We start from the raw sequence: 72,089 nt of genomic DNA, 5'->3' as shown, positions 1-72,089 counted from the left end.
TTAGTCCGGATACATGTGGTTGTGCCTATTTATCCACATGCAAAGTACATCTACTACCTGTAGGACCGTATCTTCGATCTAGAAAGGAAAGTTAGCAACGGTTACAAGGATGACGAATAGGACGACAACAACAATGGTGCTGATTCATAGGAGGCACTCTGCAATGATCCATATTACACCTGCCCTAACCACAAGAACAAGGGGCCTCCGTCGTCACCCCAGCCACCACCACCCCAACAATGGGAGGCTACTGTGGAGAAGGTGCAACACAATTTGCTATGTGGCCACACTACTAGGACGACCATATCTTATTCACATGGCACATCCATGTGTTTGTTGTTTGGTTTAATTACCTAAGGCATGTTAGGTTTAGTCGAAGGAACTCTGTACCCTAGTTTGGTACATGTTCTCACATGTCATTTCATGTGTTTTATGTGTTGAATTATATAATGACGTACTTCGTTAGATTGTGTTTGCAACACATGATCACATTTCACTACGTCCACAACATTATACTGAATATTATGACCATAAATAATAAAAACAACTACATAATGAAAAGTCCAATACTATGCCACATTAAACAACATAATAATACTAGAAGTACGTGCCGACATTAGACAACATTGTTCATGAATAAACTATAGAACTAGCAAGTCATGGAGACTACTGAGTGCAACGAGGCCACTTTCCCTTTCTTAGGACATCGAGATTCTCCTCCATCGCTGCTTTCGCTCGACGTGCACGCTCAAGCTTCTTCTCCCTCTCCTCCCTATACGCAGCAACACGCCTCCTTTTCTCGTCTTCCTTGTGCTCCTTTTTTACAGCCTCCCCTCCGCGTCTCTTCTCCATCATCTCCTTGTCCTCTGTCTCCCACCGCAACAGGGCTGCATCCATTCCTTGTCTTCAGGCTTGATATCAGTGTCGATCCACTGCTCAAAATCATAGAGCGGTGGAGGGGTCTGCAAAAAATGTAATTGTTACAAAACAAAAAAAATCATGCAAGATGTCATATGACACAAACATCAATTTCTCACCATCTTATTAATGCGGCGCTGATGAAGTGTAGGCTCAAACATAAAATTAGAACACATCCAATACCTCTGCCTATACGTGTCCTCTTCATCGGACTTGGCTACCTTGCAAGGATCGCCGCAAAAGTACATAGGCACTGGAACACCACTAGGCAGAGGCAATAGGTCGAAGGTATTTTCGGTCATCCGGCCATAACTACAATTCAACCAATTTCGTTCTAAGAACCGAAAGCAATTAACATTAAATCCTAAACCTAGGGTTTCCCATTTGATGTACAACAATGAATCCATAACATAACAACATATGCCGCGTTTACCTTGGTTTGCTAGCTTTTCTACGCCTTGGCATCCTACGGTTGTATAATACAAATATTAAAAATTACATGAAACCCTAAGTCATGACGATTCTTAGGTTGAAAAATCCGACTAATATATACCGAATCGATACGAAAAAAACTAGGAGGGGTGCGAGGATATCTTGCTCTCAAAGATTTATGGATCAAATCAAAGTTTTCAAGGTCCAATATGCCGATTCATGAGGTAGGGCGAAGTGGGGAGAGAAAAAATCCGAGAGGGAGGAGAAAGAAGTGGAAGAAGGCTCGGATAGAAAGGTTGGGGGCCGGGTTAAAACACCACCTCGGCGTCATAGATATTGACGCCAAGCTCGGCGCTAGGATCTACGGCGCCAAGCTGCCTGCCAAGTCATCGTCACGTCTGTGTCGAGCCTAAGACCTAAGCGCCAACCACGATACGGTCTAGATTTTAAAATCATACCTACGGGGGGTATAATTATGAAAAATTTTCAAAAAAAAAGGGCAAAAAATATTTTTTTCGGACGTCCGGGTGCGGGTCACGATACGGACACAGTATAATTATCGTTCTTTAAAAGGACTGGCAGGAGACCAGCCAGGCACTGAGTATATATATTACTATAAAGGAGAAAGAGGTACAGGGACAAAGCTAAAGCAAAAACGTGAAGCAAAAATAGCAGCTCTAAAACACTCCAGTGTTCTGGAACGCAACTGGGCACGAGAAAGATCCTTTTTTCACGTTGAGAGAAAGCACTGGGTACGTAGAGACACTGACTTCAGTGTTCAGAGGCCCCAAACACCGATCAGGTTTACGCGCATTTCTTTCCCGTCTAATCCTCTCTTTGTGCATTCATTTCTTGGCATCAGTCTCCGCCTGTCCGGGCAAGCGATTCATTTCATAGAGCGTTCGTCCCCTGGTTGGTCGTGGTCAGAAGTCGTTCGACGATATGTCCGAGAGGGAGGAGAGGCGCATCAATGGGGAGTTGGGGACGCATGCCTCGCGTTGTGGCCGCTCGTGAGTGCTGCATTGGCCATTCTACAGTACGTCCTCCCTGCCACGATTCTTAATCGATTTGGTTTATTATGTGATTGTTAGTTTGTTCTTCTCTCCTGTCTTTTCCATTTATGTGATTTGTTTTATACTGATGGTCGGTGATTCAGCGGGGTATATCAACTAGAAATGAAATGTGGATGTGCCTTAGAGTTTGAGCAAAGGTGCTTAGGCCTATGTGGGAATAAGTTTTTTGTTATAGACACAGGAATACTGCTGCTTAAGGTGCAATGTTTATTTTCCCCTTTTAGACCCGAGAAAATATAGTTGTTCGAGGACTCCAAGTTATCAAAAAAAGATGCTTATTTAACACTTTAGTACATCACTTAAAGTGCATAGAACCATTGGCATACATTGTGAAAACATGAGTAAATGATGGATGAAAACACACAAGTATTGCATCGAATGTGTTCAGTACATATAGGCAGGTGTACCATACGAAGCAACAAAGCCTACGATTACATTCGTGCGAAAAATAACAAGCAGGCCTACCCTAGGGTGTAGGTGTATTGCCGGACACACGATACAGGTCTTCATGTAACACGCCAACACATTGTTTATAGCATCACAAGCTTATCAACACACACATAAATCATGTTGCCAGGGACACTGCCTGCCAGGGAAGTGCAATATGTGCTTAATAAAGAAAACCAAACACAAACCTGTACTGGTGAAACCAATGCAGCTCCCTCTGCAGTAGTCTCTTCATGATGCTTAAATTTCATATACCATTCCCACTTTGAGCAACTTCTGCCTTGGGATTGCAAAAGTCTTCTCCCCTTGCCTGAAGTTCTTCCTCAGGAATGAGTACATGTAGTTGACAACAATCTTTTTGAAAAAGGAAGAATTTGATCCTGCCCTGATTTCAGTTTCTCCAAGAATATAGACCACTCCTTTCTGCAGCTCCCTCTGAATAAATTGTTTTTCTTCTGCAATTGTGCGGGATCGGTCTTCGCTAATCCTTCCAGATGAGTGCGCTGAGTAGCTGCTTATGGGAGGTTGGGTGAGATCTGTAGTTTCACTTTGCGTCAGTGCCTCTTCAATGTACACTGTGGAGCCGCTGGCTTTACGTGTTCTTGTGATACTATCTGTGATGGAGGTTGCTTCAGCCTCAGTTTCCTGAATTTGCATGTTTGTGATAAAATGCCCTTCTTCAATATATGATTGGAGTCCTTCAACAAGGGAAGCAGAAAATTCCTTAGCCCCTTCTATGGTATCACTGTACCCATATCGTGCCACACACCGAAACATCCGGGAGGTTCTTGACTCAACTTTCCTGAAGCAGAATCGTTCTGAAACCTCAACATGAGGGATCGGCAGGTGTTTAATGGAAACAAACACTAGGATTGAATGAACAAAGGGTATTTTCTCAATGAGGTGGGGGAAAATTGGTGGGACACCCTGCACTAATTCTGTATAGAGGAAGCCTACCCCAGGAGTTCTTTTTACGTCATGTGCTTGAATGAGTTCTCGCATATCTTCATTTGTAACTATGTGCTCAAGCTCGTACCAGTATTTCTTTACGTGGACATAATGCCAAACACCCATGATCGTCAGCAGAACTGCTGCAGTCACAATAGGTAGGTAACCCCCTTGTTTGAATTTGTATAGAACTGAAGAAAGATAGACAAGCTCTATGGAACCAAATACCAGGCAGAAGGGTATTATCAGCCAAATGCTCACCCTCCATATGAGAATCATCACAATTACAAGCAGAATAGTTGTAATAACCATCACAGAAGTAACACAAATTCCTGCACAGAATTAACTCGGTGTCATGTGTCACAAAGCAGAGTAGTATAGGATTCACGTTTGTCTTACCATATGCGTTGCCAATATTAGTCATTGTCTTGAAACCAAATGTTTCAAGCTATTATTTGACAAAGTTCCAACAATCCAAAACCATTCCAAATTCATGTCAAACTCTTAGCCAAGGCAGTAGATAAAAAACCATCAAGAATAGCTAAAAAATCGTCAAATGACATGTTTTAGATTTAGAGAGGGGAACAAACTTGTTGTCGGGGACCAATACTAGGGCCTCGAAGAGGAGGAGCTAATAACCATGAACGATGATTCATCCGAGCGGGTCAAGAGCACGACTACACCTCTTGCTGGGCTCCGCCTCGTCCGACCACCGAGGCCATGGGCTCCACCTCGTCCGACCCCCGAGGGTTGGCTCCGCCTCGGTGGACACTAAGGCCGCGGGCTCCGCCTCGCCCGACCCCCGAGGGTTGGCTCCGCCTCGGCTGACTTCCAAGGATTGGCTCCGCCTCGTCCGACCCTCGAGGGCTGGCTCCGCTTCGGCTGACTCCCGTGGGTAGGCTCCGCCTCGGCCGACCCCCGAGGATTGGCTCCGCCTCGGCCGACGTCTGAGGGCTGGCTCCGCCTCTCCTGACGTCTGAGGGCTGGTTCCACCTCGCCAGACGTCTGAGGACCGGCTCCGCCTCGCCCGACGTCTGAGGGTTGGCTTCGCTTCGCCCGGTCCCTCGGACACGGTTCCTAACGGAAGCTCACCCGCCGCCAACCACTACGTTCCAGAAAGTACTACCCAAGGTCAAACTTCTGGCATCATGCAGGGAGCGGTCACGTCTCAGCACGACCCGTCCCCATAACATGTCATTCTAGGGAACTCACATCACCCACAGTGATGGACGTGTGGTCACTATACTGCCCACTCCCTGTACGAACACTGACCAGCACGCTGGTTCGCCGCACCATCCGCCGGGGCGGAGCGGGACGTTATGACCCGCTGACAACGCCAGGGCATGGCAGTGTCAGCGGACAGGCGCCCGGTGTGGGGTTGTCCCTATCACCACCCGCCATGTCAGTGGGGCCCGCACGAAGGAAAAGAATGGCCGGCGACCCCGAAGGACTTCCTTCGCTTCTCGTTCTCCTTTTTTCTTCCATTTGTAACATGTGCTTTCCCTTGGCCTATAAAAGGGAAAGCAGTGCGTCCCACTAAGGGCATCGGTTCACCACATCGCATATCACACTGCATCACACCAAAACCCCTAGCATCGAGCCTCGAACACATAGCTGAGCAGCGACCGAGCTCTCGGCACCCTTTCGTTCTTTCCACCAGAGACTTGGGACTAGTCCCTCTCTCTACAGTTTGTAACACCCTACTACGAACTTTTAGTGCTAGTAACACGAGCAGCACAACGAACTGGACGTAGGGACGTTCTGCCCAAACCAGTATAAACCTTGTGTCCTCTTAGCACACCATCCGGGCTAAACGCGCGATAATACAAATTTACTCGTCGGCGGTAACTCGAAATACCTACAGTTGGCGCGCCAGGTTGGGGCCTTTTGCGCGTCTCGACATCAACACCAGGCCTCGGATGGCTAATCGCAACGTCAGCTAGGTCCCGGGTGCGCACGTGCGCTTCGGGGACCTGTACTTCGTCGCCACATCAGAAAGAGAGCTGGCGTAGGCTCCCGCCACCGTCCAACCTCTCCACTCCACCGGCCTCGGCGCAATCGCCGAGGCGCTCGAGGAGCTATGGCTACAAGCACCAGGGGCCCGCACCGCCGAAAGCGACCAGCTCCTCAACTTCGACTACGGGAGGCTAGAGCGCCACCTCAGCGCCTTCCTGGGACACCGACCATCCTGGGAAGACCTATGCCACCTCACTTTTTTGTTCGTCAGCATCATGACATGGCTTGCCGGAGGAGAGCCACTCTCTCCGAAATGCCTCGTCCGGAGCATCCCGACGGCGCTCCCGTGCAGGCTGCGCACTGTGGTTCTGGTGCATGAGCGTCTCGGCCCCCGCCGCGACGTGCGCGACACCCTTGACGCTCGCATACGTGACACATCCTTAGAGCGACCCGATGAGGACGTACCGGTCCATGAGGCCCAACAAGGTGGTGGGACACGCACTACGGTTCCAGTGCATGAGTGTCTCAGCCTCCACCGCGATGCCCGCGACACCCTCGATGCTCGTAGGCATGCCTGCGATGATACGAAGGCGGGGGCTAGCTGTGGCTACCATCCATGCCATGGTGGATGCTATGACAGCAGTGAAGACTGAAGCCCGAGCCCCGACTTGATGGGACCTCAGGCCTTCGGTCGACACACCCTCAAGGGCAAGTCAAAGCAGGACGAGGATGCTGACGAAGGTGCCTCCAACCGCCCCAACAAAAGGAAGGACAAGCGGCGGTGCAGGAGCTCGCTCGTGGTCAACACCGACCGCAAGAGGGGCTGGAGGCCCGTGGAGGGTACCTCGGACCACTTCGAGAAGCTGCTTGAAGAGCCATGCCCGAACCATGCTTTCCCGTCAAGCACCTATACAAAGACTGCGTCTTTATGAAGTGGTTCTTGTCTGGAAGCTCCAACAAGGGGAGCATAAGACGGAGCCCAGCTAGATGAAGCGCGTGACGTCGCCCTCCTTTACTCGGCCAAATACACAAGGACCGCCACAAGCTCTCCCCGCCGTGGAGATGCTCCGTCCAGGGACCTACAAGCTCGAAACCATCAACGGTGAGGTCTTTGTCAACGTCTGGAACATCGAGCAGCTACGTCACTGTTACCCTTAATAAACGCACACTTTCTCTTATTATCAGTTTCGCTATCGAACTCCCCGATCTTTTGTGACACCCGACCCCAGCAAACGGCGGGGGGTCAGGCCTCACTCGGGGACTAATAAGAGCATATCTGTCCGGTAGATAGTCTCTACGTCCGACCCCTTTGACGTTAAAGACCTAGGAGCTAGGTTTGCGAGAACAGGCTCTGAGTAAAACTAGTCGGACTACGAGAAACCTACGCCCTAGCGGCTATGACGCCTTTGCTCACCAACATAATCAGAGTTTCTTTTCCGCACCCCAGGCTTTTTTGGCCTTAACCATAGAAAGGGTCGGTATGCGTTAAGAGTCTATCCGCCTAGCAAACATTCTCTGTGCCCGACCCCCTTTCACGTTAAAGACCTAGGAGCTAGGTTTGCAGGAACAAGCTCTGAGTATAACTGGTCGGACTATGGGAAACCTATGCCCTAGCGGCTATGGCGTCTTTGCTGACTAGCGTGATCAGAATTGGCTCACCCGCACCCTGAGCTTTTACGACCTTAACGACAGAAAGGGTCGGAATACACTAACCTTTTTATACAAAAAGGGGAGAAGAACTAAAAAAGTTGTTTACTATAACGAAATTTAAGAGCTTGTCCATTTATTACAAGTTCTCTGCCTGGTTTATCTACCTAACTAAAATTCTTGCGCGGGATGTTCTCATCCTCTATCTCCGTAGGAAGGTCTTGTCTCAGCTGGTAACACAAGTCGATCGGGCGGCTTGGCCACTGTAGGGAAACGGGTAGGGAGCAGCAGAAGGCCCTACGCAGGTTATGCCGACCCCGCCGCGAATGACGGACCCGGATGCCACTCGATCGTGTCCGGTAAGAGCTCCCCGAACCCATCACTCTTACCATCGAAGTAAATCTTGTGCCCAGGTCGATCGAACAGCTCCAGGCCGCCGTCGAGAGGCGAGCGCATGCCTATCTTCCCTGTGAAGGATCCGTTGAGCGATGGTTCTCCCTCAAAGGCTGCGGGCTGTCGTAGGTAAGTGGAATACGAAGCTAAAAACGCTCCCACGGCCCATTAACTCCCAGGAGTTCAAAGGCTGGCCCACCAATGGGTTCACAACCGCTCCAGGGCACCCTAGAGTGAGGGGAGCTTAAGGACAGGCCTGCTAGCGGCCAATACCCAAGGGGCGTGAAGCGCCACGGGCGTCTCGACCCTCGTTTCGAGTCTTGGATGATGCAAGGACCATGATTTTTCCTTGAATAAAGGCATTGAGCCCTCAGAACCGGTCCAATGAATTCAAGAACTATATGGACCGGCCACCAAGAATCTGGAGTCAGTCACTAGCTAACCTCGAACCGGGCCCCCACGAAGGGGATGCCAGGGCTCCACTCGAAGAAGACCATAACAACTCACCAAGCACCGTGCTCCATCTAGCGAGGAAAGCACGGCACGGCTCAGCCCCTCCGTTCTAGCGAATGGACACGTGAGGGACAATGATCACAAGACAAACTGACCCCTGCTACGCGTGGGGGTTTGGGGGCTTGGCATCACAAAGAGACCAAATATGCGGTCGCAAACAAACGACGAGTCACCTCTAGTTGCGGAAACCGAGGATGAGGTGATGCATGAAACATGGCCGACCCCTACCGAGCTCCACGGGGCTCAGGGGCTTGAGCCGCCTGACCCTAAATTAGGAGACTGAGGTTCGAAGGCTGGCCCACGGAGGGCCCGAGGACACATCGCGTTGAACAAGTGCCAGGGGAGAAAACGCAGATGAGCCCATTGGCCTTCGCCCCACCCGCCTAAAAACAGACAGGGTCATCTCAACCTTCTCGTTCGATCCTAGCCTCCAGCCGAGCCCATAGAATCTCCATTGAGGGGGCATCTATTGGAAGGCGGGTTAAGGAGCAGTGGAATGCCACATGAGGGTTTTTGTTGACCCCATCACGAACGATGGATCCGGACTCCACTCGAACATACCCGTTAGCGAGCTCATCGAGCACGTCACCCGAGCCATCGGGGCAAGTGACGTTAGCTCAACCCCTTCGGTTGTGGAAACCTCGGGCGGGGCGACAATCACAAAGACGAACCAACCCTCGATCGAACCCCTGCTACGTGCGGGGGCTCGAGGAAAGTTGTACTTGCAAGGAGACCAAGCGCGCGGTCGCAGAACGATAGCTCAGATCCTAGGGACGGGTTATGTGCGAATACAAGAGATGCTTTCTCCTACTAGTTTGGCTATCCTCTCCTCGATCTTCAGTGACACCCGACCCCAGCAACGGTAAGGGGTCGGATCTCACTCGAGGGCTAATAAGGGTATAAATACACCCTTTTTTGAAACAGTCGCCGCGCCTGGCCTCTTCTTAACGTTAAACCTAGTGGCAAGGACTGCGGAAACAAACAATTGAACAGGCCTAGTCGGACTGCAAGAAACCTACGCCTCGGCGGCTACGGTGTCTTTGCTCAGCAGCATAAATAGAGTTTCCCTCCTACACCTTAGGCCCTACGGTCTTAACGCATGGAAAGGTCGAAATGCGTGAGCCCTTTTTCGCACACAAAAAGGGAGGAAAAACAAATTCAATCAAACAAAATGAAATGACGAGTTTGTTTTTACGATACACAAGGGTCGGCAATTGTCCGCTAATTACAATAATAATTATCTGACCTATTTGACTAACTAGTCCCTCCTGGGGAAAACTATGTCTTCTATCTTGTCCGCCAGGTCCCGCGAAAGGGGAGCCACCGCCGTCTCTATCTCATCCAGCTCAGAGGCTTCGTAGCTAGGCGCGAAGCTGAGGCTCATCGTCTCCTGGTCGATGTTGTCCCCGTAATGAGAACGAGCAATCGCAAAGGCTTGGTTGACCCCGGCGCAAAGGGTGTTCCTTTCGAGCTGGCGCACCCGCGCCGTGATCTCGATGGCGTGGGCCACGAGCAAACTGGTCCCCTCCGACCGCACCACCTCCACATCTTCGCAGACCACTCTGAGGGCGGTGCTTAGGATACTGAGCTCATCGCTCTCCATCTGAAGGTTCTTCCTCGCCTCAGCGAGGTCCACAGCCAGCCTGACAGAGACTCCCTCGGCCTCCAGCCTCTGGGTCATCGCGGTTCCAAGCTCGGCCTGGAGGGAGCCGATCTTCTGCTGTGCATCATCGCGCTCTCGAAGGGCCTGGTCATTGCGTAGGGATATTCTACCCGAACCAGTATAAACCTTGTGTCCTCTTAACACACCATCCGGGCCAGATGCGCGATAATACAAATGTACTCATCGGCGGTAACTCGAAACACCAACACTTGTACAAGAACAATACTTAGATTAACTTGAGACATTCATTTACAGCCCCCTCGTAGCCAAGAACAAAGAGTCTCTCCTATTTTCTTCTAACCCTAGCATTTTCTCATCCATAAAAATGAGAGAAACCTCCAACAAATGGGTGCAGTAACAACCCATCTCCACTATATATAGGCACTAGGTTTCGAAATTGCACTTACATGAAGCACTCAACTCAAATAACCCAGTGTAAGGATTGAATGCACTACACTACAGCAGACCTACCATAGTCAGTTCGCAACCCCCCATCGCAGCCGGATTTCGGCCTCGGCAGTAAACACTCGATGGTGATAGTCAAAGTCATCACGGTCGGCTAACAACCGACTGTGAAGGACCTCAACACTACCACATTGGTCAATGACCCTTCTGTGTCGAGGCTAACATCACCATCGTGTGGCCACATCAACCACTTGTGTAGTGGTCACTAGCACAGTCGCCTTATACTTCGACCCGACTGTCTTCAGTGCGGGTTCACCATCACTTCGACGGCCGAGACATCTATGTCGAGGCAAACATCATCATCGCTTGCGCATATGAACTGTCAATCCAATGGTCATGGTCACCTTCGCCTTGTAGCATGATCCGCCTTTGATGATCCTTTAGTCGGTGTCGGGTCACTAAATGATTCAGCGGTGATACATTTTTTATCACTGCCGCATCATACGTATAGCGAAGGTGTTGGACATTTGCACCACCAACGACGGTGGAGATAACAAAATAATGAACGACGCTTACATCCGACAGTGACAGAATTTCATCCGTTTTCACAATATTTACTAATTCAGCTAGCCCTTAATAGCTTATTGAACACAAAGCATACAGATAATCAATACATCCATAAATCATGTTCACGAATAAGAGTACTTTTTACAATAACAATGGACGCTACCATAACATCTTTCTCAACTAATGTCCTAACACAAGCAGTACATAGATTGCATACTAAAGGTACTGATATATACAAACTTACATAACAAAATGACGTAGCTGTACTCCTCCTATGTGGCAGTCTTGCTTGCAAGGCAAAATGAATATAATTAATGCATCCTTTGGATTGGTAGCCAATGCACCATGGAACCCCTCTTCTTCATCTCTGATCCATTGTAGGAAAATTATTGAAAAACACTCAGACTCCATAACCTAAATAAAGCAGCAGAATTAATGATATTGAACATACCATTCCTTTAGTTAACAAGCCAAAACTGGCCTATACATAGAATGAAAATAACTCCCTACCTGAACAAAGACATGGGTAACGATGAAATATAGCAAATACACCTTTACTGCTCTGCTAATGACTCCATGAATAAGGGAACATAAGAAAGATAGTAAAGCCTGTTCGTATGGACACACCCTCTTGGTCTACGAAAGTAGATGAGATGGGCATGGATGACATGAACCTTTCTATGGTCCATGTCATATGCAATCAGTGTTCTATCCTTTCCAACGAGGAAAATGAAATTCCATTCTAGGTGAACTAATAATCACTCTATAGTCTGCATCACAAAGATCAGAACTGACTTTAATATTGATGTGTCCAAACAGTTCCTCTGTGTCCACAACATGCTTCAATCTCCATTTATCAGTACCATAGTCTTCACGTATCCATACTAAAAGCCAAGACATATTGTGAAAATTAGCACAACACACACAGGTGACCCTGAGCTTGATGGATGGACATTTCAACACCACATGGTTACGAATTGTCCTCCATGTCTTTCCTTCCATATCCATAGCAACTGTCATAGAGTACTCAAGCATGCGCATAAAACCATTAAAAATACTTCTCAATTTTGAACATAGTACAATACCCTCGCCCCAATTAGATTCCTTAAAGATTCATGCTGCAGTTTAAGATGTGTAGATCTCCGCACCCTATGCACGCACCCTCCACCTCGACAAATTCAATCACATGGAAGTGCAAGGATGTTGGGTCGAAACCAAAGCGATCCTGACCAATAGAACGGATGCTACATGACAGTACAAGCCATTTCTCGATCGCTGGATTGCAGACAACATAGCAATGTAATCGATTAGACCTAGCACACTAGCAAAGGATGAGTCCACTGCTGCAATCTAAGACCAAGACTTTGTCAAGTGGAAAGGGCAAGAAGGACAAGGAGGGCTATTCACTGGTGATGCTGGTGAAGTGGCGATTGTCCTTCCACCAGCAGCCATAGAAGAAGCCGACAATAGTCTGAGAAAGCTTCTTACGGTGATAGGAGTCAGAGATGACCCATATCCAAGAGTGACAGACACACTTGTAGGAGCACAAGGATTGGGCGGGGAGGTGGCAGAAGATGTCAGCAAGCACATCGTCTAAGAGGCTGTCCACTGTGTTCCTCTTATTAGGGGCCTCCTTCATCTGGAAGGACACCACCATATGAAGAGATGAGGCCGCCCTGCCATGGAATTGCACCAATAAACATTAGTGAGTAAGGAGATGAGTTTTGAGGAGAATGGACGACGCTGAGCAGTGGTGATGAGCAGGAGAGGTGCTGAGGAACAATAGCAACGAGGACAAGAAAAGGTATTTGGGTGTAGGGGGGTGTTGGGGGGTGGGGGTTGCTTGCTCTCTGCACAACTTTTACGACACACGGGAATCGAAATTTCATCAGTTCCACGCGGGAGGGCTCAAACGCAGGATTGGAAATTTTGCAACTAAGTGACGATGAATGCATGGTACCATCACCAGTGGCTGGGTCCTATTACCACTCAGAGACCACCATATGATACAATGATGAACAATAAGGCACACAAATTTAACGTTTGGCATGTACATTGAAACAAAGCCAAACCGCGCACTTAGAAAACAAAGAAAAGCACAATTCCAGTACTCAGATGGAAAGGAATCCAACTTGAGTTCGATGGTGAATAGTCGGGCACACAGATTTACATTGAAAGAAAGCCAAAGTGCACACTTAGAAAACATAAAGAAAGCACAATCTCACTACTCTGATTGAAAGGAATCTAACTTGAGTTCCATACATTCATACTGAATAAGTAGGTTGACACTACCAAGCTAACGACCATGCCGAAAGCTAAAATGCAGATACTAATTAGGCTGACACTATGCAAAAGGCAAAAGGCCTTCATATGTACATCATTGGTTGCATAATTAATCATTCTCCATGCAGACCTAGTCGACCTCCATGGGATCATTGTGAATCTCTATAAGATCCTGCAGATCTTGGTTGACCTCCACGGGATCGTTGTCAATCTCCATGCCATCCCGAGCCTTGACCATTACAACCCTGTCCACATCCATTGGTACACTTTCATCTATCTCATCGACTTTGTTCACAAAGCACTGATTTGGTGAACCAATACTGAGGACAATAAGGCTGACAAGCTGCACTCCACGGAGATGAAAGGCCACAAACTCCAAACCAAGAAGATGCAGTTTCATCTGCAGATCAAACAAAATTACTGTAGCTAGGCTAAGAAAGGTATGATTCGCTACAAAGGAAGATGGAATCCAGTTACCTTAGATCTAGATGGAGCAGAGAAGCAGGGACGGTGCACTGAAGATTTGTGCGCCAATGAGGTTGGAGGTGAAGGAGCATAGAGCACGAGAGAGGTTGCCTTTTGGCCGCCGCTAGTAGGGTGAAGCAGAGCAAGGGAGTAGAGTGGGGAATGGATGGTAGAGAGGTGTGGTATGACTGTAGGAGTGTATATACAGTTCAATAAATTGGTTGCCCCTATACCAGGGCCCAGTGTCTAGGGAAGTAGGATGCCTCTGACACATCAATTGATACTTGAATCTACTTGTATTTATAGTTCAATAAATTGAGCACCTGGTTAATCACCTTGCATTTAGTTCAACAATAGTTGTATAAAAGTGACAGATTTTAGTCCGACACATAAATTGATACTTGAATCTACTACGGTGAACTAAGCAACTTGCCAATAAATATGCCAAGAACTAAGACAAGTACAAAATAGGTGAAAGAAGAACATCAAGCACATTTCGTTCTCAAAGGTACCAAATCTTCCTTCATCTTTGTTGGAACCCTCACTATTTCTTCAATTTGTGGCATCTCTTCCACCTCCTACATGTGTTCTTCATATGTTCTAACATTTGCCTCCGCTATCAGATCCCAAATCTTGTTATGTAAATCAAAAATCAAAGCCTTCAGATATTTTCTATATGGGGGATCGTACCACTCATAGAACCCACAATCTAAGTTGAACTATGAAAAAAACAAATTACCATAAGTTTAGTGGGATTTGAGCATTTGCATTGCGAAAACAGTGCTTGGGGATGGTGCCGACCACTGCGAGGAGTTGGAGCTAGATGTAACCATCGAGCAATCATGATTTAGTGTGTTGCACACTCTGAGTCAAGAGGTTGGCCTGGGTCTTTTGTCTTCGCTTTTGCCTCCCACCAAGGCGCCAAAACATCCTAGAAAACCCTCGCACTCCCACCAAGATGAAATGTTGTGTCACTAGCTATTTAGGGTACTATCTGCCCATAGAAGAAGGCCTATTTTGGATCCTCTGTGCTTACATAGAGATGTACACATGGACCATAATCAAGACAACTGATTCAATTAACAGTTCAATCAAAGTAATAGTTCAACGATTATGCAGTACTCATACATAGTAATCTAGAGGCTTCATCAGTACATAGTGGGAGTACCTATAAACTTCATTAATATAAAAGTTTCACAAATTCTAAGAGTTAATGTCGGTGGGGTTTGCAGTTGCTAAGGTACTAAATTGGTTGATGCTGTCCCTAAACCCAGAGGTAGTGAACTATAGCGAAGATGACAATATCTCCGTCCATGTCCACATTGTATCTATAAAGCATGTCTGCTTCGTGTGCAGTCCTACAAAGCACAATAATGTCTCCACAAACAGAGTCTTCAATGATTCTTGTCAAATTTTGTGTTTTGAGAAGGTGATGAACAACAACTTCAACAATCAACCGTTGGGCCTAGTGAATGCTACATCCCCATGTAGCAAACAACATCATCTGGGATCCTGGAGCCACCCCTAGCCACCAAAAGGCATGGTTGCTCACATTGAAATGTCTTCTTCAAAAGTAAGACATTTGTTACAAAGAAGGAATTCCTAATATGAACAAAAGTAATACTGAAACCAAAACCAATTGTAACCAAATGCAAACAGTGGGGTGACTGAATCCATCTAACCTTCACGGGGCGTTGTCCATGACAACAATGCAAGGTGCATGAGGCAGGGCAAGTACAGGCGATGGGTCAGAATGAAGATGAAGCAACAGGTGGTGAGAATGAAGATGGAGCAATAGGTGGGGAGAACTAATCACTTTGTGTTGGGGATCTTTAGTTGGTCAAACCACCGCCAAGGCACCGACAGGGTCTGAGGGGAGTTGGGGAACGGGTGAAATGTCCTAAATGGCTAGAGGGGGGGTGAATAGCCTATAAAAAATTCTCTACAAATACACTAGAGCAAAGTGTTAATAACCTTAATGGCAAAATGCAATTTTTCTCTAGCTCTACAAGGGTTGCAAGCCATCTATACCACAATTCTAGTTCTTTACAATCTCTAGGTACACACAAATGCTATGTCACTACTCTTACTCTAGTTGAGATAGCTACTAACTAACAAGAGACTAACCAAGCTACTCAACTAGCTACCTCTACCCAAGCTACAACAAGTATGAAACAAAGTAATACAAGGGAACGAGGTAGGGTGATTAATACCGTTCGAGGCAAGTGATCAATCAATCAATATGAATACCAATGAACACTGGGAGAATGCCTATGGAGACAAGAGACACACGATTTTTCTCCCGAGGTTCACGTGCTTGCCGACACGCTAGTCCCCATTGTGTCGACCACACACTTAGTGGTTTGCGAGCTAATTGGCACCAAGCCTAGCCCACACTAGGGCACCACAAGGACCATCCAAAGTGAGGGTAACTCAATGACATTAGCAATTTACTAGAGTACCTTTTGGCTCTTCGCCGGGAGAAGGTCAAGAACCCGCACAAATCACCGGGAGATGGCCACGAACAATCACCAACTCATGTCAATACTCCTCCATTGCTCCAAGCCATCTAGGTGGAGGCAATCACCAAGAGTAACAAGAGAACCCGTAGCCGATGCAACCACAAGTGCCACTAGATGTGCCAACGCGATGCAAATGCACTTGGATGCTCTCCCAACTCACTTGGATGATGAATAATCAAGAGAGATGAGTGAGAGTGGTGTTTCTCAGCTCAAAGGGATGTCAAGTATGTCAAATGGTCAAGAGAGACACCCCAAGGCTAGCCAAGGTCTATTTATAGACCCCAAGAAATTGAACCGTTATGCAGTCCGGTCATAGCACCAGCCAACCAAAATGCGTCGTGTCGCCTCCTTTTCAAATTTGACTGTTGGCGTCTTTGCATGCGTGTGCACACAAGTGACCGGATGCGCCTCTTAGATGACTGGACTCGGAGTGACCCAAAGTGCGGTCGAGTCCAGAGAGGTTCCAGAGTGAAAAAATTGCGACCGGATGCGTCCTGTCAACCATGACCGGACGTAGCCAGGGTCTGGTCACAACTGCCTCAGCTCCATGCACGCTACAATGCCATGACCGGACATGGGAACAATGCCATATGGCCTGAGTCCGATCGTGGACTCAAGACACACCCTCTCTGCGCGCCATGACCACACTCACTGCCATGGGTCCGGTCGTGTCACTACGCTAGGTCCGGTCAAGCCACGAAGGCTGGCTGAGACCGAGGGTTAGCGACCGGACTTGGCTCCTCAGGGTCTGGTTACACCGAAACCCAGAGTCCGGTTGCCCAAACGTCTCCTTTTCTTCTCCAATCACTTCACCCTTGTGCAAGTGTGCCAACACCAAGTATTCCAACACATGTGTATGTGAGTTAGCAATACTCCAAGTCAATTCCCAAGGGTTTGTTAGCTCATTAGGATCCAATGCCATGCAATCGAGTTAGATCACGTAATGCCACTTGACAACCGCATCAACTGTGATTTCTCCCCTCTTCATAGTACGGACTATCGATCCTAAATACACTCACACCCTCTATGGTGTCTTGAGTGCCAAAACAAAAACCTATTTGATACCTTTGCCTTGATCAATACTTGGTTTTTTGTTTTTATCTTTCTTCTTTTCCAAGTTGGAGCACTTGATCATCTCTTTTGGTCACCACCATCACCATGACCATCATCTAGCTCCATCACTTGGTGTGTACCACCCTATCTCATATACAACACTTATTGACAACGGTTAGTACACTAGGTTTTATCAATTATCCAAAACCAAACTAGGGCTTTCAACGGGTCGGGCGCTTCTAGGTTTGTTGCCAAATAGATGGTCCAGATTGATCGGCAGCGAGAACAGATGGCACGGGATAAGTTAAACAGTATACGTATTAAGCCGACCATTGCCCATGTTATAATATGACAATTGTTGGTGGTTGAATTGCTATTAGATTCTAATGGAAACAACTGCAACCGTACATGACAATTTTTTCTTTTCATTCATATATATACAGAAAAAGAAAAAACATAGTCAAAAGATCAAATCCGTGCATTGGCATTTTAGAAGTAGCATTGGAAAGAACTTGCATTGCATTTCATAAGAAAAAATTGGCATTCAAAGACAAGGCTTGGTTAGCTTTAATCTGCTTAAATAGAATTTTTTTCATTGATTCATTGTATATATTAGAAAGATACAATTTGGACGAGTATATGATTGTACTTGTTTGGAAACATAATAACTAACCTAAACTATTAAAACTACTTACTAACTACAAACTACTTAATCTAAATTTGATCCTCTCTGTCATAGCGAGAGGATCATGCTCGCCTCGCTCACTTGGGAGGAGGTGAGTCATCGTCCTCATCCTCGTCGTCATCCTCCTCCTCCTCCTCCTCTGGATCCTCCTTCTCGGAGCTCCACGGAGGACTCCAATTAGAGGACCTCCAGTCGTTGGGGGAGACATCCTCCTCAGAGGACTGGTGGCACTACAAGTTGTCCTTGCTGGACAACTCACTGCTAGAAACCTTAAGGGCTCTGACATTTTTGTTGTAGATGGAAGAGAAAGGGATGAAGAAGAGGGGTGGTTTCAGAGGGCACCAGGAAGAATATGTGGAGCAGTGGGTGTGGCTCCTTGGCTACACCCGGTGGAACTAAAGGTGATGTGATGGTGTTGAAAGTTGAGGCATTGAACACTCATGCTGAATTACCACCGGTAGACCACACGGTCGTGTAGGGCCAGCGGCCATAACGCGTATCCCAGTTGGCTTGGCTTTTCACACAATGGTGGAATTCAAACCCACTAGCACCGTGACATCGATGGTTCAGCCGTCGGTGCTAGAAGTTTCATTTGTCGGTTTCATTCCTTTCCTGGCCTCACTATTGATCCAACCGATGGTGGAAGCATCACACCGTCACTTCTGTCTTCTATGGCAGTGAAACTGGCAACAGTGATCGCTCAATCTTTAGTATTGATGGCCCAATAGGGGGTGAATTCAGCTCTAAAAATTAATGTGACAATCTTAGCCTATGCAAATTCTAAACCCATTTTGAAACCTTGGTTCCTAAGTTCTTGTACAAAAGCAATCTATTGAGTTGTTATAAACGACACACTAATCATGTCTTTTTAGCAAGGATCACACTAAGAATAAGGTCCTAGATAAGCTAGAGTGAAACTTGGTGAGCCTATCGTGGTGGCCTGCTTTGCCCATTGTCAAGGCTCATCTTGTGTTGCCTTCTCCGCTAGATCCACCTCAACCTTGCCACTCATTGGACTCGAGGAGGCCAATGTTCATGGCTGTCGCTTGATCAATCACACTATCCCTAGCTTGGATCGAGCTAGAGGAGACAAAGGAGTTTAGGACTAGGGCATCGATTGTTCAAGCATCAACGACATACCTGATGAAGCTCGTTTACGCAACCTCCTCGTTGTAGAACTCATCCGCATGTCATGGAGAGTCATAGATCTACTTGCCCACACCACCATGGAGGGTTGTCTACCATTAATCTAGTCGCCCGTGCCACTGTACACTGAGGAGATGAGGAGGCTGCCACTTGATCTCAGTCTCCATGCGGCCAACAACGTTGAAGGGGACCGTGACGCCTAAGAGGGGGGGGGGTGAATTAGTCGACTTAAAATTCTAACTCTAAACTATGGCCTCTTTTTCTGATCCTAGCAAAACCTATGCAAGAGATAAACTATTTAAATGTGCAACTATGGTTTTGCTAGTGTATTGCTATCTCTACCGCAAAAGGAGTAAAGTAATCAATGTAAATGCGGAAGCTAAAGAGCAAGGTAGAGATATGCAAACTCCCGTCGACGACTTTGGTATTTTTACCGAGGTATCGAGAAGCGTGCAAGCTTCCCCCTAGTCCTCGTTGGAGCCCTTCGCAAGGAATCCCTCACAAGGGCCAAGCTCCCGGTCGGGTAACTCCGTGGATAGCCTCGGGCCTTCCCACGCGCAAGTGGGTCTCCGACGTGCCTTCCAGCAAGCCTCTCTCGGATGCTCCCCACCGTCTTCACTATCAAGCTTCCGGCCGAAACGCCGCGGGCCTTATTCCCTCCGGTACATGGTGGCGGCCACACCACAAACGCGGTTGGTGTGATCTCGCAAGACTACAAGCCCTCCGATGTACAACAATGGTGCGCGCAAGCACCGAGTGGTAAGAGGTATGCAAACCTCACTAAACACTAGGCCTAAACCTAGATCAAGCACATAAGCGGTGGTCTAATCAACCTAAGCACTTCGCAAAGCACCTACGCTAATCACCTAATAAAACACTAAGCAGTATGCATGTGAAGATCACTAAAATGGTGTATCAACACCCTTGGTATGTTTCCTCAGCTCCACTCTACTCATTTGGCCGGTTGGGGTTGTATTTATAAGCCCCATTGAGAAAGTAGTCGTTGGGGACGAAATCTTGCTTTTTTGCTACTGACCGGACGCTCAGGTCATCCTGATCGGACACGTCCGGTCGTCCCGACCGTTGGAGCCGTGATCAACTGATCGGACGCTGCCAGCGTCCGGTCACATGCCACCGGACGCGTCCGGTCGCAGTTTCGCTGCTCTAAAACCTCTCTGTACTCGATTGGACTCTATTGTCCTACGTCCGGTCGATTTGCTTGATCAGCGTCCAGTCACTGCTGTTGCCGAGCCTCTGAACGGAGCGTCCGATCACTGTGCTACCAGCGTCCGGTCATCTCTGTGAGCTCATTCCTTTGTGATCTTGCATCTGGCTTGGTTCCTATCTTCATGCTTGGACTTTGCTTGATATTTTGGGTCTTCTCTTGTGCTCCTAGAGTCTTGCTTATAGTGTTGATCATCGGATCGTCACGTCGCCTTCGTCCATGTCACGTCTTGCACCCTATTGGACTAGAAAACAATCACTTGCAAATTCATTAGTCCAATTTGGTTGTGTTGGTCATCAAACACCAAAATCCAAAGTAAATGGGCCTAGGGTCCATTTTTCTTACAATCTCCCCCTTTTTGGTGATTGATGATAACATGACCAAAGCAAGCAAATAATAAAAATTTGCAATTTAAAAGCTATCTGCTTGCTAGGATGCAATGCAAGGGGCAAGGTTATATGATGCGAAAAGATACTACTTGTAAGACTAAAAGATACTACATAAAAACTTATCTTGCCCTTGCAAATGTCCCCATGTGGCATTATGGATTTAAGCCTTGTTTCCTACAAATTCTCCCCATTACATAGGCAATCCATAATCCAAACCTCCCTTTCTCGGACCATTACCACTTGTAGACCATTACCACTTGTAAATTATTATGATCTAGCTTTTGGTCCTACAAATTAATGCTTGCTTTTGGTCCTCTAAATTCTCCTCCTTTGGAATCAAACACCAAAAATGAAGACATTAGTAGCACAAGGGAGGGTCAAACTTTGTGATCCTTTGTATGTAGAGTGGAATAGGTCACAAAATTTGACTCTCACATTATATAGACTAAGGTCCCCCCTAAATATATGCATACATATGGTAGAAGGCAAAGCATATGCATAGTTGGCAAACTATTGCTTAAGGGAATTTAATCTATATAATGCATGGAGAAAGCATATAAATATCAAGATGAAATCAACATGATGATATCGGTTTAGAAATACCACATGTGGAAACCAATTTGATTTCTACCACTTGCAATAGGTGGTGGATATTTGAAGTATGATGTTTAACTCCGGGGACTCCATTTTCCTTGCAATGAGACTACTACACACATGATAAGCTTGAAAAGGTGTTAGTCTCAAGGCATCCAACTTGTAGAGTAACCTCTCCCTAAATTTGTGCACACAAGTATGAAATACTTGTAGGAAACATGCACATTGATTTTAGAATAAAAAATACCACTTGAAAGATGACATCACGTGAATGTGAGAGTCATTTTCGAAGGCGATATTCGGGAGAAATTATCTATAATTTGGACTTTAGCACATATTAGATGAACAATCGAAAGACAAGCTATGTGCCATGCTCTTAAATAATTTTAAACCATGTAGGTTTGCTCCAAGGGTTAAGAATGAAACCGAGCAAGCCTACCATAAGATATACCTAGTGTATGCATGACAAAAGATATAAGCATGCAAATGCAAACATAGGCATGAAAAGTAACTAGATGCTTAAAGATACCAATTTGTAAGAAATACCACTTGTAGAAAATGCAAATTAATACTACTTGAAGAAAATTGAATCTAGTTACCTAACATGGGAAGGGGAATTTGGGTCCATAGTATTCACTAACCCACTTGGCAATGATTTTGTCCATCATGATGCACCCCATGAAATGCACCCATACTTTGCCAAGTCTCCAAATTCCCCGTTGTCCATCAGACTTCTCACTTCCCTTTCGGGATCCAAACCTTCTTGGTGCTCTTCATGTTGGAGATGATTTCCTTTGGCACCCAAAAGCGTTTACCCCATTGATGGCTTGCTTGTTCACCTTGATGGCCACCACCTTGTCATTTTTCTTCTTCTTTAACAAGTATGGTGTGGAGGCCTTCTTGTCCACCTTGTTGGTGTAGGTGTTGGAGAGCTTGCTTGTTTGCTTCTTCTCTTTCTTCTTTCCTCCTCCCCCATTCTTCACCTTGCACTCATAGGACTTGTGACCTTCCTTGTGGCACATGGAGCAAACCACGGTTTGTCCTTCATCAAGCTTCTTCACTCCCTTGATGGTGTTATCTTGATGAAGTTGGGCTTGCTTCGCCTTGCCTTTTACTTGAGTCAAGTCTTTGGTGAGGCGAGCTACTTCTTGCTTGAGTTGCTCATTCTCCTTTGCAACCTTTTGTGTGCATGTATCTACAACAACTTTCTCAACACAAACTTGGTTGTACAAAGATGAGTCTAAACATAAATCATTACAAGAAGTAGATGCATCCTTTTTAGAAATATTGAAGATAAAACTTTTCTTTTTAGATGCCTTGGTGGAGGTTGTACTAACGGCTTCAAGATTAGCAACTTTATTAGTTAGCTCATCACAATGTTTGCACATGGTTTCCATTTTAGCAAGCAAACTTTTATAAGCATCTTATGAGCTAGCTAACTTTTCTTTTAATTTTTCATTTTTCTTCACAAGTTGCTCATCATTGATTGTGCATGCATTTGTTGTTGCACTAGCCTTAAGTTGCTCAATTTTAGTAGATAGTTCAACATTGAGATTAGCAAAGTTCTCATATTGTTCAAGCAAAGTTTTGTATGCTTTTTATGAACTATCTAGCTTTTCTTTTAATTTTTCAAGCTTCTTTTGTTGACTAGTGCAAACTTTAGCATAATTAAGATTTTGTTGGACAATTTTATCATAAGAAGGCATTTCATCATCACTATCACTCTCACTAGAGGATGAGCTTTCATTACCTCGTGCCATAAGGCACATATGAGAAGAGCTTGATGATGAGTGCTTGCACCCTCGCCTCTTGTGATGGTGTTCTTCTTCACTTGAAGAATCATCCCATGACTTTATTGATGTGAGGGCTTGGTTCTTGCATGCCTTCTTCTTTGTCTTGGGTGTGGGCTTGTTTTGACAAACTTCCACAAAGTGCCCCAACTCGCTGCATCCATAGCATCATCTCTTTCTTTGCTCATTTCTTTGATTGGTGAAAATGAGATCTTGGATTTGGATGGGCACACCCTTGACATTGAGCATTTGGATCATCTTCTCCACCTTATTGATAAGTTTGATTGATTCTTCATCAAGGTCGGAGGTGGAGGAGGAAGATTGATCATCATCACTTGATTCTTCTTCTTCATCATCATCATTATCCTCATCTTCTTCTTCATCTTCACTTGAGGAGCTTGAGCTTGAGCTTGTCTCAACTTGCTTGCCCTTCATCTTCTTTTTCTCGCTACATACGAGAGCTTTGCCTTTGCTTGATGAAGAGGTTTCTTCTTGACCCATCTTACGTGACATTTCAAATGCCACTATTTTGCCAATGACTATGCCCAGGGTCATGGTGCTCAAGTCCTCCATGCTGTGAAGGATAGTGATGAGGCTTGCATATTTCTTTTGTGGTAGCACGGAGATGATCTTCCTCACGATGTCCACATCATCTAGCTTTGTTAGTCCTATTGAATGGAGCTCATTGATAATTGGATTCAAATGAGAATACATATCACGAACAAGCTCATCATCATTCATTGTAAAGGAATCATAATTTTGTTTAGCTAGACAATGTTTTTGCTTACGGACATTTGATGTGCCGTCATGGAGCTCTTGAAGTTTTAACCAAATTTCATGTGCTGTATTTAAAGTGAACACTTGGTTAAACACATCCATACTAAATTATTCAAAGAAGCAATTTTTAGCTCTAGCATTGAAATGAATTTCCTTTTCTTCACTCTTCGTGGGTTTATCGGGATTCTTAGTGGGTTTCATCCCATCACGAGTGACTCTCCAAACTCCCAAATAAACCGCCTCAAGGTAGCAAGCCATTCTAGCTTTATAATAGGGGAAGTTAGTGCCGTCAAAGTGCGGAAGCCTAGAGGTATCCATCCCAACCACTCTAAATGGCGTCGGCTCAACGGCGGTAAAGCCAAAGGTCCAAATTGAGCCAACCGGCACTGATACCACTTGAAGGGAACCGTGACGCCTAAGAGGGGGGTGAATTAGTCGACTTAAAATTCTAACTATAAACTATGGCCTCTTTTTCTGATCCTAGCAAAACCTATGCAAGAGATAAACTATCTAAATGTGCAACTACGGTTTTGCTAATGTATTTCTATCTCTACCACAAAAGGAGTAAAGTAATAAATGTAAATGCGGAAGCTAAAGAGGAAGGTAGAGATATGCAAATTCCCGTCGATGACTCTGATATTTTTACCGAGGTATCGAGAAGCGTGCAAGCTTCCCCCTAGTCCTTGTTGGAGCCCCTCGCAAGGGCCAAGCTCCCGGTCAGGTAACTCCGTGGATAGCCTCAGGCCTTCCCCACATGCAAGTGGGTCTTCGACGTGTCTTCTGGCAAGCCTCTCCCGGATGCTCCCCGCCGTCTTCACTATCAAGCTTCCGGCCGAAACGCCGCGGGTCTTGTTCCCTCCGGTACACGGTGGCGGTCACACCACAAACGCGGTTGGTGTGATCTCACAAGACTACAAGCCCCTCCGATGTACAACAATGGTGTGCGCAAGCACCGAGTGGTAAGAGGTATGCAAACCTCACTAAACACTAGGCCTAAACCTAGAGCAAGCGCATAAGCGGTGGTCTAATCAACCTAAGCACTTCGCAAAGCACCTACGCTAATCACCTAATAAAACACTAAGCAGTATGCATGTGAAGATCACTAAAATGGTGTATCAACACCCTTGGTATGTTTCCTCAGCTCCACTCTACTCATTTGGCCGGTTGGGGGTTGTATTTATAAGCCCCATTGAGAAAGTAGTCGTTGGGAACAAAATCCCGCTTCTCTGCTACTGACCGGACGCTCAGGTCATCCTGATTGGACGTGTCCGGTCGTCCCGACCGTTGGAGCCGCGATCAACTGATCGGACGCCGCCAGCGTCCGATCACATGACACCGGACGTGTCTGGTCGCAGTTTTGCCACTCTGGAACCCCTCTGTACTCGACTGGACTCTGTTGTCCTGTGTCCGGTCGATTTGCTTGATCAGCGTCCAGTCGCTGCTGCCGCCGAGCCTCTGAACGGGGCATCCTGTCACTGTGCTACCAGCGTCCGGTCATCTCTGTGAGCTCGTTCCTTTGTAATCTTGCGTCCGGCTTGGTTCCTATCTTCATGCTTGGACTTTGCTTGATATTTTAGGTCTTCTCTTGTGCTCCTAGGGTCTTGCTTATAGTGTTGATCATCAGATCATCACGTCGCCTTCGTCCAAGTCATGTCTTACACCCTATTGGACTACAAAACAATCATTTGCAAATTCATTAGTCCAATTTGGTTGTTTTGGTCATCAAACACCAAAATCCAAAGTAAATGGGCCTATGGTCCATTTTCCTTACAAACGTGTGGGTTCAGATCTTGACAAGTAAGGATCGGTATGGTCGGGCAAAAATTCACCAAATCTGATTAGCCAAACCATTTTCACTAAAATTGTTTGTTGATCTAGCAATTGGTCAATGAGTCGTTAATTTTTGTTGCTATTCGGTGGTTGGGTCAACCCCTAACAAATATGAGGGAAAAGAGTACATGATCAAAAGGAAGAAATTTAAAAGCAAAGTCTTATATATTATTGCTCCTTCACCGGCTCTTGGCAAACAGATCCAAAGCTATGACGCCCAATGCAATGGATAGTCTCCCTTGTGTTCTGGTGCAGCAACATGACTCAAAACTACAATCGACACCTCCATATGAAGGTAGCCTCCATAAATAAAGAGTAAAATGTTTTATCCTCATAAACAAGATAATTATGGGTACACCATACAGGGAAAATATTATCGTGATAAAATTATGATAAAAACGATAATCCTGTTTACCACTGAGATCTAATAAAATATACTATCACCAAAATTTCAATTTTACTAGTCCACCTACGTGAAAGTGTCATTTATATCAATATTATTATGTGTTGGTTTGATGTCGAATGTTTTAGTAATAACTTATGCAATATTCTAGAGAAGTTGAGGTATTTCTTGTTTTTTACTAACAATTTTTGAAACCATATTGCCCACATATAAAATCTATAACTAGTGTCACCGTCTCACCGATAATGTGGCACATACCACTTTGTTGTCCTAGGAACTCCATTCCCGTCCTGAGAACATGGGAACAATCTCGTACGATCCCCTTAGTGAAAAAACCTTTGCGTATCACGTTCCTTGCACTCCTGCAGAAATGAATTTTATGGGCATCTCCTATTTTTTTTAAGGGAGACAATGGGAAAGCTAGGGAAAAGGTTGGATCTTGATATCCACAAAATGGTTGGACTTTTATGCTAGGGTGTCTACATGGATGGAGAGTTTGCCATCGGCCAACCTTGTGTTGCGAGGTTGTGATGGTTGGTCACGGTGGGTATATGCCCTAGGTGCCATGGCGAGGCACCCTTGCTCTGGACAATAATCTTGGTATGGCACCATGGTCATTGTGCATCGTGGGCCATTGGTAGCTTGTAACTACACAGTGATGTGGAGGTGAAAATATGCTGTCATGTGATGCCTTTCTCATGTTATTAGGACATGATTTCGTAGATATAGGGCTTGTTTTGTATGGGTGTGAATCTAATATATAGGCACCAACTTGATAAAAAAAACTGTGTATTCTAGTAAAGAAGCCACAAAAATTATCATTTATGTGAACTACAGTATTAAGGAAAAAGGTTTAAAACTTGAAGTTCATTTCATAAGAGAGCATCTTCAACACTCTTTCTTAAACCCACCTCCTAAATTAATCTTCATTCGAAGAGCCATTCTAATAAAAATCGTTCTCTATATCTCTCCACCCTTTAGCAACTTCTCTATATCTTGTTCGGCATTTTGGAGAATCAGCCCCGCTCATTACCTTTAGTGAGCGAGAAACAAAGAATAGAATTTAGAAATATTTGGAGATACGAAGGTGTTGGAGGGGATTTTTCCCCACCAAAGTCTCTATTCCTATCATTATGGAACTGCTCAGTAGTTTATTAGAGCATGGGTTAGGAATAAACCCTATAGTGACTGAGTGGTTAGATTATTACTGTGCATTCTACCTACCCGAGTTTAAGTCCTCAACTTTACATATGTACTTACATTTTTCTGAATTTGTTCTAGGATTTAACGATGTTAGACGTATATGTTGATTTCGTCAAGTTCGAGGTTTATCAGTCGAGCTTAGTATCCCTCTGGTTGTCACATGGATGGGATGTGCATGTATATATTCATAGTGATGACTGTGCATGGAAGTATGTCTGTGAGCATTTACATCTGCACTGAGCATATATAAAAAAAAGGAATAATGCGTACTGGGGAAATAATCTCCTTATCTTTCCCATGTCTACTACCAACGGGAGCATTTTCACTTAGATATGTGTCCACATTCTTGCAAATATTATTACCATCAGGAAATAGATTTGTGCATAAAATTAACATGTGCAAAAGGGTGATTTTGTATGTTCAGGAAATAATTCAGAACATCTAATATCGACTTCAACCCAATTGTTTATTACTTGTCTTTACACAGAGTGTCGAAAATCATACTCTACGTGGAGTAAAAATTTAACGCTAATTAACAAAAAAAAACTATATTTAAGGACCCCACGTGAGAATGATAAAGAAAAGGGAGCGTAAAAAAAGAGGATGGCTAAGTACATAATTACACAACAACCGGACCTCGAGTGCGCAAGTTGTTTGATGAAGCACTTAACCGATCTTTTTATTTATCTTTACGGCCAGGCTGGATGGATATCTCAAGAGCCCTGCGAACAAAAACTCGATTGGTTTGGATTGGTGATGTGGAATGTTGGGGTCGGACCCACAGCATGTTTCACACGAGCTATCTCAAGCATCACTCGGGACGTAAAGATCAAGAGAGAGGGCCCCTATGACCACGTGATAGAGGTGGACATGAAGCGAGCAGCAGCACAGCTGGCAGGAACGGGACTGAGCATTAATGACAAGTTTGCCGAGTGTTTTTTTTTTCACTCGTCAAAGAAATAATTTTGCTGAAAACACACTCGGCAAAATAATGGCACTCGGCAACAAACCACCACATGGACATTCGTCAGTTTGTGTGCCGGCCGTTAAGAGTTTGCCGAGTGTCCATTAGTGGCACTCGGCAAAGAAATAAGTTTGCCGAGTGTTTTTTTTTTGCACTCGGTAAAGAAATAATTTTACTGAGTGTTTTTTTTACTCGGCAAATAAATAAGTTTGCCAAGTGCCGAGGCCTTTAGACACTCGGCAAACACGCCGTGACTGTCTCTGCGTTGGTTTCAGCACTCGGCAATGTCTTTGCCGAGTGTCCGATAAAAAACACTCGACAAATAAACTTTTGCCGTTACTGTATACACCGTGAGCTGTTTGCACTCGACAAAGTCTTTATCGAGTATTTTTTAAGTTTCGCCGTGTGTCTTGGACACAAGACAAAATCCTTTTTCGGTAGTGACGGTACTATGCCTACAACACGACGCAGGCTGGTGCCGCACGATCACAGCCGGAGATGTTACATGGATCAGCACTTATCACTACCGGAGGTGGCTTCTTTGCCGAGTGCCTCAGGCACTCGGCAAAGACCGATATACACTCGGCAAAGCCTTGGGCGCTCGGTAAATAGTTTATCGGCAAAGACCTCTTTGCCGAGTGCACTTTATCGGGCACTCGGCAAAGGCTTTGCCGTGTGCCAATCCGACACTCGGCAAAGAAAAGTGGCCATGACGGCGAGCGCCACCGTAACGGCGGCTTTGCTGAGTGTCAAGGTCAAGCACTCGACAAAGGTCGTCACTTTGCCGAGCGTCGTTGACTCCGCCACTCGGCAAAGGTGTCCACTGTGCTGAGTGCCACCTGTCAAGACACTCGGCAAAGGTGTCCACTGTGCCGAGTGCCACCTGTCAAGACACTCGACAAACAGGAGACCTTTGCCGAGTGCCTGGCCCGTGACACTCGGCAAATCTGTGATGTTTGCCGAGTGCAATGGCCTTTGCACTCGGCAAAACATGTTCCCAGGTCGTCACTTTGCCGAGTGCCATGGCCATTGCACTCGGCAAAGTGACTGAAAACAGCCTTTTTATTTGATTTTAACATCCCATCCAAACAAACAGAAGATATATATATATATATAATAAACATCACCAACATCACATATATATCATCAACAGCACATATATATCACCAATACCACATATATATCACAAACATCACGTGTCCCACAATATATCACAAATAAGTTCACAAGTAATCCAAATGCTCCATCATCTTCAACCACAATTGCAAATAGAAGCACCATTAATAACCACAAGTATCATCACTGATTTGGTGAAGGATTCGCTGAAGCATGAGGATCGTTCGATGCTGCCGATTGATTCTGCACAAAAGAGAAGAGATTGCATGTGTGAGACAAGATAAATATATACTATACATGAATAAAACTTTCATACTCCACTAGGTTTGACCGTAAGCATGAACATACAAACTAAAACATTTATACTCATAGGAGTAGAATAGTGAGGAGGTGAAGGTGGAGCGAATAGCGAAGGTGGCGGAACTACACCTATAGCGGCGCCAAGACTTTACATGTACTGAAGAATCTCCGTGAACATACAAACTAAAACATTTATACTCATAGGAGTAGAATAGTGAGGAGGTGGAGGTGGAGCGAATAGCGAAGGTGGCGGAACTACACCTGTAGCGGCGCCAAGACTTTGCATGTACTGAAGAATCTCCGCCATCCTCCGCTGCTCGGCCTCCCGCTCAGCCTCCACCCACTCCATCTTCGCCTGCATCTGCTCCTGTATCCTCCTCTCTTGTTCCAACTGGGCCTACAATATATTCACCCCAATGTTACAATAATGCAAGGGAAAGTTATGAAAAAACCAATGAACAATGAATAAACCAGGAATAACCTCGAGTGCCTCCACCCAGTGGTGTGAAGTGTCCTGCCAAGGTCGTATGGCCGGGCTCCTGCTTGTGCTGCTTGCTCGAATCTAGGAGAGACTGGGAGTAGCGGCCGAGTCGATTGCGCCATCACCAATCCAGTACCGCTCATGCTTCTTGCCTCCTCCCACCCTCATGACGACTTCTCCATCAAGGTCCTCAGTGCTCAGATCATACTATGGCCCATGGACCTCCCTTGCCATCGATGAGTACTCACTGAGGCGGTTGTGGATGGTCGCATTGCTGTACGACTCGGGCCCGTCCTCCGGGTTGTAGTCGACGTCGGACATCGCCTTGCCCTTATGGGTCATAGCAAATGCCTTGAAGATGGAGCAAGGCTAGCCACCAAGTGACACCGACTGCGAGAAAAACAGCAAGATGATTAGAAATCATGCAGAATTGAGCGTTAGAATAAATAAATGAATTCGCGTACCCATGTTTCTGCGTATCCGCTAAGGCTACGGCTGCCTTGATGGTGTGCTACACCTGGCATCATCAAACGCCGCTCCCGGCACAAGTTGTGCGTCTCCTCCCACTCGCGTGAGCACCACTTGTCCACCATCTGTTCCCAGCACTAGGGATGCGCGGCGCACCAATAAGGAATCATCTACAGGTCATCAAGTACATGACATATCAGAAGATGAAATTAAGCCTACTTAATCTCAAAAGGAATTAGTATTAATGTTCTATATTTACCTGCACGTACTGGTCTCGGGTCAGCGTCATGCTCCTTGCGTCCCTTTTGGTGACCTTCGTTCCAAGGACGGTCCCGTGGTAAGTTATGATGGCCTGGATGCGCGCCTCGTAATGCATGTCCACGATGAGTTTTTTGCAGCATTTGGTAGCCACCGTATCTACCCTGGCCTCATGTCCATCCTGGCATCTAAAGAAATTCTGCATACAAACATGATGTATCCATTCATTATTTCAAGAATATCCAATGATTGCGATGTATTGAGCAATGTAGTGTGAGGAAGACTTACCCACAGCTCTTGCTTCACCCACTCCGCCTTGTTGTTGAATACCCTGCAGGCCCGATCTACAGCATTGGGGGCGGTGGCGTAGTGGTCAAACGAGTAGGCCGGCCCCGTCACTCCGGCGTACTCAACCAGGCCAGGGAAGTGCTCCTTGCACAGAAGACTGATGATACCATTGACTTGGCATGTGTGAGCACCTCCACTCACCATAATCGCCCAGTTCCTACCCAAGCGATTAAGAAAAATTATTAGTTTCTATTTTGATTTTCAACATATCATATAAAGTAGTGATGACATCTAAAGTTACTTACTTTTCCCCCTCGGGTCGAATCAGCGGGCGTCTCTCACGAGGTATCGGTCGCTGAGGGAGGCTCGCGGGACCTCGCAAGTAGACGCTCGACGAACTAGAGGAAGCAGAACCCCCTGCTATCACCTCCTCCTCATCGTCCTCCTGCGCGTCCTCCTGTGCCTCCTTGGCGTCCTCTTGGGGCACCTGCTCCTCCTCCTCCTCACGCAATAGGGCGGCAGGTGACGGCTTCCTCCTATGGCTGCTCCTCCTCCTACTCTCGCCCGGTGCAGCGGTGCTTGTCCTTCGGTACAAGGACGTTAGCTTCCTCATCCCACCGCCCACCATCTTTGTTCAATCACCTGCAATTAAAAAGAGTAAAACAATAAGCACAGATAAACAAGAAGTACTTAGAAAGAGATGCAAAATAAACAAAATTTCGGCAGCACCTCCCCTGCATGGTGAGGTTTCCAAAACCTACAAGAAAACCAACGGCACGATGGCCGACATGCACATATATATGAACGGCACGATGTCTGACATGCACAAGATTATATAAGGAACACCTAGCAACGTAATCAGGATAAGCAAGGATCAGGGATTACAAATTCAGGATCTTTATCCCATTACTAATATATGTACACGAAGGAACACCTAGCAATGTAACAAATGAACTGAAATCTTGAAAAGAGCGAGGTAGTGTCTAATATTTCTATAACACATATAAGCAAGAATGTATGAGTTAGTTTAGTGACCTTTGGGAAGTTATACATTGTTCAATACACAAGGGAAATCAAAGTCCCTAATTTTTATCCTTTATTTCTAGGAGACAAACATGCATAGGAATGATGATGTATAACAAAGTATTTTGCTCAAGTTAAAATGCTCAGTTAAACGAAATTGCCAGGTGCTAACTACTGACCAGATATTCCATAAGCTATATTAATTTATGACAAACATCAATCCATGCATCCACAATCCATCCATGCTAAACCTCAGGTCTTACGGAAGGCGATCACCACGACTAAGACAGTGCTTACGGAAAAAAGAGGGTCGCCACCACGACCGAGATGGCCAGATGCGGGTCGCCGCTGCTGCGGGGCCGCGCCGCGCCCCAGCGGCGTTGCTGCGGTGCCACTGCAGGAGCGCGCGAGGGCGAAGGCGCCGTTGCTTCGGCGGCCTCCTTCTTCCTCCTCCTCTCTTTCTCCTCCTCCTCCGGCGGTGCGGCGCAGGGGGCGGCGCTGGCACGAGCGCGCGGGCAGGGGCAGCACTGGCGCGGGTGCACGGGCGCGCGGGCGGGGGTGGCAGCGGCGCTGGCGCGGGCTAGCGCGTGTGTGTGTGCGTGTGTGCGGTTTGTGTGGGCCGGCCCAGTCGACGGGGTTAAATCCCCCCTTTGCCGAGTGCCCCCGATCTGGCACTCGGCAAAGTATTTTTTTAATTTTTTTAATTCTCTGTCGAGTGCCACCTAGCTTGACACTCGACAAAGAGGTTTTTTTTTTAAAAAAAATCTTTGCCGAGTGCCCCCGATCTGGCACTCGGCAAAGTATTTTTTTTTATTTTTTTTTAAATTCTTTGCCATGTGCCACCTAGCCTGGCACTCGGCAAAGAGGGATCCTTTGCCGAGTGTCTTCTCCTGACACTCGGCAAAGCGGTGGTTTTTTTTTACCTCCAAACTTTTTCTGCCGTCCTCATACAATACCTAGTACTCCATGTTCCAATGTGGCACATTTCTTGGGATTTTTCTATATTTCTTTAATTTATTTCATTTAATTGAATTTTCTTGGATAATTCAAATTATAACCGCTAGTCATTCGAATAATAAAAAAATGAATGGAAAAATGATATTCATGTTATTTAGTATAATGTGAGGCTGTATCCAGGAACAAACCACCAATTTCGAACATCTTGTTCACGAAACATGACCACGAACTTGCGGTCGAGTTATTTTTAAATTCTATAAAAAGCAAACGAAGTCCGAAAATCATGAAACTTGTCAAGATATCATGATATCATATGTGGAGGCTGTGATAAAAAATTGAGGAGGTTTCGCGCAAGTTTGTCACGTACGATGGTTACCACCTCGTCGGCCTCTTCACGAAATCATGAAACTTCTTCGGAGATTCTTCGGTTTGCAAGCATCGTACATGACAACTTGCGTGAAACCTTCTCAAATTTTTATCACAGACTCCACAAATGATATCATGACATCTTGACAAGTTTCATGATTTTCGGACTTCGTTTGCTTTTTATAGAATTTAAAAATAACTCGACCGCAAGTTCGTGGTCATGTTTCGTGAACAATATGTTCGAAATTGGTGGTCTGTTCCTGGATACGGCCTTACATTATACTAAATAATATGAATATCATTTTTCCGTTCATTTTTTTATTATTCGAATGACTAGCGGTTATAATTTGAATTATCAAAGAAAATTCAATTAAATGAAATAAAATAAAGAAATATAGAAAAAGTCCGAGAGATGTGCCACACTGAAACATGGAGTACAAGGTATTGTATGAGGACTGCAGAAAAAGTTTGGAGGTCAAAAGTGGAAAAAATATGGTTTGCCGAGTGTCAAAAAATGACACTCGGTAAATCACCGCTTTGCCGAGTGTCAGGAGAAGACACTCGGCAAAGGGTTAACGGGGGTTGCCGGCCGTTAACGACGGCGGCCCTTTGCCGAGTGTTCTGGTTTGCCAAGTGCCCGACATTCGGCAAACCACCTCTTTGCCGAGTGCCAGTTGTTTGCCGAGTGCTTTCTCTCTGGCACTCGGCAAACATTATTTTTGCCGAGTGCCTGATAAAAAACACTCGGCAAAGTCTGGAACACTCGGCAAAGAAACCGTCTCCGGTAGTGTATACAAATAAGACAAAAGCTATCAACCAAAAGGTACATGCTAGTGGTTGAGAACCTCGACGAGCCCATCAACCCCATCAATACTGATGCTTTGACAGAGGGCTTATGGCTTCCTCCTCCTCATTGGGCATCATCTTTCTGGCTCGTATCCACCACCTCCCAAATAATGGCTGTGTCGTCAAATCTTTTACTGGGGATGATATACTGATTCTTACACTATACTCCCTGAAACAAGCGGCCAAGTGCGGTTGGCCAGCAGGAGGATGGGCATCGAGTGGCTATCCAGTGCTTTCACTATGCCACCATGCTGCTCGTTCCCCACAGTTCCAATAATGTTGATAATAATCCACCAGATCAGTTTGCTGTCCCGGATGACGTCATTAACTCAGACAAGTTGATCCGCCATTGGGCTTCGCGAGGCATCCTTCCTGTCATCAGAAAGCAAGGCATCCCGGATACTGCTGACAGCAAGTACAACGGCGACGGCGATGACATATATCAAGTTGGGAATGTCATTCTAGAGGCTTTCGGTGAGTATTCGTTGCTGCACCTGCCTTCTTCTCCAGCAAAACAAGGTATGAAGCCACCAAGACAGCTGCGCACTTCTTAGCATATCATGGCCTCATAGCAGAGCACCTCAAATTGGATGCACTCTGCGAGGATAATAATCAACTCGACCTGTTGGAGTGCACACAGTGGATCTCACATGTGGGTGACCAAGGATGGTGTTTAAGCAGAGAGTGGCTGAGACGACAGGGATCCAGCGGCCCAACGCACTAATTATAGAGCATTGCTCACAGCACTCAAAGCTGTTCATGAAGCTTGAATCCGATCATTTCTTTGCCAAGCTCCCCTGTCTTCGTCTTCTTGATCTCTCATATGTTAGATAATCTATTCTTTCCGTGTATGAACGCGTGGCAGGAGAAGGCGGCGCCGAAAAAACCCCCTGCTGTGGTACTGTAGCCGCTGCAGAGGCAGGCGCCGAATGGCTCACCTGCTGTACTGTGGCCATATGCAGGGGCAGACGTCAGAGTCAGCCCGGCTGTGTTATCTAGTCACTGTTGCAGCAGGATAACTGTACTAGGACTAGATGGGTAGAGTTGTATATATAGTTTGCCACTGCAACTCAACAAAGAGAGTTCAGATTTGCCATCTCGTATACAGGGTTCCGGCTAACGCTGGTGTCTCTACTGTGTGTATTATGTTCTCCCTTCTTCTAGCTCTAGCCATAGTGTGTGGTAGCACAACGTCTGTTGTGGTTGGCACGGCTAGTGGGTGCTCGGCAACGCTAGCGGGTGCTCGGCAAGACCGGTGAGTGGTCGACTCACCTGAGCCGATGATCCTGTCGGCCAACAAGTGGTATCAGAGCCGTACAAGCGCCCTCGCCGGACTAACCGCTGACGATGACGAACGGTTCGGAGATGGGCGACAACAGTGGCACTACTGTGGTTGCCTAGCCACGACAGGAGGTCGTTGTTCACACGGTGCAGGAGGTCAGCGGCACTAGTTGGCCGACGCTGACTCGCACCAACTATAGAGAGTGGTCGGTGACCATGAAGGTCAAGCTCAGAGCTCAACAGCTCTGGAATGCTGTTGACAAGGCACCGACAATGAGGAAGATGGCATGTTAGCGTTGGAGGCTATCCTCGCTGCTATATCGGCGGAGTACAGGGAGTCGTTAGGGGCGAAAAGCTCTGCTAAGGAGGCATGGGAGACTATTGCGGTGATGCGCGTCGGTTCCGACCGCGCAAAGAAGGCGACAGCCCAGCTTCTGAAGCAGGAGTACGCCAACCTCAAGTTCAAGGGTGGTGAATCGGTGGAGGATTTCTCCCTCCGCCTGCAGACGCTCATCAGCAAGCTGAAGAGCCACGGCGTCACCATCGACGAAGAGGAGGCGGTCTCCATGTACCTGCACTCCATGCCGGCAAAGTACATCCAGATCGCTCTCTCCATAGAGACGATGCTGGACTTGTCCACCTTCACAGTTGATGATGTGACAGGCCGTCTGCGGGCAGTGGACGAGCGCCTGGAGCAGGCGACAGCAACGAAGGACAGCGGCAAACTGCTGCTGACAGAGGAGGAGTGGGCTGCTCGGAGGAACTCCGAGGTAGCCTCCTCCAGCCATGGTGGCGATGGCAAGCGCCGTGTGGGGGTATTAACCCCTATACCCTTACGGCTAGGATTGGGCCGGCCCGGATCAGGGGGTCCGGTCCACTAGAAGACGACGTGCGGCCCGGCCAACCTTTTCGGAATCCCGCGCAATGAATCAAGACAGATTTGGAGATCAAGCAAGATCCTGGTCGGTTAGAATAGGAATCCTTATCCGGGCACCTATGGCAATTGTAACTGGCTAGGATTAGTTTCCAGATCTGTAACCCTGCCCCCGGACTATATAAGGCGGGCAGGGGACCCCTCTAAAAAACATCTCTCATTGACATACAGCAATATGATCAGACGCAGGGCGTAGGTATTACGCCTTTACGGCGGCCGAACCTGGATAAAACCTTGTGTCTGTCTTGCGTTACCATCTTGTTTGTTTCTTGCGCATCTGTCTGCCGATAATCTACTACCTTGGGCATACCCCTAGGTAGACTGCCGACCATATTTCATCGACAGTGGCGTGCTAGGTAGGGGGTATGCGTACTGCTCTCCAGGCGAACAAGGTGGTCATCACCCCGGTTCCATGGCTACGCCGAACGGCCTCACGTTCACCATCGGCCAGATCACCTGGACCACCGGCTTCGACGACTTCATCACTATGATCCCAGAGGAGGTGCGGGTTCAATCTGCGCCGACCACTGCTTCACCTGCATCGGCTACGGCTCCGACCATGGAGGATCTGGCCCCGACCACGGTGGATCTGGCTCCGACCACGGTGGATCTGACTCCGACAACGCCAGCGTCGTCTTCAGCCACGCCGACAACCCGTCGTCCGCTTCCTTGCTACAAACGGAGGCAGATCGACAACACCGACTTGCTCGACTCCATCGATCGGGTCGGCACCAAACTTGTCGAAACCCTGGCTCTAGTAAGTTCGATTCAAAGTCAACCTAATGAGCAGGTAACTACGACCCACAACAGATCTACCCGACCAGCTCGGGCCAGTCGTCCTGCACGATTCGGTATGGATCTCGTGGTCACATCTACTCCTAAAGGACGCTCCATCCGTCGTCGGCCAGCCCCTGCGATGGGTCTCTGGCTCTCCGAGTATGAAGCCTCGATGGAAAACCACCAGGTCCAGCCCTATGGCCTGTGCAACTTCGTCAACTTGGTCAGAATTGAGGATTATCAAGAAGGATCGGTCCACACAGTTCAATAGGGTGGCTCAAGCTCCTCGTTCGGCATCGCATCTAATGCCTCCGTTCACACCGAGCTCCAGCATCATGACGATGAAGGCGTTGAATACGATCTAGATACCCCAGACCACGCCCTAGGAATCCCGCAATTCCTATCCTTCCCACCAAGGCGAGAAGACTTGATCAATGTCGTCAGTAATGACGAACCGCCGGCGGTCGGCGAAACAGAACAAGAAAGGCTAGCACGCGAAGCACGCAATATTGACCGGTTTAATCGCCGACAAATTGAAGCCGGGGCAGAAGAGGAGGCTCGACGCATAAGGGTCCAGCCACGCGACCTTAACAATGCTTTTGACAGGGTGGGGGACAAGCAGGTCTTCAGGACTCCAAGCGCCAACGTAGCTGTTGCTATGGCGACGATGCAACGACTACCCAACACCCCGGAAACTCAGGCAGTTCGCGATGACATACAAGCTTACCTGACGGCTGCTATGGCCTAGACCGCAGAGATTGTAAATCAAGCTCGGGCTCCATCCATCTCAGTCGAATCAAGCCACAGCCGCCAGTACTCAAGTCGCTCACAGCCACCCAACCAACATGGCTCACGCAACAATGACCCATCAGACAACTGTCAAGGCGGAAACGGTGGCCATGATGGTGGTCGGGACGACAACCGCCGTCGGGAGGGCAACCACCGCGACGTTCGGGACAACAACCGCCGAGACAACCGCGATAATTGCCGTGATAACCACGGTCACAGGGTTAATCAGGATGGCAACCGAGATCGCCGTGATGGCAATAACGATCTCCACCATTACCTCAGAGGACGCGATCTGCGTAATCGCATCAACCAAAGAGCCAACGATCGTGCATCCGACGAAAGCTATCGCCGTATGGAATATGATACTGCCCACGGCCCTCCGGGTTTGAAGCAGTTTACTCCACACCTTCGCCAAGTCATATGGCCCAAGAACTTCAAGCTCGAAAAACTTCAGAAGTACGACGGCTAGGAGAACCCCGAATTATGGGTCATGCTCTATGAAACTGCATGCAGATCAGCCATGGCTGACGAGCATATCATGTCTAACTACTTCCCAGTCGCTGTTGGCCATGTAGGTCACTAATGGCTGGTCAGCTTGCCGACGAACTACTTTGATTCTTGGCAAGAGCTCAAGCAAGCCTTCATCGACAACTTCATTGCTACTTGCGAGCAACCCGGCAACAAATATGATCTGCAGTGGATTCGAGATCGGAAAGATGAGCCACTGTGCGAGTACGTCCGGCATTTCTCGGAGATGCGCATCAATGTCCCGTCAATCTCCGACAACGAGGCAATCGAGGCTTTCATCACTGGCCTCCACTTCCATGACGCCCTAAGGGACAAGCTCCTCCGCAAGAGACCTGAATCAGTCACAGCGCTCCTAGCCACTGCTAAGAAATATGCGGACGCCGACGATGCCAAAAAGATAATTATCAAAGAAGCAGCAAGGGTTCCACGCTCCGACCACCTCCCGCACCGTGACGACTACCACGGCAACCGTGGTCGAGTCAACAATTTTGACCGCCGCAACCAGCGCAACGACTCCCGCGACCACCGCGACCAACGTAATCAGCGGCGTAACCACCGTGACGATTACAGGGGCAAGCGTGCTCGGGAAGATGACGGTGAGGTCAACACCATTAAAAAAGGTGGCGGACGTCGTAACTACGAAGAAGACTACACCAAAGCATTGAAAGGGCTCTGCCAACTCCATCCCAAGTCAAACCATACCATGGAGAATTGCCACGTTCTCAAGTCTATCTACACGCGTCAACAGGCTCCAAATACATCCGACAAGCCTAATGACGTAGGGGAACAACACAACAAAGACAACGACGATGAAGACGCAGATCCCCGTCACAAGTACGTCAAGCCAACCGATCGCGTGCACACCATCATTGGAGGCAAAGTGTCCATTGAGGCCAAACGAGAACGCAAGCTGCTCGCCCACGCTTTCTTGAACGTGGCCAACACCGACAACCTCATCACCGATCTGTGGCTCCCTCCTTGGTCTAACCGCGAGATCTCCTTCAGCAGAAAGGACCAATGGGCTGCAATACCTGAACCAGGATGTTTTCCCCTGGTCCTCGATCCTTGTATCAACAAGGTTCAGTTCGACAGAGTGTTGATTGACGGTGGCAGCTCCATCGATATACTGTTCAAGAACAGTCTGCCGGCCCTGAAGATAACCCAGGCGGATCTCAAGCCATACGAGGCATAGTTCTGGGGTGTTCTCCCTAGACAGAGCTCTACACCTCTCGGGCAAATCACGCTACCTGTGCAGTTTGGGACCCCGGACCACTTCCGCACTGACTACGTTAACTTCGTGGTCGCTGACTTCGACGGCACCTACCATGCTATCCTTGGTCGACCATCGCTCACCAAGTTCATGGCCATACCTCATTACAGGTATTTGGTGCTCAAGATGCCTACTGAGAAAGGAGGTCTAACTCTCAAGGGCAACGTATACGCAGCTTATACCTGCGAGGACGATAGCTTCAAAATAGCAGAGGCTCACGACCTCTCTATTCGCATGGCTGAGACTATGCTCGACTCCAAGAAGACCTCAGCCGACCACCTGGAGATCCCAGAGCTCGAGGCTCCATGCAAGAACATCAAGTCCAAGGAGCACAAGGTGCTCCAGCTGGTCAACGGTGATCACAGCAAAACAGCCCTTATCGGGGCCAACCTGGATCCCAAATAGGAAGACGCGCTTGTCAGGTTCTTGAGGAGCAACGTGGATGTGTTCGCATGGAAACATGCTGACATGCCCAGTGTACCTCGGAACTTGATCGAGCACTCCTTGAATGTCAACGGCAAGGCCAAACCTATCAAGCAGAAGCTACGATGGTTCGCTCGCGACAAGAAGAAGGCGATTAGGGTAGAAGTTACACGGCTTTTGGCAGCCGGATTTATCAAAGAAGTGTATCATCCGGAGTGGTTAGCCAACCCGGTTCTTGTACGCAAAAAGAATAATGAATGGAGAATGTGCGTTGATTACACTGATCTCAACAAACACTGCCCTAAGGACCCCTTCGGCTTACCTCGCATAGACGAGGTCATAGATTCAACCGCCGGTTGCGAGCTGCTTTCCTTTCTCGATTGCTACTCTAGTTATCACTAGATCGCTCTCAAAAAGGATGACCAGATCAAGACATCTTTTATCACGCCTTTCAGCGCCTACTGCTACATGACCATGTCGTTCGAGCTCAAGAACGCCGGGGCTACCTATCAGCGCGCCATACAGGACTGCCTCAAAGATGAGATAAAAGATGACCTCGTCGAGGCTTATGTTCATGATGTAGTTGTCAAGACCAAGGAAGCACATACCCTTGTTGACGACCTGGCACACACCTTTGCAGCCCTTAATACATTCTAATGGAAGTTAAACCTGAAGAAGTGCATCTTTGGTGTTCCTTCTAGTATATTGCTTGGCAACGTCGTCAGTCACGACGGCATACACCCTAACCCGGAGAAAGTCAAAGCTGTCTTAGACATGAAGCCGCCCAAAAAGGTGAAGGATGTCCAGAAGCTTACCGGATGCATGGCTGCCCTCAGTCATTTCATATCAAGATTAGGAGAGAAAGGACTACCATTTTTCAAGCTGCTCAAAGCATCCAAGAGTTTTGAGTGGTCAGAGGAAGCAGACGTTGCCTTCACACAGCTGAAACAATACCTTACATCACCTTCGGTCCTCACTGCTCCTAGAGAAGATGAAACTCTCCTACTTTATATTGCAGCAACTAATCGGGTGGTCTCCATTGCCATGGTGGTCGAGCATGATGAGCCTGGCCACGCCTACAAGGTACAGTGACCAATCTATTTCATCAGTGAGGTACTCAATGAATCCAAGATCAGGTACCCACAGATTCAGAAACTGATCTACGCCATACTGATAACATCCCAAAAGTTGAAACATTACTTCGACGGATATCGTGTGGTGGTCATGACCGAGTACCCTCTGGGAGACATCATTCGCAATAAGGATGCGAACGGGCGCATCATCAAATGGGCAATGGAGCTATGCCCTTTCTCCTTGGAATTTGCAAGTCGTACTACAATCAAGTCTCAGGCACTCGTCGATTTCATCGTCGAGTGGACAGATTTAAGCACACCTGCCTCTCAGGGGCCCGATGAGTATTGGAAGATGTACTTCGATGGCTCTCTCAACATTAACGGTGCAGGAGCAGGAGTCCTTTTCGTGTCACTATCCAAGGAGCAGCTCCGGTACATCCTCAGGATTTATTTCCCAGCATCAAATAATGCCGCCGAGTACGAAGCATGCCTACATGGTATGCGCATTGCGGTCGAGCTCGGTGTCAAACGTCTCTATGTTTACAGAGACTTGGCTCTGGTCATCAACCAACTCAACAAGGATTGGGACACGACCAGTGAAAAGATGGATGCATACTGTAAATCGATCAGAAAGCTGGAAGGCAAGTTCTACGGCATCGAGTACGCACACGTGGTCTGAGACAAAAATCAAGCAGCAGATGCGCTATCAAAGTTAGGATCATCCCGAGCCAAAGTCCCACATGGTGTATTCATTCAAGACCTGCTCACGCCTTCTATCGAAGAGGAAGACCCCCACGGTCGACAAGCTTCCAGACCAGCTATTGGTGGCTACGGTTCTAGCGTCAAGCACCACTGAGCTACCTCCGACCACCAATGAGCCCGACTAGAGAGTACCTTTCATCAAGTACCTGACAGATGGTAGCAGTTACACTGATCGGACAGAAAATGAATGCCTGATGCGTCGCAGTAAGCAATACCTGCTCGTCGATGGCAAATTATGGCGCAAGAACGCAAAGGAGGAAATCTTGATGAAGTGTATAACCCAGGAGGATGGCATACATCTCCTGGACCAAATCCCCTCTGGCTCTTGTGGCAACCACGTGGCCTTGAGAACGCTGGTTGGCAAGGCTTTCCGAGTAGGGTTCTATTGGCCGTCAGCTATATCCGATGCAGAGAAGCTAGTCCGCCATTATGAGGGTTGTCAGTTCTTCGCCAAGAGAATCCACGTACCATCACACGAGATCCAGACAATACCAGCCTCTTGGCCCTTCGCATGCTGGGGACTGGATATGATCGGGCCCTTCAAACCGACTCTTGGGAAATTCACATGTGTCTTTGTGCTGATTGACAAATTTTCTAAGTGGATAGAGTACATGCCTCTGGTACAGGCATCTTCGGAAAAGGCTGTCATGTTCATCGACCAGGTCATCCACCGCTTCGGCATACCCAACAGCATCATCACTGATCTGGGTACTCAGTTCACTGGGAACGCTTTTTGGGACTTCTACGATGAAAGGAGCATAGTAGTAAAGTATGTCTCGGTGGCGCATCCTAGAGCTAATGGACAGGTCGAGCGAGCAAACGGTATGATCTTGGATGCACTGAAGAAGAGGATGTATAGAGAAAATGACAAGGCTCCCGAAAGATAGCTCAAAGAGTTACCAGCCGTGGTCTGGGGCCTCAGAACCCAGCCCAGTCGCAATACTGGCGTATCACCATACTTTATGGTTTACGGCGCTGAGGCAGTGCTCCCAGCAGATATAGCCTTCAGATCAGCACGGGTAGAGAACTTCGACGAAGACAAGGCCAATGAAGCACGGGAGCTAGAAGTGAATAGTGTAGAAGAGAAGCGGCTCGATTCTTGCGTACGTATAGCCAAATGCCTTGCTGTTTTGTGCAGGTACTACAACAAGAACGTTAAGGGGCGGTTCTTTGTGGTCGGGGACTTGGTCCTGAAGTGGAAGACGAATCAGGCTGGTGTCCACAAACTTGCAACTCCATGGGAAGGGCCCTTCATGATCAAGGAAGTTATGCGACCTACGTCTTACAGGTTAGCTCACCTAGATGGTACAGACGTACCCAATTCATGGCACATTGACAAGCTTAGGCGTTTCTATGCTTAACTGCTAAGATATGTACTCCTCTTGTACTTTCGATTTAATTCAATAAAGCTACTATGATTTCCTCGGCCACTCTAATGTGTCACTTCGAAGTCTGGTTATTCTAACTTAACCAGTCAAAACCGACCACCATTCCTTCCCGGGTTTTCAGAGCAGGTCCTGTCTCCGGTTCCTCCCAACGTGTGCATGGGATCTGCTCTCTACGCTACGGGTGATCGGCAGGTCCCCTCTGGTTTGATTTGTCTGCATCTACGTGTGCACAGGCTACGCTCCTCACACTCGGACCACATGACAAACCAGGGCCATACAAAACTATCAGGATGACGTGTCGACTAAACTGGTACAACTAAACAGAATGCTAACATGTTCTCACATAGTGACACCAACGCGAGATTCAAGCTTAAATACGTTTTCCACAAAACAAACAAGCTTATGATGATATACAGTTACGTTATTACAAGCTTGCCTGAAAAGGTCTAAGTTTACAATAACACAACTACATCTTCTTCTACAGCTATAGCCTATACTATTGGCTGGTCGGGTTACGCGGCACCTGCTGCTCGCTAGGCCTGACATTGTGCTCGAGTCCCGGGGACTCTTATACTGGTCGAGCTGAAGAAGATGGCCTCGCCGATGCCTGGCTAGTCGAGACCGCAGGCTTCGCCGGTTGGCTCAAAACTGATGGCGTTTCTAGCTGACTTGTTGATGGCGTACCCTGTACAGGTGCTGTCCCGCCTCCACACAGGTTAATGTCGCTAATTATTTTTGCCGACAAGTCCAGCTGGGCCATCCGAAGCTCCTCAGCCTTGTCTGGATCTACCTCCTTCTGGTATCCAGCCTCCAGGTGCTTGAGATCGATCAAGGGGTAGTGAGCATGTACCATGCTTAGCACATGTGCGCCTGTGTACTCACCTGCCACTTTCACGAACTCTTGGAACCATCCCCATGCCTTTCGGCATCTATCGACCAGTCCGAGCTGCGGCGTCCTTGGCACTTCCTTTGTAAGCGCTGGGTCGATAAGGTTGAGGACTGGCAAAATGCCCACTGCCACATCCTAGCACCGGTTTTTCCATGTGTCCCGATCCTCGATGATCTCTTGGCATCGCGCCTTCCAGTCGTCACGATCTTTCATCACGGCTTCCAGATGCTTCTTGGCATTGACTTTTAAAACTGCAAACCACACAAGACATTAAAACGTCATACCACGACAAGATAAGGTGGGAAACAAAAGTGAGCAAAGGGGTCTGGAACACTTACTTTTCAGTTCCTCTTTCATCTTGGTCATGTGGTCCCGGAGCTGTGACTGGTCGTGCGCCAGTTTCCTGTTGTCCTCCTTCAAGCGATCACATTCTATGACCGCACGACTATTCTCCTCTCGGAGATGGACTACTTCGGTTTCTAAGCCTGCACTACGGCTGTTACTACCAACAACGCAACAACACTTGTCATACAATCATTGTGATAAAGTAACTACTTACTTGTTTTTTCCTACTCTTTGTTACTGAGCTGGATGACCAGGTTCTGGTTCTGCGCCTCTTGCTCCATCCTCTCATGGTTGGCGGCTTCAAGTTGGTGGCACAAGCGTTCCACTTTGGCTACCAATTCTTTATTGCTTGCTGTGATCCCCTCAATCTGGTCGAAGCATTTCTTGCGGTACCTTACGGTCTTCATTAAGTCATGCATGCAAAAAGCTAAGTAAGACAGTATGACTAGATGGTAAGATCTAGTGGTCAAGCAAAGCATACCTGGACTTCCATCACCAGTCGTTTCACCGCCCGTTCAACTTTCATGGTCTCTTTGACCTCTGGGATTTCCTCATGAACAACCCATTGGTTGTTCCGCCAGCGCGACACATATACATGTTGTCGTCTGTCCTGTGGACGGCCCAGGACCACTTCTACTTCGTCCTCTTTGGCCTCTTCTTCGGGTATCGATGCTCCAGAGTTGGCAGCTTCTGCGATCACTATAGCCTTCCCACGGGCTACAGCATCGATAAACGTGCTCTGTGCTCTTGCCTCCGTCCGCTGCTCCTCGGTCTGACCCGTTACCCTAGGTGCTGAAGTGTCGCCCTCAGCAGGGTTAGTGCTCGGAGCACTTGCGCTTGGCTCGGCTCTTCTCTCGACCCCCTGCTCGGGGATTGTTGTCTGACCGCCTATGGTCTGAGGCTCCGGTGGACCTTCTGCTATGTTTTCCTCCATGGCCGGCTGCTGCGTAGTCTTCTCTGCAACTGTTGCTGGAGCCACGCTGCTCCCGGCTAGTTGGTCCGGATTTTTGGTGGACGCCGACCTAGTACATCCAAGATAAGTTCAGAAGGCAACCATAGTCAATAAAAATTGCAAGCTTACATCAAAGTTACAAATACTTACATGTTGGAAGCACGGAATGATGTGGCAAAGGCACGTCTCTTCGGCCGTGCCTGTTCCACATGCTGTGCAGGTGACACCTGGTCTCCCTCTACATCCAGCACTGGCACCGGGGCTTGGTGCTCGACCCCTTCGCCGCTTGTCCTACGTGCTGTAGTGGTCGACGATGTGGGTTCCGACGGCACGGAGGAGCCACCTTGCTCCGTCGACTCCAGTTGCCTCCTCCTCTTTCGAGGGACGAGTCGAAAGATGTCTGCATCCTTTGTTTCATCATCTGACAATGTAAAGATCGCCTGACGACGCTTGCTGGCCACCGGCCGCTTACCAGCAGCTCTAGCCGCTGCCTCCTCCCCAACTCCGAGCACGGCCCAGTCGATGTCTTCGATCTCGGCGCTGGTCTAGGCGGTTGGACCGACAACTTGTGGCCAATCTACACCAGGGGGTGGAGACACGAACACTGTTGCTCTATCCCGACCATTAATCTAGGAAACACAAAGGAGATAACACAGTAAGTTTCTGTTACAACATAAAACTACGGGGGCAAGGCAGGATGATTTACCTTTGGGGGAGGTCGAGCGAGCTTGAAAGCGTGCTCGATGTCGCTCAATCTGACATAATTTGGATCAGCTAAGTTAAATAGCTCTCCAATTCTAGCTCTGACTTCGATCTTGTCAAGCGCCTCTTGTCTTGTCCTCGTTGGGTCTGCGCTACCTTGGTACTCGTAGCCGGGGTGTACCCTCCTCTGGCAGGGCTGGATCCTTTGGCTAATGAAGTTCCCGACCACGCTCGGACCGTCCAGTTTCTTCCACGGGATCATCCCAAGTAGTTCTGGGATATGTTCTAGGTGCTCGGGCTTCTCCGACCAGCTGGTCCTCTTCTCCGGAATGAACCCCACGTCGCACAGAGTGATCGTGTTCGGCTCTTTGCGGATGTAGAACTACTTCTTGTACCAGTCGTCAAGCGACGTGTTCCAAGGGCAGTGCAGGTACTGGGCCTTCATCCCGTCATGAAGGTTGAGGTACACACCTCCGGCTATCTTCGAGCCGCCGCTTCCTTTCTTCCGCAGATAGAAAAGATGGCGAAAGAAGTCGAAATGGGGCTGGAAGCCGCCATATGCTTCGCAAAGATGAATGAAGATGGAGACAAGAAGAATCAAGTTGGGATGTAGATTGCAAATCCCAATCTCGTCATACAGACAGAGCCCCTGAAGGAAAGGGTGCACTGGAACCCCAAAACCTCGCTTGAAGAAATCTTCAAAAACCACAATCTCACCTGGTTGTGGATCGGGGTACCCGTCGCCCTCCGGCGCGCGCCATCCCGCGAGTTCCTTGTTGTGGAGTACTCCCATGATGACGAGATCTTCGATGGTCTGCTCGTTGCTTCTTGACTTCCACCACTCCTTCGCCATGACTCTGGCTTTCTTCTGGGCGTCACTTTTCGCCATGAATCTGGCCTTGTTGATGAAAACGAATACGGTGGAGGGGTGGTTGGTGATGATTTTGGAGGTATTAGGGTTGGCAAGAGGAAGAAGAAGGCTACGGCGGCGAATGGTAATTGGGCTCTGTAAAAAGTAACTTACCAATTCTATACTATATTTAACCAAGAGTTCCGCTGTTTCATCTGCCCGAGATTCTTGGGAGATGTGCGCACGCACCGCAGACGGTTGTTTTCACAACCTCGAGATCTATGCCAATATATGCGCCTCTTCGTTACCAGTGTGAGAGGGCCCACACTGACACACCTCCTTATAGGTGCCAAGTGAATGTTTGCTTGAAAGGACAAGAAGGCAGTATGATGTGCTATACCTGTCTACTTTTTTGACCAGACATGTCAGATTGGACTTGACAGAGTAAGAAGATAAATAAATATACCAAATAATAGTACAAGTGGCATTTGGTTCTTCGCCGCACGTATCGTGCTCAGGGACTGCCCAGACCACTATCGTACTCGGGGACTGCTCTGACCACTACCGTGCTCGGGGACTGCTCCGACCACAGCTTGGAGACCGCTCTCCTCGGCTACATGTGATTTGTACTCACATACAGTCGAGAGGCCTTTATTTAGACCTTGCTACAAGGCTTATACTTCGCCTTCCAGCAAGCTCGGGGACTACATCGGTACGATGCACCTGCCGGTGCATCTCGTATTGCTTGTACGACGATTGGATTCTTAACTTCAGTGGAAATTCTTTTTAGACCCTGGCACCACGTGCCTACGTCACCTACTACCAGGCTCGGGGACTAAGTGGGCACACTTCACCTTGCGGTGAATGTGTTTATTTAATCGACCCCTACGCTTTGACTGATTGCCAGAATTATTACTGTCCAAGGGTCACTTACATTTCTTTTCAGAAATACAAGTGGGCACACTTGATAAGGAAAGAAATCTTTTTCTTTTTTCTTTTAGAGCACCATGCATTCTTTGGACAACCAGAATCTTCGACTATAATCGTGGTCTACTGCTCTCTGTTCTGACCAGAATGCTGGCACATTCGATTGGTTAATATTTCAATCAGTTGGAGATGACATGAAGGCGGATCGCATTAGTCGAAGGAGATCGAACGGCGTGTCGCAGCATAATGCATGGTGCTCGGGCACTAGCTGTGGGGGTATTAACCCCTATACCCTTACGGCTAGGCTTGGGCCGGCCCGGATCAGGGGGTCCGGTCCACTAGAAGACGACGCGCGGCCTAGCCAACCTGTTCGGAATCCCGCGCAATGAATCAAGACAGATTTGGAGATCAAGCAAGATCCTGGTCGGTTAGAATAGGAATCCTTATCCGGCCACCTATGGCAATTATAACTGGCTAGGATTAGTTTCCAGATCTGTAACCCTGCCCCCCGGACTATATAAGGCGGGCAGGGGACCCCTCTAAAAAACATCTCTCATTGACATACAGCAATACGATCAGACGCAGGACGTAGGTATTACGCATTTACGGCAGCCGAACCTGGATAAAACCTTGTGTCTGTCTTGCGTTACCATCTTGTTTGTTGCTTGCGCATCTGTCTGCCGATAATCTTCTACCTTGGGCATACCCCTAGGTAGACTGCCGACCATATTTCGTCGACACGCCGTGACAAGGCTTCTTCGGGGAAGAAGAAGCAGGTGGACCCCAACGCCTGACGGCGCTGCGGAAAGATGGGCCATTGAGCATGGGAGTGCCCAAATCGCAAGCAGAAGAAGAAGGCTGAAGCTCATCTGGCGCAAGCTGATGATGAGGATGAGGCCACTATCCTGATGGAGACGTTCTGTGCACTGCACGACGTCGAGGCTAAGGAGGAGGTAGAGGTGATGGCGGGCGAAGGACCTAGGAAGGCCCTGATGGCTGTCAACCTCGATGAACCACGCGCCTAAGTCCACCTCGAACGTGTGGGCGCCGACCAGGACCAGCGGTGGTATCTGGACTCTGGTGCCAGCAACCACATGACGGGCTCCAAGGAAGCCTTCTCCGAGCTCGACGACAATGTTACCGGTACGATGAAGTTTGGTGACGGCTCAAGGGTGGCTATCTGAGGGCGCGGCACCATCATCTTCAGGTGCCAGAACGGGGAGCACCGAACGCTAATGGATGTATATTACATCCCACAGCTGCGTTCCAGCATCATCAGCATTGGCCAGCTGGATGAGCGCGGTAGCGAGGTACTGATCAAGGACGGTGTCCTTAGGATTAGGGACCGGGAGCAGAGACTTCTCACCAAGGTGAAGAGGTCCCAGAACCGGTTGTACCTGCTCGACCTGAAGGTAGAGCAACCGGTGTGCCTGGCGGCAAGGCACACCGAGGAGCCATGGCTATGGCATGCCCGGTTCGGACATCTCAGCTTCAACGCGCTTGGTTGGCTGGAGAAGATGGTCCGAGGGCTACCCCACATCAAGCACAGAGGCAAGCTGTGTGACAGCTGCCTGGTCAGGAAGCAGAGGAGGTTGCCATTCTCAAAGGCGGCCAAGTATCGCGCGGGTGACGCTCTCGAGCTCGTCCACGGCGATCTCTGCGGGCCGATCACGCCAGCTTCAAGCGGTGGTTGGTGGTACTTCCTCCTGCTCGTGGATGATTGCAGTCGCTACATGTGGCTGCAACTCCTGATGAGCAAGGACGAAGCGGCGACGGCGATCAAGAAGTTCAAGATGCGCGTGGAGGCTGAGAGCGGCAAGAAGCTCCGCACGCTGAGGACTGATCGGGGTGGCGAATTTATTTCGGTGGAGTTCACTGCGTACTGCGCGGATCAGGGCGTGGTGCGACACCACATCACGCCGTACTCGCCACAATAGAATGGCGTGGTGGAGCGATGGAACCAGACGGTGGTCGGCATGGCTCGATCCATGATGAAGGCCAAGGGAATGCCGGCAAGGTTCTGGGGTGAGGCGGTGACCACTGCGGTGTTCATCCTCAACTGCGCTCCGACCAAGGCCCTGATGGGCAAGACGCCGTTCAAAGTTTGGTATGGATGGAAGCCGAGTGTGTCCTTCCTCCGGACATTCGGCTGCATCGGCCACGTCAGGAAGACGAAGCCAATCCTTACCAAGCTGGAGGATAGGAGCACACCGATGGTGTTCCTGGGCTACGCGGAGGGTACCAAGGCATACCGGCTCTACGACCCATGCGGAGACAAGGTGTTTGTCTCGTGCGATGTCGTGTTGGACGAGAAGGCAAGGCATCCCGGTTACTGCTGACAGCAAGTACAACGGCGACGGCGATGACATATATCAAGTTGGGAATGTCATTCTAGAGGCTTTCAGTGAGTATTCGTTGCTGCACCTGCCTTCTTCTCCAGCAAAACAAGGTGATGAAGCCACCAAGACTGCTGCGCACTTCTTAGCATATCATGGCCTCATAGCAGAGCACCTCAAATTGGATGCACTCTGCGAGGATAATAATCTACTCGACCTGTTGGAGTGCACACAGTGGATCTCACATGTGGGTGACCAAGGATGGTGTTTAAGCAGAGAGTGGCTGAGACGACAGGGATCCAGCGGCCCAACCGCACTAATTATAGAGCATTGCTCACAGCACTCAAAGCTGTTCACGAAGCTTGAATCCGATCATTTCTTTGCCCAGCTCCCCTGTCTTCGTCTTCTTGATCTCTCCTACACTCCAATAAAATCACTTCCTCCTTCAATCTGCTACCTCCAAGAACTCCAGTACCTTTCCCTTAGGGGCTGCTTTAACCTCACGAGTCCATTCAGCTTCCCCAACACTGAAACTACTCTCAACTTGCTCTTCTTTGATCTCTCCTATTCAAATATAAACATGTTCCATTGCGATTTCTTCTATAGCATGCCTAATCTGTGAGCACTCGTGCTTGTCATGTGCTCCAACCTTGAGGAATTGCCACCTTCAATTGCTGTATTGTCTAGTCTGAGATCATTCTCATTAATTGGCGCACTGTTGACAACCAAAAATGTCCATTTTGTGAAGTTGTTAAAATGTGAAACGGACTTCACCATTTTGCTTGGATCAGTGCTCAAACAGAACCATTAATCATTCGGATCATCCACAAGGTGCTCAGGTGTGCATAAGTGATTCCAGATTGTTTTATAGCTTCGGTTATGACACCATGAATTCAGTAAGGGCTGGAGAACTTTTGACAACTTTCTAAGTTCGAGTTACATCATGCAAGTCCACAAGCAGCAAGTTAAAGGATGAAGAGGACATGGTGATGATCAACAAGGTTCAGATGGCACCACCAGCTTACGCTGATGTAAACCGTCTGTATCTGACAGACGGAGTCTCTATGGTGTCGATGGATGACGTACCTCCCTTTCGGGTGACCAAGCGTCACGTGGAGATTCAGCTGTTGATCGGTATCCCCGTGGTCTGACATATCTTCTGACAGTCACCAAATCAATTAGCATGTTGGGTGATACTCATGTCTCCTGTCTCAGTGATCTGGGTGATTGTAGTTTCGATGAGCTAGAGGAGTGCATGCTCCGACGGTGCCATCGGATGGTGCAGGTCTTCAGTCATAACCGGGATGTACTATCTCTACAAAATGCACACATGTCTCCCGTCTCAGAAGTCTAACCCATTTCTACAGTGGTGGTGGTGGTGATAATTTCAATGCACTGAAGCACCTCTTCTTAGAGTACTGCCCGAGGTTGGAGGGCATCGTTCCACGTGATTGTGAGCTACCAAGCCTTGAGACGCTCGACATCCTGTGCTGCTATAACCTCAAGGCAATTTTCTATGAGGATACGGCTCCAGGAGCTGCCATAAGACAGTGCGTGTCTTTAATGACGCGGCGATGCAGTATCCGAAGAATGCATTTGTCTCCCATCTCAAAAGTCTCACCCATTTCTACAGCAAAACATCATTGTATTATTGTCGTCACTTCTTTGCACTTAAGCATCTGGCCCTACAGTACTGCCCGAGGTTGGAGGGCATCGTGCCAGGTGACTGTGAGCTACCAAGACTTGAGATACTGGACATCTTCTTCTGCTACAACCTCAAGGCATTTTTCTACTCCAACGGCTCTTCTTCTTCTGGTGATTACAAGCTCCCGTGTCTCCGAAGGATACGTCTCCAGGAGCTCCACCTCCGCGGCTGCTGGAGCTTGCACCACCTCCCACGCTTCCACCAACCACCAGACAAGGCCGTGGAGGTGAGCGGCGAGCAGACGTGGTGGGACAAACTGAGCAGACGACGACGCACCCCCGCACCCAGGCTTCCCTCAGATGAATGAATGAGCTACCAATGCCCAAGCGATCATGCATCCAGTTAATCGGTACGTCCGTCATATGATTTCAGTTTCCATCATTACCTATCATATATCCACCCGATCAACTTCCAATATTTATTATCAGATTTATTTATTTTGTCCATTCCACAGCAGCTAGCATCCGGAGTTGGAGTCACCCACTCTATCATCACCATGTCTGCCAGCATCTTCAGTTCCACCAACGTGTGCGCGTCTTCCAAGATTTGATTGGTTCCATGTGTTACTAGTTCGTCGCTCTCGGTGTGCAAGTACACATAGCATACCCGTACCTATGGTATTTGTTTTTCAAAATAATAAGGTTTGGTTTGTCTCGCTGGTTCATCGACCAGCCTTCCAGAAGGACAGCGCATCCAGCGGTGGCCGCTGAACCAGATTCCACTGTGTTACATATTGTATCGTGTGTTATGAGATTGCTTCATTTTTGTACAGTGACCTTGCTTGCCGTGTGAAGGTGATGTACACTATAGTAATAAGTTTGCTTGCTACAAGTACGATATATAATGTCTCAGTGACAGCTCTATCTCCACCTCCGTATGCTAAATTATTATATGTGTGCGTGTGCTTTATACGTGTTGTTGAACTTGTTGGTGCTTGATTCGTGCTTCAAATACCGAGCCGGTATTCTTTTAGTTCGCTCCATGTGGAATTATGGTGGAAGTAAAGCATGGTCACACCGTTTTAGATCTCGTCGAGAATTACAACTTTGATATAGAGCGTGTCTTTATCCAAGGTTATTTGAAAATTTTAAAAAATGGAAATTCAAAATCTGGGAACTTAATTTATATATCTGGAACCGTAAAGGATCTCAAACTAAAATTTTATAACTAAAAGTTTTAGAACTCGTCGGGCTCCACAAATTGGATATAAACTTTATCATCATCGAAGTTCATTTGAAAAAGATATGAATTTATTTGCACCGCAGCTATTTTTATGAATGGTTGACTTTATCGATCGCCCTTGAAAATCGATTACTAGGGATAGTGTACTTAACAAAATCGTCCCTAGAAATCACCTATTTTCATAGATGGTTGACATAAGCCGCTATCTTTGAAAATCTTATTTTCAGAGTCGGTTCTTTTAAGCCGACTATCCCTGAAAATAGGTATATTTTGAGTGACGGTTTACTTAACAGAACCGTCGCTGAAAATGTATTTGCATGGCGGTTTGTAGTTGCGGTGCTCCTCACCATACTTACCGGTGGTTTCTTATATCCTCCGTCTCTATTAGAAATAGGAGTCGTGTTCAAAAATAATTTATATACTAATGAAATGCCACTGAAGCCATACATGCACTACGCTACTATCATTTTGTTCGTGTACTTTGAGATGTGCCATGCGTGGTGCAGTTATCAATCCAATGTGAGTTGTCTTTTCACAAGAACATGGCATGTTTTCCCTGTATGCTTTAAACGTGCATGATTCATTGAACACTAATCACTTTTTTTGAGGGAACACTAGTCACCTTTAGCTTTGACAAAGATAACCTAGCCATCTTATCCTCGTGTGCCAGCATAATACTCGCCCGTGCCACAAGCAACGCCTTCCTTTTCCTAGTTTATGCAAGGATCATCCATCTGCCTTGGTTGCTATTGGTATGCTTGCTGGGTGTCCATTGCTGTACCTTTTCTTTTTAGAAGCGAAGATCTTTAATTAATTAGAACATAGGCTGTTACTACAGTCGCCCTGAAGCAGAGGTGTAAGGAAGCAAGGACAATTACCTGGCCTGCTAAACTGACCAATCTGTATAACCGGAATGTTTAGCACAAGTACGTGCTGTAGCAGTATTAGACCCTCTCCCTCTGAATGAAACACAAAGCATCGAGAAGAAAAGAACTCAACTCTCCGACAGTCTGACTACTGCTTCAAAGCCTCCCATTCTGCCAGCGGATACCACCAATGTGCCACGGCTCGGTGATTACTCTTCATCGTAAGATGCCCTATGAGACGTATATTTCAAGTTATCCCCTGTTTCCTTTAACCTGCAGGTTACCTTTTCTTCTTTGAAGATGATATGATTCATTCCTTCATCCTTCTTAGCTTTCAGTGAGATGCATCCTTTGCGTGTTGTCCTAACAAGAGAATACGCACCCTCTGTTCCAGTATTTATTATTTCCCAGCTTTTGTTATACGTGCTGAACTGCTGATATTTGTTTTGCTGCCTCCAGCTGTTCTTGTTCTCCCATTTTCTTGCTATCGCTTTCTTTCAGGTTATTAAAGAAGTGACTAACTAGTGGATGTTGTAAAAGTCACTAAAAAAGTCCGTCTATCTTCACAGGTCCCAAAAATAACAAATATCAGCTTGTTTCTTCATTACTCTTGGCCGTTCTTCATACCTACAATTGAGCCTTTTAATCAGCGGATGTTGTAGAAGTCACCAAAAAAAAACCTGCTTCCAATACTGTTAGTCTGCCTTGTTTTATTAATTTTCTTGCAATCAATTAAAGAATACAAAGAATCACTTATATTGTCGGCGGCTTTCCATTATTATTTATAAGAAAAAATGTGTCAAAAAAAGCACAACACTTCCAAGTACTTTCGTTTTTCTATTTTCTTGTAGTGCCATGAATGCTATATATCTACATATTCAGAAGGAAACAAGTCAGACGAGGCCCGAATGATGAGATCTATTTTTTTTTTTTTTTGTCTTTCCCTTTCATGTAAAGAAGTTAGAGGCTTGGAGCCATTTTTTTACTACTGATGGCTGGGCCAGTACTTAATTAGAGAAAAATAAATGTAGGTTAAATTTTAGGCATGCCAAGCTCTGGCTGCTGAAAATTGATCTTACAGGAACGATACCTGAAAAACAATTAATCACTTCTACTCTTTGAGCAGTTTGAGAGAGAATTTTTTCCAAGAGGTAATTACCAGAGAATTTTCCAACAGAGTGAAGGACTCCAACTATCTCAGAAGGATTTGTCAATGCTTTACAAAGTTGGTCCATCCTGAGATGCCTTGGCACGATTGTCACTCCATCCTGAGATGCCCTTTGTTCTTCAAACCATCAGGTTACCTTTTTCTTCTTTGAACATGCATGGTACGATACGTTCCTTCACTAACCAGAGAATATTGTCCCTCTGTAAGAGAAAGAGAGTACTCTCAGCTCTACGAGAATTTTAAGAGAAGTTTCTCATTGATGAGCCATACAAATTGGATATATATACTTGAATTCATATATGAGGAGATAGCATATAGTATTCTCAGGTTTAGTCTTTAGCTTTCAGACTTCAGAGAGATGCATCTTTTCTCCTTCGTGTGCTGTGGTACACAGAGAATATTGCTCTCCCTTACTGTATATAAGAGAGTACTTCAGCGGACAGATGACTCCCTCTTCTCAGCTAGCCGTTTTGCTGCCAAAATCAGCATTACTTTTCAGCCATGGAACAGTATTTTTCTCTCACAACAAATTAGCAGCAGCATCGACATCAGCCGAAAATCAGCCAGCCTAACACGGCGTAAATCTCTTGCATTGTCCTAACCAAGTTAGTGGCGAAAATCATTATTTCCCGACATTGGAATGCTCACATAATTGCATTATTAAATCAATTTAGGCTATTTCAAAGGAATGCAAATTCTAGGGTGTTACACTTGATCTTACAGGGAAGTTTTTTTTTGATAAAATCTTACAGGGAAGTTACCAGACAAACAAGTAAACACTACTTACTGTTTGAACATTTTTTTGAGACTGTTTTTTGCAAGAGGTTACGAGCGAATTTTCCAATGGAATGAAGGATTTGAGCTATGTCTCTGAAGGATTTGCCAATGTTATACCAAGTTCTTTCAAAAAATAATGTTATAACAAGTTGGTCCAACCGTGTGCATGAACATAACAACACTTTAGCCATGCTGATGAAAGGGTTCTTGTTTCAATCAGGCTCAGTCCTTTAGATAAATTGTGAATTACCGCAACAACAAAGAAAATATTACGACTACAGTCTTCGATTACTCTGCTTGTGTGCTTTATCAAGCCATGCCATTGTGCCTTGGAACGATTGTCACTCCATCCTGAGATACTTTTGTTCTTTATAAACCTGCAAGTTACCTTTTTTTCTTTGGACATTGTAAGATCCATTCCTAAAGTATTCTCAGCTTTAATATTTACTAGATTTCAGAGAGATGCATCCTTTCACCTCTGCGTGTTGTCATAATCATAACCAGAGAATAGCGTCCCTCTTTTGGTGTATATAAGCGAGAGTACTGCAGTGCCGTCCCTCTTCCCAGCTACCCCTTCTTGTTCACTCATTTCCATTCTCTCTTCCGTTCAGGTTCCGAACTGAGTGAGTGACTAATATACTATAAGAAAATCCATCTATCCTCCACAAATCCTCCCACCACCACCAAACAACAATTTGTTTTTCATTCTCTTGTTTCCCATTGGCTTTCATTCACTGCTTCATATACCGTTATGTTTCATCTATTTTTTCTCAATCCATTAACGAAAACAAAGCATTACCATATTTCTTGCAAATATATTGTTTCCCATTAGCTTTCTTCCAGATCTTGTTTTGAGGCCCTGTTCTTCTTTCTTAGTTTTCAACTGAAAAAACAAAAAAAAATCTTCGTTTTCTGCTGTTCTTTTATGCTACCACTTAGACTCTTCTTATAGTATTGACTTTTTTTTGTCTGTTTGATGATTTCATACTTGATGTCTAGCAAGTAATTGCTTCTTCTAGTAACAGATAAATGGATATACCAAAAACAAACATATGGTACAAGCTCCTTCAAACTGAATCCCCCCAAGTCATCTGAGTAAATGATTTTCATCCACATAACATCATCGATTCTAGCACGAGGTAATAATATCCTTCTTCCTTGTTTCATTATTACCAATGCTCAGAAAATCCGAGTAATGTAATGGCTGTGTGAGCTGCTCGTGTTTTCTCAGGGTCACAAAGGAGTGAGTGCTTCTGGAGAAAACATATATAGTGGCAACCTTCAGCCTTAAGAATTGATTTTTCGGAGAAGGAATTGTGTGACGTCATAGCACACGAAGTTATTCCTGGCAATTTTACCATAAACAATGACGCCATTGGCAAAAGCAGAGGTAAAAATAACTACATCAGTGATTAACATTATTTTTTTGAAGGCTCTTGATTAACATTAATTTTAACTAAACTCATACAAAAATTTCAAAACGATTATGACGAGATATTGTTAAAGACTTAGAAGGTAACTTGATATAGGCTAATGATCTCGCTTGGACATTTTGTCAAATGTCAATCAATTAGTAAAGTAGCATCTTGCTCCTATCAGTGGTGATGTTATCTCTTTGAAAAGTAATTTATAGGGCAATTGATCTATATTTACCCCACCTGAAAATTTTAACCTCTGGTCATAACTGGTTCTTCCCCTTTTTCTATTATGTGGTCTACAACACCATATTAGTAAGTAGAATTAGTTTGTCGCAAGGAAATCATATATATGAAGCAACACAATTAGTCATAATGCTACTACGTAGACATAAAAATGTTTTTGTGTTTTTTTTACAGGTCAAAATGTGGAGCTGATTCTGTATCTTACATTCTGGATGCGTCAATATGGGGCCATATTGGATCTAGAGGGATATGCCAGGTATGCCCAGCATACGGCTTCCAGTACGTGCGCATATGTATTGCAAAAAAATAAAAACAAATTTATCTATATAATCGTTGGCTAAAAAGTCAAATAATTATTGAAAATTACATATGCACACGGTTCCAGTACATTCAAATTGCACACCCAACTACCTAAACTCATCCCGATTCTCATCCCGGTCATGGTACTTGGAAATTGCACACTCATATCCCTAAAGTTGTATTATTTTATCATTATGGTTCATCCACCCCCTGCACTACCATCCTCACATCCGCTACACCACACATGCCCGCCTTACCCACTAGCCATGTGGAGTTGCACCATGCTCACCCTACTACTCCACGACGGCCTATGTTGTATCGTCGGTGCAGTGGGCCATGCCATGCCCAACCTTGCCGCCATGCCGCGTGTTACAATGGCACTGTAGCGATGGCCCTGTTGTTGACGAGGGAGGTGAGGAAGACTAGGAGAGTGAGAAACCAAGTGCGAGGAGATGGCGAGAATGAGCATGAGTTCATACAAGTTGAGGGAGAGGAAGGGGTGTGGATGAGGTGGTGGCAGTGGTGGTGTTGAATGCAATGGCCGCAAGGCAGGGGCTGACACCACGGTGAGATGGAGGAGGAATGAGTCGAAAAAGCGAAATCGAGGAAGACTGCGACGGAGAAGGCTTGGCTTGGACGTGCAGTAGGGCAAGCATGGCATGGGTGGCCAAGTGGCGTAGCAGGTCCTAGGAAGCTAGGTCTACACATCCTTCCTAAGCTCTTGCCACACATCTCGACCCCTGAGCGCTACACCACTATGGGTGGACGAACGTGGTGCAGCGGGGTGTGTTTGCACGAGTGTGGTGGGCATATGCCATGTATTGTAGGGAAGGGGATGTACCAGGATGGTATAGATAGTAATACAAGTTTAGGAAGTTGAGTGTGTATTTTGGAAGTATCAAAACCATGGTGAGAACTTAAGACAAGTTTAGAGAGCTGAATGTGCAATTTAAAAGTATCGTGACTTGGATGAGAATTTGGGACAAGTTTAGGGAACTGAATGTGCAATTCGAAAGTACTGATGCCTAGATAAGAACTCGGGACAGGTTCGACAACCGCTAGTGGAATTTACTTTTATTTTTATTTCCTTTTTAGCCATCTTTTCACGTTATAAGCTGCGGCAAATACTTTTGTTGCTCACAGGTTTTGTTAACCGAGAATTTTGTCGTCTACTAATCAAACTTAAGTCATGGCATCATCATTTTCTGTTGACACCGAGACATTGCATGAATGGCGTGATCGTTTACGAAGTATCAGCTTCTGGTATGTATCTTTAACATATTTCTATATTTTCTTTAAACTTACAGCGAGCTTCAGTTATTTGCACTTTATGAACGCTAGCTTGATCTCTCTATATACTCTCTCTATTTTGAAATTTAAGGTATCATAAATTTTTTTATGACATATCATGAGGTAAAACAAATGATGCAACCCTTAGTCAGAGTGAGATATTCTGCTTACCATATTTTGAGCATGGAGTTGGATCACGATAGACATTAAAGATCTGTACCCATGTGAGTGAAGCATGGGATGTTAATAAATAGTATGCGCAAGTTAATTCACTTAGAATCCTTATAATTTGAGATAATTTGTTAATGCTTGGATATCATATATATTAGTAGGATAGGAGTAGAAACTAATATTTAATTTATACTTTTGACATAGACCAAAATAATTTTCTTAATTGTACCTTTTAAAACTTGTAATAGCATCTCCAAGACACTCTCCCATCACATGGCTCTTTATCATAAAGTTAGAAAACAAAAAAATTAAAGTGCAATAGACTTTCTAAATCACTCTCCATCTTTTTCACTCTCCAAAACCACACTTCTTACTCTCCACTACGAGGAACTCCAAGAAACCAAGAGCCTCTTTATATCCGGGTATGGGAGTCTGGCGTCGCTCACCGCTCAGGTGACTTGACCCATGCGGCCAAATCCTAGAAGCAACGTCACACCAATCGTTACTTAGTTAGTACAGCCGTTAGTCTCCACCGCCTGGCGGTGATCTGTGTCCAGTGTGCGCCCCTATTCCCAAACGGCATCTCGTCGTGACGAAGGCTACGGAGCTTGTATTGTTTCCCAAATCCACTTAATGAAGCACGTGCTATAGCACGCTTTCAAAAAAATCCTTATAATAGAGGATTTGGTGAAAAAAATGCCCTCCAACGTACAACATCTTTAATTATATCTCCAAATGTTGCCATCATCTATTCTAGATTTCTCACTAGCAAAAGATAGAGAATGGGGTTAGCTATCTAGAGTGTAGACAAAATATAGAGAAGCTACTAGAGGGTGGAAAGATATAGAGAGCAGCTTTTATTCAAATGACTCCTTACTTGATGATTTAGAGAGTGAGTTTGACAAAGCCTTTTAAACATGCTCTAACAGAAAGACTATGAAAACAATGTTTGGTTCGGCTACTAAAAAGTGCTTTTGCTACCAAAAAGCAAAAAGCCAGCCAAATGAGTACAACCAGAGCTATTTTCTAGAAGCACCTGCTTTCACGTAGTATAATTTTCGTAGCACCTTGGACTCTACTTCTGTCTTTCAGCTTTTCCATGTGGGTGGGAATAGAGAGACGTTTTATAGCTGTTTCAAGGGAGTTAAAGAAATGGTGGTAGGTGACGAGGTCATAACATAGGGCTATGTAACTCCCTAGGTAAGAGGTTCCCGACCGAAGGACCCCCGACCGATCCCTCCAGGACAGCTCAGGGGCTACACCCCTCAGGTGCGCTCGCACGCACCCTCCGGCTTAGGACTGGGCCGAGCCCGAGCACGTACCCCTCTTCTGCTTGGGGCTCGAAGGCTCACCCGAGCCGCAGCCTCCCGATCGATGGGAGCCCGAACCCAATCCTTGGCCCCGGCCTCAAGTGCAAGCCAAGGCCCGGGCTGGAAGCAAGCGCCCCGAGCACCCAAGGCCCTGGGGCTCGCCAACGCCGCACCGCAGGCGCATCATTGTCAACCTCTCCTCCAACAGGGTCACGTACGAGGTGTGACACAAAGGGACAAAACCCCTCCGCTAGCTTATGGGGCTCCCGGGCCTGCTCGGCAACCCCTCAAGCCGGACACCTTCGCTACCAAAGAAGACTCTAGAAGGTGCACCTGGTGGAGGCTAGTCCAAGCTAACAAATCCTCACGGTCAAAATGCAAGCCCCTCGTGGACTCCGGCGCACATAGACCAAACACTAGACCCCCCAAACTGCCATGAACCCGACCTACCTCGATATATAAGGGGAGGTCAGATCCTACAGAGGAGGGAGGACGAAACCAAGATGATTCAGAACAGATCATTCGAGTCCTCTCCACCGAATAGCTCGAGCTCTACACCGAGAGCAGAACCACTCCGAGAGGAGTACCGAGAGCTCCACCACCCTTTCCTTCGTCTTCCTCCTCTCCGATGAGGAGGAGATGATGGGGACATGATTTCCGATCTTCCGTTAGGTTGATGATAACTATCGTTTTAGGCGTAGCACGACACCCGATCGGCTTCAGATCTAAAGACCCGAACCCTGCAACCTTAGCACCACAACTCCTCTGGTTATCAACCGTGTCACCAATCTAGTTGACCTCGCCAAAAAGGCTAATCCCTGCCTGCGAAACGAAGAACACAAGCAAGAACTTTAAAGTACGCAGCTCAAAGTATGGGACAGACTGCAGATTGTATGATTAAGTTCTCAAAGTGGGGTCTCACAAACCAATGAACGGCAACTGTCAATGGACAGAATGATCTAAGCAAAACCCAAAACCTAACGATGACGGTGACGTATGATTACAAAGGTCTTAGGGTCGTCGCCTACCCTGGACGAGCCCCCCTAACGGGCTCAAAGACGATACACGGCCCATTGGACCAAATACGGTGACGCAACACCCTGATAGATTCCGGACGCTGAATTGTTTCAATGATTCCCGTTGATTCTTAAGGCATTTTTTATGTCGGGCCACTTCCATTGGTTTCCTTATGAAATTATCTTTCCATCCATATGTGGATCGTCGAAAACAGAGTCCAGACACGTCCTGGGTGACCGGTTTATGGCAGACTGGTCCTGGAGACCGAGGCAGACCCGAATTCATGTTGGACCAGGCCTCCGGCTTATGTTGGATGTCCTTGCTGGTTATCTTTGCCTCATCTCTTCCTCCAAGTTCCTCATGATCCTCTCCAATGTTCCTAAGAAATATAACCTTATTAGGTAGTAGTCTATTCTCAAAAGTATGAAAATGATCGTTTAAGAACGAGCTCACCTCTAAATTTAGCTAGCGCATTTGAGTTCGGATCATTAGACCTTGCATATTGTTTGGAGGATCAGCGGGTGCATCCGAAGGAGTGATTTCCTCATCAGGAGACCTCACCGTCGATGAGCCTAGGATCTACACCGAGCGATCCCCTGCCAAATCTCCCTCTTATATTCTGTTGGAACCCCCCGATTTGGGTGCTCTTGAATACAAAGATCATCAAACTGCTAGACATAGGGCCCCGATAACCCAAACCAGGATAAACCTCTATGTCCCCCGTGTGATCTTTAAGTTCTTTGTGTTCTTGAGTCCACCCGAGCCACAGGAGACCTCACACTTTGTGACACCCGACGAACAACAATACTTACCGGGGTTTCGACCCCGCGACAATAGGTTTTATAGTTATTTCAATCAAACAGCCTATATCTTTTTCACAGCGCAACTCACAATAGCTTTTTCATAGCTCACAATAGTTTTTTCATAGCCTACAGCTGAATGAAATAGACCCTACATCACTCTCTAAATACAGTATATGGTAGTTCTATCATGATTTTTTTTCACACAAGAAAAATGGTATAACCAACTTAGGGGGTGTTTGGTAGGGCTCCTCATGAGGAAGGCTCCTCTAAAATGGCTCCGGCTCGTCTGTTTTTCACTGAAAAACGTCTCCTCGTACAAAACATTTGGTAAGGCTCCTCCGAAGGTGTCGGGAAGGAGCCCTACTGCATTCTCGACTCGAGCTCCCAAGTCGCTTCCTGCTCTATTTGATTAGTCCAAAGAACCTTCAGATACTTGAGCGTCCTTCGTTGCAAGACTTTATCAGCCTCCTCTAAAATTCTTACAGGACGTGCCTCAAAGGTCAAGTCTTCCTTGATGGTTTCTGGTTCCAAGGTCATATGTTGCTCTGGGTCCCGTAGGTATTTTCTCAGCATGGAAACATGAAATACATTATGCACACCACTCATAGAATTGGGTAGCTCCAATCTGTAAGCCAACTTTCCAACACGTTCTAATATTGGAAAAGGACCATGATACCTTGGGCTAAGCTTTCCTTTAACCCCAAATCTCACTACACCTTTATTAGGAGAAACCTTCAAAAGTAGTTGATCCCCAACCTGAAACTCCAGGTCTCAGCCTCGTAACATCAGCATAACTTTTATGCCTGCTCTATGAAGCTAGCTTTTGTTGCCAAATTTCAGCAACACGCTCAGTCATCCTTAGAACCCAATCTGGTCCGAGAGCTGCCTTTTCACCCACTGCTTCCCAACAAAGTGGTGACCTGCACTTCCTTCCGTAAAGGGCATCAAAAGGTGCACAACGAATGCTAGCATGGTAACTATTGTTATAAGCGAACTCCACAAGAGGCAAATGCTCCTCCCAGCTTCCTTTCCATGACAGAACACATGACCTTAGCATATCCTCCAAAGTTTGAATTGTACGCTCGGATTGACCATCCGTTTGAGGATGAAAAGCCATGCTAAGTATCACATTAGTTCCCAAGGCACTCTGCAAGCTCTCCCAGAACTTGGAAACAAATTTAGCGTCTCTATCAGAAACAATGGTTTTTTGCACCCCATGAAGTCTCACAATTTCACGCATATAGATTGGAGCTAAGTCACTTGCTGAATTTGTAGAACGGTAAGGAATAAAATGAGCCACCTTACTCAGGCGATCCACAACAACCCAAATAGCATCCCTCCCTTATGGAGTACGTGGTAAACCAGCCACAAAATCCATAGCGATATCCTTTTAGTATAAGTACGTGGTAAACCAACCACAATTTAGTATAAGTAAATTTTTTATTAATCAAATAAAATATATTAATAGTACACCATTTAAAATTCTAGTCCGTGCGAGAACACGGGTTGATGGACTAGTATTCCTCGTATTATATGGGCATTTGAGTCCTTTTAACCATCTTTTCGTGTTAATAAGCTCATGCAAATACTTTTGTTGCTCACAGGTATTGTTAACTGAGAAATTTGGTCCTCTACTACATAAACTTAAGTCATGGCATCATCATTTTCTGTTGACACCGAGACATTGCATTTATGGCGTGATCGTTTACGAAGTATCGACTTCTGGTATGTTATCTTTAACATATTTCTATATTTTCTTTAAATTTACAGAAAGCTTCTGTTATTCGCACTTTATGAACGCTAGCTTGATCTCTCTATATACTCTCTCTATTTTGAAATTTAAGGTATCATAAATTTTTTTATGACATATCACGAGGTAAAACAAATGATGCAACCCTTAGTCAGAGTGAGATATTCTGCTAACCATATTTTCAGGGTGGAGTTGCATCATGATAGACATTAAAGATCTGTACGCATGTGAATGAGGCATGGGACGTTAATAAATAGTATGCGAGAGTTAATTCACTTAGATTACTTATAATTTGAGATAATTTGTTAATGCTTCGATATCATATACATTAGTAATCTTATGCAACACCGAGTTTAATAGCACATATGCTCACATTTTTTTGGATTTGTTCTATGAATTAACGTTGTGGTAAACAAGGTGCCCAGCAAATTAAGTGCATATGCTGACTTCTCGTCAAGTTTGATATTTATTGGCTCAGCTCAGTATCCTAGAGGTGCTCACAGAGATAGGATAAGCATGTATATATTCATACTGATGAGTGTGCGTGCGTGTATATATATTAGCATCTACGTCTATACTGTTTTTTAAGAAAAAGAATAACACGATACTGGGAAAAATTATTTCTTTATCTTTCGCATGCCTACTACCAACGGGAGCATTTTCACTCCGATATATTATTAACATGAAATAGATTTGTCCATAAAATTAACATGCGCAAAAAGGTGATTTTGTATGTTCAGGAACAAGAACATCTAGTATCGACTTCAGCACAAGTGTTTATTACTTGTCTTCACACAGAGTGTTGAAAATCGTACTCCACGTGGAGTAGAAATTTCTCGCTAATTAACAAGAAGCAAACTATATGTAGGACTCCATGCACGTGTAAAAAAAAGAGGATAGCTAAGTAGGTAGTTACTGACCCGTACGTCGAGAGCGCAAGTTGTTTGATCATGCACTTAACCGGTCCTTTTTTTCTATTTGTGCGGCTAGGCTGGATGGATATCTCAAGAGCCCTGCGTATCGAGACTTGGAGCAAAAACTCGATCGGTTTAGATTGGTGATGTGGAATGTTGGGGTCGGACCCACAGCATGTTTCACACGAGCTATCTCAAGCATCACTCGGGACGTAAAGATCAAGAGACATGGCCCCTATGACCACGTGATAGAGGTGGACATGAAGCGAGCAGCAGCACAGCTGGCAGGAACGGAACTGAGCATTAATGACAAGCTGCATTTCAAAGTGGCGGAGCAGCTCGGGCTACTCGACCAAGAGCAGGAGCAAGAATACGACAGGCTCTTGGAAGAGGATGACGAGCTGCGGTACTATACCTATGGCCTCTCGTCCTTACAGCATAAGCTTTCAAGAACACTGCATAAGCTTTCAACATCATTTGAAGTACCTCAAATAATCCAAAAGCTAGTGATGAAGAAGTACCTGCTGGTGGTCGAGAACCTCGACGAGCCCATCAAGCCCATCAACCTTACTGCTTCAACAGAGGGCTTATGCTTTCCTGCCCCTGGGTGGAAAGACTCCTTTTGGTGCGTATCCACCACCACTCAAGATGTGTACTCAAGAGCAGATTATTCTTGTCTAATCGAATCTTTTAGTGGGGATGATATGGTGATTCTTACTCTCTACTCACTGCATCAAGCGGCCAAGTACATCTTGGCTGCGGTCGCCCACAAAGACGAGCAATATTGGCACCACGTGGTTGTCCGGTGCTTTCACTACGCCACCATGCTCCTTTCCCCCCACTGTTCATCGCCTCATGGAGATGGAGGCCAGAAGAGATCTGCTGCATTAGCCGACATTACTTCAGATGAGCTGATACGCCAGTGGTCTGCACAATGCATCCTTGTCATCGACACAGAAAGAACGGGGGAGACTACAGGCAGTAGTTATGATGGCAAATACAGTGATATATACCAAGTTGGAAATCTCATCCTTGAAGCTTTCCGAGAGTACTCCTTGCTGGAGATCCCCTTTTCTCCTGTGACGACTGAAGCTGAAGAAGCCACAAAATCTGCTGCACACTTCCTAGCATGTCACAACCTCATCGCAGAGCACCACACAACCGATGAACTTTGCGACGGAGACCATCCTAGGTTGGAACACATGCAGTGGATCTCACATGTGGGAGACCAAGGATGGCATTTAAGCAGGGAATGGTTGAGCTACGGAGCTAGTGGCCCAACAACACTCATTTTAAGGCATTGCTCACAGCAATCAAGGTTGCTCATGAAGCTTGAATCCGATCATTTCTTTGCCAAACTCAACTGTCTTCGTGCTCTTGATCTCTCCTACACTCCACTAAAATCACTTCCTCCATCAATCTGCTACCTCCAAGAACTCCAGTACCTTTCCCTTAGGGGCTGCTTTAACCTCACGAGTCCATTCAGCTTCCCCAACACTGAAATTACTCTCAATGAAATCAATAGCAGCAAAAATCTCAACTTGCTCTGCTTTGATCTTTCCTACTCAAATATAAACACATTCCACAACGACTTCTTCTGTAGCATGCCTAATCTGCAAGAGCTCTTGCTTGTCAAGTGCTCCAACCTTGAGGAATTGCCACCTTCCGTTGGTGCTTTGTCTAGTCTAACAAAACTCGAGCTCACAGGGACTCAAATAAAATCTTTTCCTATGGAGATATTTGAAGAGATGAAGAATCTTCGATCACTGAAGCTAATTGAGAACAAGAACTTGTTGTTGAGGCGACTGTCCTTGCGTGGATGTAGAAAGTTGGAGTTTGTTGACATTAAGGAGGTTGGTGCTTTGGAGGAGCTTGATCTATCTGCTACGGCTATCAAGGAGCTCCCAGACAGCATCCCTAATCTGCCAGAGCTTAGAAAATTGTTTCTCTTGGGTGTTCCTTCCCTGAGACGATTTCCTTGGCATAAGCTGCAGAGACTCCCGGATGTGTTTTGCTTGGATCAGTGCTCAAACAGAACCATTAATCATTCGGATCATCCACAAGGTGCTCAGGTGTGCATAAGTGATTCCAGATTGTTTTATAGCTTCGGTTATGACACCATGAATTCAGTAAGGGCTGGAGAACTTTTGACAACTTTCTATGTTCGAGTTACATCATGCAAGTCCACAAGCAGCAAGTTAAAGGATGAAGAGGACATGGTGATGATCAACAAGGTTCAGATGGCACCACCAGCTTACGCTGATATAAACCGTCTGTATCTGACAGACGGAGTCTCTATGGTGTCAATGGATGACGTACCTCCCTTTCGGGTGACCAAGCGTCACGTGGAGATCTCAGCTGCTGATCGGTATCCCCGTGGTCTGGCATATCTTCTGACAGTCACCAAATCGATTAGCATGTTGGGTGATACTCATGTCTCCTGTCTCAGTGATCTGGGTGATCGTAGTTTCGATGAGCTAGAGGAGTGCATGCTCCGACGGTGCCATCGGATGGTGCAGGTCTTCAGTCATAACCGGGATGTACTATCTCTACAAAATGCACATGTCTCCCGTCTCAGAAGTCTAACCCATTTCTACCGTGGTGGTGGTGGTGATAATTTCAATGCACTGAAGCACCTCTTCTTAGAGTACTGCCCGAGGTTGGAGGGCATCGTTCCACGTTATTTCTGTGAGCTACCAAGCCTTGAGACGCTGGACATCCTGTGCTGCTACAACCTCAAGGCAATTTTCTATGACGATGGTCCTCATTCATCTCCTGCTGGTTACACGCTCCCATGTCTCCGGAGGATACGGCTCCAGGAGCTGCCACTGCTGGAGCATCTCCACGTCGACAACCCCATGCTGATCGCGCCTGCGTGGGAGGAGCTCCACGTCCGCGGCTGCTGGAGCTTGCGCCACCTCCCACGCTTCCACCAACAACCAGACAAGGCCGTGGAGGTGAGCGGCGAGCTGGCCTGGTGGAACAAGCTGTGCTGGGATGGCACACACTCACACCATGGCAGCTACAAGCCCATGCTTCCCCCAGCTTTCGCTTCGCGCCGCGAGCGGGTCGTCATCGAGAGCTATCTCAGATGAATGAATATACCATGCCCAAGCGCAAGATTGATAAATCATCCAGTTAATCGATCGGTACGTCTTGCGATTTCAGTTTCCATTATTAATTAATTATATTAGCTATCGTATACTATTTTTATCCACCCGATCAGCTTCCAATAATCATTTTTACTTATTTTGTCCATTCCAGAGAAAGCCATCATCCCGTTAATAATTCCTGCTCGCCGCCGACGCCAATTGCATGCATCTGGAGTTGGAGTGCCTGTCTGCTGCCTCTTCAGTTTCGCGTTCGCCAACATGTGCGTGCCTTCCATGATTTGATTGGTCCATGTGTGTTTAGTTCACCGCTTGTCGGTGTGCAACTGCACCTGCCGTAGCAATGGTTTGTCTCCGCTGGTTCATTGACCGGCCTCGCTCCCTGCAGGATGGCCGCTGGTTCAGTGACAGCTCTGTTTTCCGCTTGTAATAAGCATGGCCATCTCCGCATGGCAAATTATCAGATTAGATGTGTCATGCATGCGTATGCTTTGTACGTATTGTTTTTTTTTTTTGTACGTGTTGTTGAACTTGTTATCTGATTCATGCTTGAAGTATTGAATTGTATTGAATGACTGAGCCTCTGCTCCGTGTGGAAGTAAGGTGGAACTGTGGAAGTAAAGCACCGGCACACGGATTTATTCAAATCAATGTTGCTTTGCTCTTTAATTAGTCCTTCTTTATCTTTACAAAGAGAAAAGGGGTTACCCGACCAGCCCTGCAATATGTTCGATCACCACTATGCCTTTAGTCTTTAGTTAAAGTACTAATGCTCCATCCAGCTCCTCCCATTATTTTGTCTTTAGAAAGAAAAAAAACACATATTCACGAAAAGTAGGCGCTTCTATGCTCACGTTGAATCAAAAGAAAGACTAGACTGACGAAGGTGGGGATTAGATCACTCGAATGATACAACACGGATATAAATAAAAGGAATGAAGTTGGGATCAGAAATTAGCTGCATTAGTGGTGTGGATAACCAAAGCAGGGTGTGCATAAAGATATTGGTAAGGACAATCTCTTGTGGGGCATCTGATGCAGTGATAAGAAACTCACTCTAGGAAAAGAAGAATACATCCAACTGTCCTATCTTTGAATTCCCTTTTATAGAATTTGTGGGCAAGGACGCATATCTTGAGCTTAGGAAATCTTTAGTGGGCTAAGAGATCCAGGGCTAAGTTGAGTCCTAACACAGGCCAGAGCTAGACCAACAAATGCCTAACACAGTCATGATGAGGAAATTCGTGGTCGGTCCTCGAACTTGGCACGAGATGTCTACTAAGTCCCTATACTCTTAAAATACTATTTCTGGATAATTAAACTTAGCGTTTGGGTTTCATGTAGGTCCAAATGAATCTTAACTCACACTGTACGCTGACATGGCACCATGGGCCCACTTGTCATCCCTTCTCTCTCTCATAGCCGCCGGGGACAAGCGGCCATCGCTCGAGCCCGCCACCTCCTCGGACTAGTCCTTCTCGTCGTCGTCCACCACCTCCTCGTCTTCCCAGCTTAACCGGCCCCCAGCCATGTTTCCCTGCCGCGCCGGTCGACAAGGCTCTGCGCGACTTGCCACGCGAATGCGAATGTGAATGCGACGGCGCGCGCGTCTCGGTGACCGCGGCATGTAGGAGGCGGGCAGGCGGCAGAGGAACGCGGCCAGGAGGGGCGCATCGGTGGCGAGAGGCAGCGTGTCCACGACGGCCTCTTGCAGCGCGTGCTGGTCCGCGTCCGCCTGGTCCCGGCAGCCGGGCACCACGGGCGCGAGGACCCGCGGCCAGGACGCGCGCCGTGTACGCAGTCGCCGCGGCGGCCACCACCTCCGGGCCCGCGCGTCGCAGCGGAGCGCCGCCGCGTACGAGGAAGGCCGAGGCGCAGCGTCGCGCGCCGTGATCTCTAGACTGCCGTAGTAGTAGCGCTACGACGCGGCCCATCTTCTCGGTTTGGTGCTGCACACGAACCGTGGCAGCTTCTCTGATTGTATTAGCCTTCTACTTATACACAGTCTACGCTATAATTGGAAAGCAAAAGAAAGGAAAGGGAGCAGCCAAGCCAATCTCGTGCCCTCCGGCCTCCGCCATGCACGCCATGCGCCTCAAGGTCCTACAAATCATGCGTCATCTCACAAGACGACGACGGCTCCAGCTCCGCCCCGGCGTACCGCGGCGTCGGCACCTTCCCGTGCCCAGAGATGGCGGCACGCGCACGACGTCGCCGCGCTCAGCATCAAGGGCGAGCGCGCGCTGTGCTCAACTTCCCAGACCTCGAGCGCGCCTGTGCCAGGGCTCCCTCGTGCCACGTGACGTCGGCCGGCGCCGCACGCGACACCATCTTCGGACAGGGGAAGGTGGCCAGCCGGCGCGGTGGCGTCTTTGAGGGAGGGAGGACCGGAGGAGACTAGGGGAGAGGAGAGAGGAGAGAGGAGTAAAGGACAAGAAAGAGAAGGGAGAGAAGATGAGAGTGGGCCCATATTGCCATGCCAGCGTACAGTGTAAGTTAAGATCCATTTGGACCTATATGAAACCTGAAATCAAGTCTAAGGACCTAAAAATAACATTTTGATAGTATAGGAACCTAGATGACACCAATTGTCAAGTTCGAGGACCGGTCCTGAATTTTCCTCCTTCATTAAAAAGAGTGGACTGGAACTTTACAAGCATGAGAGGCATATAACTATAGACCACCCAACACGGTAAATAAAAGAACCGTAATGTTGTGATTCAAACGTCGGACATTCCGGACGCGTGGATAAGACTCGACGCGAAGAGAAGCGACGCGCCCCGGGCTCCTTATCCGTTCGGTCCCTGTCCCGTCCCCATGACCTCCCGCGCCCACTCTCTGCTCCACTCGCCCACTCCCCCTCTCTGCTCCTACGCACTGCTGCGCTCGCTGCTGCTCTCGCTACTGCTCTCCGGTACGGACGCCACGCTCGCTGCCGCACCCGCCTGTTCGCGCTCCCTTCCTCCCTCCCTCCCTCCCTCTGTGACCTCCATGCCACCGGAGAGGAGGACGACGGCGGCGGCTTCCGACGAGCCAGCCCTCCCTCCCTCCCTACCTCCCTCCCTCGCTCCCTACCTCCCTCCCTCGCTCCGCGACCTCCATGCAACCGGAGAGGAGGACGACGACGTCGGCTTCCGGCGAGGTAGGTGGGTTCTTCTCTGGAGCCCTCCTCCTCCTTTCTCCTCCTCCTCATCTGGATTTGAGCTCTCCTCCTCATTCTCCTCCTTCTCCTCCTCCTCCTCCTACTCCTCCTCTGGATCTGGATCTGAGGGACGCGGCGGTGGCTAGGGTTCCGGCGAGCTCTATTGCAGTAGGCGTGCTTTGCTGTTGCAACAAGTAATATTTCTTCGTTGCATTAGTTTTTTTTTCTGATGTTGCATCTCGCATTGAGCTTTTTGTTTATGTTGTTGCAGTAGCGTAGTTTTGCTGTTGCAACAAGCAATAT

At 47.0% G+C, this 72,089-nt stretch overlaps 1 protein-coding gene and 1 pseudogene across 2 annotated transcripts; both read left to right on the top strand.

Annotated features, from left to right (window-relative positions):
* Positions 1-32,552: 32,552 nt before the first annotated feature.
* LOC136495739 (uncharacterized) lies at positions 32,553-52,998 on the top strand (annotated as a pseudogene).
* Positions 52,999-57,363: 4,365 nt separating this feature from the next.
* On the top strand, positions 57,364-69,245 carry LOC136496914 (uncharacterized). Of its 2 annotated transcripts, XM_066492694.1 has the most exons (7): positions 57,364-57,457; positions 57,550-57,708; positions 58,154-58,235; positions 59,423-59,542; positions 64,475-64,595; positions 65,611-68,683; positions 68,799-69,245. In XM_066492694.1, exons 5-6 carry the CDS (start codon positions 64,522-64,524, stop codon positions 68,627-68,629), a joined length of 3,093 nt encoding a protein of 1,030 aa, XP_066348791.1. In that variant the 5' UTR covers positions 57,364-57,457; positions 57,550-57,708; positions 58,154-58,235; positions 59,423-59,542; positions 64,475-64,521; the 3' UTR covers positions 68,630-68,683; positions 68,799-69,245. The 2 variants fall into 2 exon arrangements, with proteins under 2 accessions (XP_066348791.1, XP_066348792.1); XM_066492695.1 differs by lacking the exon at positions 64,475-64,595.
* The last annotated feature ends 2,844 nt before the right edge of the window (positions 69,246-72,089 follow it).

This window comes from Miscanthus floridulus, chromosome 12 (genome assembly GCF_019320115.1).
Source record: "Miscanthus floridulus cultivar M001 chromosome 12, ASM1932011v1, whole genome shotgun sequence".
Lineage (NCBI taxonomy): Eukaryota > Viridiplantae > Streptophyta > Magnoliopsida > Poales > Poaceae > Miscanthus > Miscanthus floridulus.
Note: the sequence above shows the minus strand (reverse complement) of the source record. Positions and strands in the feature narration are given on the sequence as shown.

Excerpts from the sequence above, each read along its gene's own strand:
- LOC136496914 (XM_066492695.1), top strand. The coding sequence starts at position 59,469 with ATGGCATCATCATTTTCTGTTGACACCGAGACATTGCATGAATGGCGT. Across the intron at positions 59,543-65,610 it reads TTACGAAGTATCAGCTTCTG|GCTGGATGGATATCTCAAGA; the intron begins GTATGTATCTTT and ends TTGTGCGGCTAG.